The sequence below is a fragment of the Carcharodon carcharias genome (assembly GCF_017639515.1).
Source record: "Carcharodon carcharias isolate sCarCar2 chromosome 36 unlocalized genomic scaffold, sCarCar2.pri SUPER_36_unloc_16, whole genome shotgun sequence".
In the NCBI taxonomy this organism is placed as follows: domain Eukaryota; kingdom Metazoa; phylum Chordata; class Chondrichthyes; order Lamniformes; family Lamnidae; genus Carcharodon; species Carcharodon carcharias.
Genome location: NW_024470733.1, coordinates 4,513 through 73,731, shown reverse-complemented (window position 1 = coordinate 73,731; position 69,219 = coordinate 4,513). Strand labels below are relative to the sequence as shown.

The window sequence follows — 69,219 nt, the reverse complement described above, 5'->3', positions numbered from 1 at the left end:
CTGTGGGAGCGAGTCCCACATTCTCCCCACTCCCTGTGGGAGCGAGTCCCACATTCTCCCCACTCCCTGTGGGAGCGAGTCCCACATTCTCCCCACTCCCTGTGGGAGCGAGTCCCACATTCTCCCCACTCCCTGTGGGAGCGAGTCCCACATTCTCCCCACTCCCCGTGGGAGCGAGTCCCACATTCTACCAACTCCCTGGGTAAAGACGTTTGTCCTGAATTCCCCATTGGATTTATCAGTGACTGTCTCATATTGATGGCCCCCTAGTTCTGGTCTCTCCCCCCCCACAAGTGGAAATGTCTTCTCTATGTCGACCCTATCGAAACCCTTTCAGAATTTAAAGACCTTGATCAGCTCACCCCCGGAGCCTTCTCTCTTCAGGTTGGCTTTATATATAATTACCAATTAATCAAACTGAATGTTAGTGATTGATGCAGAGGGATCTGGGTGTCCTAGTGCATAAATCACAAAAGGCTAGTATGCAGGTACAGCAAGAGATTAGGAAAGCTAATAGAATGTTTCTTGGGATGACAATTGATTACAAAAGTAGGGAGGTCATGCTTCAGTTGTACAGGACATTGGTGAAACCACATCTGGAGTATTGTATACAGTATTGGTCACCTTATTTAAGGAAAGATGTAAATGTGTCGGAAGCAGTTCAGAGAAGGTTTACCAGACTAACATCTGGAATGGATGGGTTGTCTTATGAGGAAAGGTTGGACAGATTAGTCTTGCATCCACTGGAGTTTCGAAGAGTAAGAAGCGACTTGATTGAAAGCTATCAGATCCAGAGGGGTCTTGACAGGGTGGATGTGGAGAGTGTGTTTCCTCTTGTGGGAGAATCTAGAACTAGAGGGTCACTTTGAAAATAAGAGGTCGTCCATTTAAGACAGAGATGAGGGGAAACTTTTTCTCTGAGGGTCGTGAGTCTTTGGAACTCTGTTCCTGAAAAGGCAGTGGACGCAGAGTCTTTGAATATTTTTAAGGCAGAGCAAGATAGTTTCTTGATTAACAAGGGGGTGATAGGTTATTGGGGGTAGGCAGAAATGTGGGGTTGAAGTTGCAATCAGATCAGCTGTGATCTTATTGAATGAAGGATCAGGCTCGAGTGGCCCTACTCCTGCTCCTGGTTCATATGTTCGTATGAAAGGTTGATTTTTCAGAACTGTCACCTCAGGTGTGTGACAAATAGATTTCCAGCTGCAAAATCCTATTTCCAGGTGTTTTTCTCATGCTTTTTCTGTCAATCTTTCCATGCCATGAATTAGAAACATCTAGAGTGGAGAATCCCTGTGTAAACATGTCACGCCATAATTATACCCTCCCTCCACTCATGGTGCTATTGTGCCTTGGGTTTTGCAACTCTTCATGGATACTCCCACACTACAACAAACCCTAGAATGATTCAGCGCAGGAGGAACAGGCCATTTGAGCTATCCACTTCGTCAACACTCTCCCCCCACTCTTTTCCCCCATAGCCCTGCATACTTTTCCCCTTCAAGTATTTATCCGATTCCCCCCTTTTGAAAGTTCCTATTGAATCAGCTTCCACTGCCCTTCCAGATCACAACAACTCGCTGTGTAAAAAAAAAAATTCTCCTCATCTCCCCCTCCTCATCTCCAGATCTGCTGATCTGATTGCAACTTCAACCCCACATTTCTGCCTACCCCCAATAACCTAACACCCCCTTGTTAATCAAGAAACTATCTTTCTGGTTCTTTCCCCGATTCTCTTCAATCTGTGTCCCCTCTGGTTACCGACCCTCCTGCCCAGTGGAAACAGTTTCTCCTCATTTACTCTGTCCAAACCCCCTTCGGGATTCCGAACGTCTCGATTCAATCTCCCCCTTAACCTCCTCCGTGTCTGTCTTTAGTGCCGAATCCTTTTTGTCTCTCCCACTCTCCCAAATTTCCCCTCTCTTGGTCTTTAACTTTTTCCCTCTCTCTCTCACTGGTTTCCCCCTCACCTTGTTTCCCAGTCTTCCTCAATCCCTCTCTTGCTCTCCACTTTCCATGTCTCTTTTTCACTCGCTCTCTTCTCTTCCTCTGCTCTCTGCCCCCTCTCTCTGCTCTTATTCTGTCGCTCCCCCTCTACCTCTTACCGTCTCTCTTTCTCTCGCTGTGTCGCCCTCCTTCCCTTTCCTTTCTCTCTCTCTCTCTCTCCCTTTACCCCACCCATCAATGTCTAGCTCCCGTGACATTCAGGTGCCAAATTCCAGATCGGGAGAGGGGTTTGGTTAACCCTCATTGGAGAACAATTCTGCCTCCTGCTTCGCCCTTGACCTGCTGGAACTGTACGAAACGGAGGGGCGTGTGGGAGGATGGGGGGTTGTGGGGGGGCGGGAAAGAGAGAAGTGGGGTGGATAAACTGCAATCTTCTCCATGGCAATGCCGCTGCCCCCACACCCCTCCCTCCCCATCTCCTTACCTCAATTGGACAGCTGCCCTTTTTAAGCTGCAGGGTTGGAGGTGTGAAGAGAAGTCCCCAAGGGACAGAGAGTCCCTGAAAAAAGGGAGGAGGTGGGGTTGAGTCGAAGGATGGTAAACTATCTGGCTGTCAGATCTTCTTCGGTGACAAGCATTTATCCTGCTCCAGGCTCTGCCTATTGTTGTGGAGCACACACACAGCTCGACTCCCTGAGTGCCACAAACAAACAGCCTCTTTAGCTGGCATTGTGCAGGGACTGACTGATTTTCTTTGTCTGCGCTCTTGCGAACTTGCATCTTGAAGGCGGGCAATTAATGTCCAGGTTTTAAAGCAAGTATTGTCCCCACAGTTCACGCGCCCCAGCTCAAATGTCGCCATCCCCTGCTTCAAAAATCCGCTTCCCTCACATATTGTCACTCGCTCATTGCTTCTTACTTCCTGCCAAGTAGTGGGTGAGCAGGGTGGGGAGGTACAGCTCAGTCTTTGCCAATTCCCAAGCAATAAGGGTTTTTTTTTAATTAGAAGTCCTTCTGACAAACGTATTAAATATTGCCCTGCGGGGGAGAGGGTGATGGGACAGTTTGGCTGCGAAATGTCAAGTCAGGAAGATATTAGTTGTCTGCAGGCAGCCGGTTAGGCCTGGGACCCAGTTTGTGTCCCTCCCTGTCTCTCTGTCTCTCTCTCTGTTTCTCTCTCTCTCACCCCACTCTGTGCCCCTGTCTATCTCTCTGTCTCTCTCTCTCTCTGTTTCTCTCTCTCTCTCTCACCCCACTCTCTGTGCCCCTGTTTCTCTCTCTCTCTCTCCCCCCACTCTCTGCGTCCCTGTTTCTCTCTCACCCCACTCTCTGTGTCCCCCCCTCTCTCTCTCTCTTGCCCCACTCTCTGTGTCCCTGTGTCTCTCCCTCTGCACTCTCTATGTACCTCTCTCTCTCTTTATCTCTAGGCTGCCTCTTCCTCTCTGTATCCCTGTTACTCTCTCTGTGCTGTCTCTCTGTCTCTGTCTCTCTCTCTCTGTCCTAGTTTCTCTCTCTCTACCTCTCTCTGGACTGTCTCTCTATGTCCCTGTCACTCTCTCTGTGTCCCTATCTCTCTCTCTGTCCATCTCACTCCGTGTTCCCCATCTCTCTCTCTGTGTGTCCTTGTCTGTTTCTCTCTCTCTCTGTCCATCCCTTTCTGTGTCCCTGTCTCTCTCCCCCTCCATCTTTCTGTGCCCCATCTTTCTCTCCCTCTCCATGCTCCTGTCTTTCCATGTCTCTGTTTCTCTCTCTCTCTGTCCATCTCTCTCTGTCCCTGTCTCTCTCTCTCCCTCTTTCTCCCTCTCCATCTCTCTCTGTGTCCCTGTTTCTCTCCCTCTGTGTGCCTGTCTGTCTCTGTTTCCCTGTCTCTCTCTCTGTCCATCTCTGTGTCCCTGTTTCTCTCTCTCTCTCCATGTCCCTGTCTCTCTGCCTCTGACTCTCTCCATGTCTGTCCCTCTCTCTCTGTGCCCCTGTCTCTCCCTCTCTCTCTGTCCCTGTCTCTCTCTCTCTCTCTCTCTGTCCCTGTCTCTCTCTGTCTGTGTTCATGTCTCTCTTTCTCTCTCTCTGCCCTCATTTTCTAGTTATGTGCTATCTCTCTCTCTGCCCGTCTCTCCATTTCTCGGTCTATGTCTCTCTCTCTCTCCCTGTCCATCTCTCTCCATGTCCCTGTCTGTCTGCCTCTGTCTCTCTCCATGTCTCTCTCTCCCTCTCTGTGCCCCTGTCGCTCCCTCTCTCTCTATTGCTGTCTGTCTCTCTCTCTCTCTCTCTCTCTCTCTGTGTTCCTGTCTCTCTCTCTCTCTCTCTCTGTTCCTGTCTCTCTCTCTCTCTGCCCTCATTTTCTAGTTCTGTGCCTTCTCTCTCTCTCTCTCTTTCTCTTCCCCTGCCTCACTCACTGATCCACACACTCTCATTCTGCCCCGTGGCTCAGTTGGTAGCACTCTCACCTCTGGGTCAGAAGGCTCTGGGTTTAAGTCCAAACCCATGGCCGGAGCACAAGAGCCACGCCTGACACTCCAGTGCCAGCACTGAGAGAATGCCGCAGTGTCTGAGGTGCTGCGATGTCAAAGCGAGGCCCCCGTCTGCCCTCTTGGGGTGGTCGTGCGACACTTATCCCTCAGTCGACATCACTAAAAGCAGATGACACCGGCCATTATCACAGTGCAGTTTGTGGGATCTTGCTGTGCACAAATTGGCTGCCGCATTTCCTACATCCCAACAGTGACCGCCCTTCAAAAAAAAAGTATTCCAGGGGCTGTAAAGCACTTTGGGGGTGGTGAAAGGCGTTATAGAAATGCAAATCTTTCTCTTTTTCTCTTTCTTTCTGTCTGCTCCTGTATCCCTCTATCTGCGCCTATATCTTGCCCGGTTGTGTATCTCTGAGTTGTGGCTGATTGTTTCTGTTGGCATTTGGAAAGCCCCGATTCTCCTGGTGGTGCCCAAAGACCCCAGCAGCACCCGCTGGGCCCTCCATCCTCCACCCAACCACCTGTGGCGGGGGGGGGGGGTGCTGGCGACCATCCAATAAGGCTCTGTCCGCTCAGCCTGGCCAGGGGGGTTTGCGTGAGCCTGGGTCACAAGCCCCAGTGTGTGTTGGGTGGGGGGGAGTCAAGGTTCAGGGGGCATTGACCCTGACCCAACAACAACTTGCGTTCATGTAGCACCTATCGCGTGGTAAAAGGATCCCCCAAGGTTGCTTCACAGGAAGGTCATCAAACATGATTTGACCCTGGGGCCGCATAAAGAGACATGAGGGACAGGTGAACAAAAGCCCAGTCACAGAGGTCGGTCTTATGGAGCGTCTTAAACAAGGAGAGAGAGAGAGAGAGGTGGAGAGGTTTAGGGAGGGAGTTCCAAATCTCAGGACCCCAGGCAGCTGAAGGCACGGCCGCCAATGGTGGAGCGATGGGAACTGTGGGATGCACAAGAGGCCAGAATTGGAGGAGCGCAGAGATCTCGGAGGGTTGTAGGGGCTGGAGGAGGTTACAGAGATAGGGAGGGGTGTAGGGGCTGGAGGAGGTTACAGAGATAGGGAGGGGTGTAGGGGCTGGAGGAGGTTACAGAGATAGGGAGGGGTGTAGGGGCTGGAGGAGGTTACAGAGATAGGGAGGGGTGTAGGGGCAGGAGGAGGTTACAGAGTTAGGGAGGGATGTAGGGGCTGGAGGAGGTTACAGAGATAAGGAGGGGTGTACAGGCTGGGGGAGGTTACAGAGATAGGGAGGGGTGTAGGGGCTGGAGGATGTTACAGAGATAGGGAGGGGTGTAGGAGGTTACAGAGATAGGGAGGGGTGCAGTGGCTGGAGGAGGTTACAGAGATAGGGAGGGGTGTAGGGGCTGGAGGAGGTTAGAGATAGGGAGGGTGTAGGGGCTGGGGGAGGTTACAGAGATAGGGAGGGGTGTAGGGGCTGGAGAAGGTTACAGGGATATGGAGGCTGTAGGGGCTGGAGGAGGTTACAGAGATAGGGAGGGGTGTAGGGGCTGGAGGAGGTTACAGAGATAGGGAGGGGTGTAGGGGCTGGAGGAGGTTACAGAGATAGGGAGGGGTGTAGGGGCTGGAGGAGGTTGCAGAGATAGGGAGGGGTGTAGGGGCTGGAGGAGGTTACAGAGATAGGGAGGGGTGTAGGGGCTGGAGGAGGTTACAGAGATAGGGAGGGGTGTAGGGACTGGAGGAGGTTACAGAGATAGGGAGGGGTGTAGGGGCTGGAGGAGGTTACAGAGATAGGGAGGGGTGTAGGGACTGGAGGAGGTTACAGAGATAGGGAGGGGTGTAGGGGCTGGAGGAGGTTACAGAGATAGGGAGGGGTGTAGGGGCTGGAGGAGGTTACAGAGATAGGGAGGGGTGTAGGGGCTGGAGGAGGTTACAGGGATAGGGAGGAAGGTGACAGAAATTGAGGTGATTTGAGGACGAGGATGGGAGGTGTGAGCTGTTGGAAGGCCTGGTGTTGGTCAGCGAGCAGGAGGAGCGAATGGGCCTTGGAGTGACCGAGGAAGGTGAGAGGTGACAAAGGCGGAGGTGAGGGTGGATGGGGGATTATATCGAGGCCGGGAGGTCAGAAAGCGAGGGAGTGTTGAGATAGTGGGAAAGTGGAGGTGGTGAAGGCAGGAAAGCCAAGGGATTCAGTGACAGAGCAAAGGGAGTTAACGCCAGTCCTGCCCCTCACCCCCTCTGTTATGCCTGGAAGTGAATCCGCATAAGAGTTATTGTTGTTGTGGTTTGATGTGTGAGCACACATTGTCCCCATGTGCCTCTGACAGTGAAGGCGCTTGTTCAGACAGGCCTTGGCAGATTGTCTTGCCTGACTAGATTATCATGCTGTGCTTGTTACCCAGCGCTGGAATTGCCATCAAAGCGCCTCTTTCAGCCGCCCCCGGACGTGCCAGCTCTGTCCTCAAAACCCTATCCTGCATTCATCTCCCAGAACGCCAACCCTCACTTTGCCTCCCGCTTCTCTCAGCTTTAACCCCCCTCTCAGCACCACCCCCACACCCACCCCCACCCCCACGCCCACCCACCCCCCCCCAACTCCTTCCCCACCCGCCAGCAACCTGCTCGCTTCTGCTCAGCCTGCGATGCTGTGTCTGAGTGAGTTGAGGTTTGGAATGCAGTTCTCGGAGTGAGGGGGACTCCGGAGGGACTCCAGGCGCTGGGATTGGTCCCCATCGAGCGCGCCAAGGTTCAGGGAGGATTTCGATCTGCACATCGTCTTCCACACCTCACTGCTCTTCATTCCTCTCCTCCATGGCCTAACCCCTCACCCCGTCTCCCTCCTCCAGCCCCTACACCCCTCCCTATCTCTGTAACTCCTCCAGCCCCTACACCCCTCCCTATCTCTGTAACCACCTGCAGCCCCTACACCCCTCCCTATCTCTAACTCCTCCAGCACCTACACGCCTCCCTATCTCTGTAACCTCCTCCAGCCCCTACACCCCTCCCTATCTCTGTAACCTCCTCCAGCCCCTACACCCCTCCCTATCTCTGTAACCACCTGCAGCCCCTACACCCCTCCCTATCTCTGTAACCTCCTCCAGCCCCTACACCCCTCCCTATCTCTGTAACCTCCTCCAGCCCCTACACCCCTCCCTATCTCTGTAACTCCTCCAGCACCTACACCCCTCCTTATCTCTAACTCCTCCAGCACCTACACGCCTCCCTATCTCTGTAACCTCCTCCAGCCCCTACACCCCTCCCTATCTCTGTAACCTCCTCCAGCACCTACACCCCTCCCTATCTCTAACTCCTCCAGCACCTACACGCCTCCCTATCTCTGTAACCTCCTCCAGCCCCTACACCCCTCCCTATCTCTGTAACTCCTCCAGCACCTACACCCCTCCCTATCTCTAACTCCTCCAGCACCTACACGCCTCCCTATCTCTGTAACCTCCTCCAGCCCCTACACCCCTCCCTATCTCTGTAACCTCCTCCAGCCCCTACACCCCACCCTATCTCTGTAACCTCCTCCAGCCCCTACACCCACCCTATCTCTGTAACCTCCTCCAGCCCCTACACCCCGCCCTATCTCTGTAACCTCCTCCAGCCCCTACACCCCTCCCTATCTCTGTAACCTCCTCCAACCCTTACACCCCTCCCTTTCTCTGTAACCTCCTCCAGCCCCTACACCCCTCCCTGTCTCTGTAACCTCATCCATCGCCTACGCCCATCCCTATCTCTGTAACCTCCTCCAGCCCCTACACCCCTCCCTATCTCTGTAACCTCCACCAGCCCCTACACCCCTCCCTATCTCTGTAACCTCCTCCAGCCCCTACACCCCTCCCTATCTCTGTAACCTCCTCCAGCCCCTACACCCCTCCCTATCTCTGTAACCTCCTCCAGCCCCTACAACCCTCCCTATCTCTGTAACCTCCTCCAGCCCCGACACCCCTCCCTAATCTGTAACCTCCTCCAGCCCCTACAACTTCCCTATCTCTGTAACCTCCTCCAGCCCCTACACCCCTCCCTAATCTGTAACCTCCTCCAGCCCCTACACCCTCCCTATCTCTGTAAGCTCCTCCAGCCCCTACACCCCTCCCTATCTCTGTAACCTCCTCCAGCCTCTACACCCCTCCCTATCTCTGTAACCTCCTCCATCCCCTACACCCCTCCCTATTTCTATAACCTCCTCCAGCCCCTACACCCCTCCCTATCTCTGTAACTCCTCCAGCACCTACACCCCTCCCTATCTCTGTAACTCCTCCAGCCCCTACACCCCTCCCTATCTCTGTAACCTCCTCCATCCCCTACACCCCTCCCTATCTCTGTAACCTCCTCCAGCCCCTACACCCCTCCCTATCTCTATAACCTCCCCAAGCCCCTACACCCCTCCCTATCTCTGTAACCTCCTCCAGCCCCTACACCCCTCCCTATCTCTGTAATCTCCTCCAGCCCCTACACCCCTCCCTATCTGTACCCTCCTCTAGCCCTAAACCCCTCCCTATCTCTGTACCCTCCTCCAACCGCTACACCCCTCCCTATCTCTAGAACCTCCTCCAGCTCCTACACCCCTCCCTATCTCTGTAACCTCCTCCAGCCCCTACACCCCTCCCTATCTCTGTAACATCCTCCAGCCCCTACACCCCTCCCTAATCTGTAACCTCCTCCAGCCCCTACACCCTCCCTATCTCTGTAACCTCCTCCAGCCCCTACACCCCTCCCTATATCTGTAACCTCCTCCAGCCCCTACACCCCTCCCTAATCTGTAACTTCCTCCAGCCCCTACACCCCTCCCTATCTCTGTAACCTCCTCCAGCCCCTACACCCCTCCCTATATCTGTAACCTCCTCCAGCCCCTACACCCCTCCCTAATCTGTAACTTCCTCCAGCCCCTACACCCCTCCCTATCTCTGTAACCTCCTCCAGCCCCTACACCCCTCCCTAATCTGTAACTTCCTCCAGCCCCTACACCCCTCCCTATCTCTGTAACCTCCTCCAGCCCCTACACCCCTCCCTATCTCTGTAACCTCCTCCAGCCCCTACACCCCTCCCTATCTCTGTAACCTCCTCCAGCCCCTACAACCCTCCCTAATCTGTAACCTCCTCCAGTCCTTACACCCCTCCCTATCTCTAACCTCCTCCAGTCCCTGCAACCCTCCTAGATCTCTGCACTCCTCCAATTCCGGCCTCTTGTGCATCCCCCAATTCCCATCGCTCCACCAGTGGCAGCCGTGCCTTCAGCTGCCCTGGGGCCCTCTCTATCTCTCACTCTTTGCCTCTCTCTTTCTCCTCCTTTCAGATGCTCCTTAAAGCCGACCTCTTTGACCGAGCTTTTGGTCGCCCTGTCCCTAATATCTCCTCATGTGGCTCGGAGTGTCATATTCTGTGTGATTACATCCCTGTGATACGCTTTGGGGGCTTTTTAACTATGTCAAAGGTGCTATATAAATGCAATTTGTTGTTGTTGAAATCCAGGAAATGTTGCTTGTGTGTGTGTGTGTGCCGTTGTAATGTAGGGGATGCAGCAGCCAGTTTGCACAAAGCAAGATCCCAAAAGGGGGGCAAGGTGGAAAGGAGAGTGTCTGCACTTCAAGCAGTGCTCCATTGGCTGGAAAGTGTGATGGGAGGTTCTGAGGTGGTGAAAGGTTCTTTCGAAGTGCACGTCCCTCCCTTACTCTGGTTTCTCTGGAAAGATGAGGGAATCACCCTTGCGGCTAGGCCTTTCCCCTTGATTAAACCTCATGGTCTCACTCTCCTGAGCTGCGGCTGGCGGCTGGCGTGGAGACAGGCTGCCCTCTGCTGTGCCTCTGCTGTCATTAGCCCCCCGTTTGTTGGACTGCGCCATCAGCTTTGTTTGTCACATTTTGATTTAAAGTTTGTAAGTTTCCTTTAAACTTTGTTCTTGGTTTTACGGCTGACCTGAATTAGGGGCTGTGCCTGATTTATCCCAATTTTGTTGATTTGGTTTTCATTTAAAAGATTATCAGCTTTGTTTGACCACGAGCACATCAGTGGGCAGGTCAGGGGTCAAGAGCAATCGACCTCAGTGCCAGGGTTCAAGGTTCAACCTGGGGGAAGCGTTCCAATGTTGCAGAGAGCCCCATCGCTCTTCACGTCCTGCAGTGTCAGGCTGCTGCCTGTGTGTGGACAGAATTTGTGATGGGTACCATGGTCCAACTGCCTGGAAAGAACGGTGAGGCGGGTTGTGTGGGGGGGAATGAAGCATCCATGGAAGAGGACTGACAGAGGCTTAATGTCTCACCTACAGACTGTACCTCCAACAGTGCAGCACTCCCTCAGTACTGACCCTCTGACAGTGCAGCACTCCCTCAGTACTGACCCTCTGACAGTGCGGCACTCCCTCAGTACTGACCCTCTGACAGTGCGGCACTCCCTCAGTACTGACCCTCTGACAGTGCGGCACTCCCTCAGTACTGACCCTCTGACAGTGCGGCTCTCCCTCAGTACTGATCCTCTGACAGTGCGGCACTCCCTCAGTACTGACCCTCCGACAGTGCGGCACTCCCTCAGTACTGACCCTCCGACAGTGCGGCGCTCCCTCAGCGCTGGCAGCAGGGAGTGTGCACTTGGATTGTGTGTTCAAGTTCTGGAGTGGGGGCTCGAACCCACAAACTTCAGACTCGGAGCTGAGCTGAGGAAGGCGGGGGGGGGCGGTGGGGTGTGGGTGGCACATGAGAAACAATGGGACAGGTAACCAAACTGTTCCGAAATCCCCTCCTGTGCCCTGGTTGTGTGCCCGCGGTGCAAAATGCCCCAGTGAAGTGGTCGGAGCAGGTTTGACTAAGCAATGTAAATGCCAGTGATTGTTAATCAGCTCCAGAGCTTATACTGCTACAGTGCATGAATTCACTGATACGTATCTCCGAGTCTCCGAAGTACCTGCTCCTCGAGAGACGGTTACATAACTCCAGGAGGTCAAACGCAGGCCATGTCACTTTGGTGTGCCCGCCATCAGAGCGATAAGATGGAAGAGCAAGAATGCACAGGCCCTGGAATGTAGGAGGACCAGGCTGTGCACAGCTGGAGCGTCCATCCTGGCTCAGTGGGTAGCTCTCACCCCTCGGAATCCAAAACTCGTGGGTTCAATCCCGATCCAGGGGCCTGAGCACGAAACCAAAGTCCACCCGCTCTGTGTCAGTGCTGAGGGAGCGCCAAATTGTCGGAGGGTCAGTACTGGGGGAGCGCCTGAATGTCGGAGGGTCAGGATTGAGGGATTGCCGCACTGTCGGAGGGTCGGTACTGAGGGAGTGCAGCACTGTCAGAGGGTCAGTACTGAGTGAGTGCTGCCCTGTCGGAGGGTCAGTACTGAGGGAGCGCCGCAATGTCAGAGGGTCAGTACTGAGGGAGCGCCGCACTGTTGGAGGGTCAGTACTGAGGGAGTGCCGCACTGTCGGAGGGTCAGTACTGAGGGAGTGCCGCACTGTCGGAGGGTCAGTACTGAGGGAGTGCCGCACTGTCGGAGGGTCAGTACTGAGGGAGTGCCGCACTGTCGGAGGGTCAGTACTGAGGGAGTGCCGCACTGTTGGAGGGTCAGTACTGAGGGAGCACCACACTGTCAGGGTCAGTACTGAGGGAGTGCTGCACTGTCGGAGGGTCAGTACTGAGGGAGTGCCGCACTGTCGGAGGGTCAGTACTGAGGGAGTGCCGCAATGTCGGAGGGTCAGTACTGAGGGAGTGCCGCACATTCGGAGGGTCAGTACTGAGGGAGTGCCGCACTGTCGGAGGGTCAGTACTGAGGGAGTGCCGCACTGTCGGAGGGTCAGTACTGAGGGAGTGCTGCACTGTTGGAGGTGTTGTCTCTCAATGAGACAGTAAACTGAGCCCCTCTCAGGTGGGTGTAACAGATCCCACGGCTGCTATTGGAAGAAGAGCAGGTGGGGGTGGGGGGGGGGGGAGGGGTGGGCGGGGGGAGTTCTCCCCGGCATCCAGGGGCAAATATTTACCCCTCAACCGACCTCACTAAAAACAGATGATCTGGGTCGTTATCACATCGCTGTGTGTGTGTGTGGGATCTTGCTGTGCGCAATTTGGCTGCCGTGATTTGTACCTCACAGCAGCGAGCTCGCTTCGGAAAGCACTGCATGGGCAGTTCTGGGTCCTGGGGGCTGGGAAAGGCTCTCGAGCAGCGCAAGGCCCCTTCATGCTAGACGTGCTCCCTCTGACTGAGTCCAGGGCCCTCGGATACCCCTGTGTTCCAGGAAGCTCCAGATTGACGGGTCTCACACTTGGTTGGTTGGGGGGGGGAAAGGGGGTCCGGGTGGCTTTGGGGAGGGAGGGGAGTGCGGTGATGGGGAGCCGGGTCTCCCGAAAGGCCTCCTTTAACGTGAGCCGTGTAACGTTAGCGATGCCCCCGCCCGTCAGTGTCCAGCGCTTGGCACGGAGGAAGGGGTGGTGGGGTAGCGGGGTATGCTGGGCGAGCCCATCGGCAGGCAGGTGCTGGGAGTGCGAGGGTTAAACCAGCGGAGACCCTGCGGGCGAGCTGGCGCCAAGCCGGGAGCTGAAGCGTGACAGAGTTGCAGGCCCAACCCATCCCTCCTATCGGATCCATCTGAGAATGAGCCTTTCAGCTTCACCTTCCAATCCCTCATCCCCTCCCCCCCCCACCATCCGCTGACACCTCGGCTTCAGGAACTAACTGCTCGTGAGACAGTGGTGAGGGTGGCGGAGGAGGTTGGGGGGTGGGGTTGAACATTGTCGGGGGGGGGGGGGTGGGGGGTGTGGGGGTAGGGGAGGGGGTGGGGAAGGAAATGAGGAAGGCGGCATCCCCAGAGGGATCCTGAAAAGCATGTGGGCAGAGGGTGTCGCTCGAGGCTGCGGAAACCCCCCCGAAAAAAAGCGGGTGCCCTCGGGTCCCGCGGAGGATCAGCCTCCAGTGTGAGGCCTCCCATGGCCGAATAGCTCGGGAGGGAGGGTTTGGGGTGGCAGGCTGGTTCAGCGCCTCTCCGCGCACCTGAGGCACCACAGGGCACGAGGTTGTGCTTCAACTGGGTGTCATCACGCTGATCACCGGCTACGTTCCTCTTTCTGAGGAGACCGACTTCAACCCCCTAAATGGCATTTTGACTTTCATCAGGATTAACGGAATTGGGGGGATGGGGGGGGAGGCGTCTTCCGGGGAAGTGGGGTCAGAGCCCCTGGGAACTGCCCTATATATTAAGGTGTCCCCCACATAACCCTGCCCCCACCCCACCTGTCTACATTTCGAAAGGGGGATCATGCACTAACACAATCCGGCCTCTGCTGGTGGGAGGGTGCAACTACAGCGTGACGTTTACATAGGCAAGTCACAGTGGCACGACCCCAGCCCAATTTCTTCACTGCGAAATCCTGCACCCCCACACCCCCCTCCCACACTTGTCCTGTTTCTCTTTCTGACAGGAGCAGAGAAAGCCGGAGAGGTTTAGCGAGGGAATTCCAGAGCTCAGGGCACCCCCACCACCCTCCCCCAGGCAGCTGAAGGCACAGCCGCCAATGGTGGAGCGATGGGGATCGGGGGATGGGAAAGAGGCCGGAATTGGAGGAGCGCAGAGATCTCGGAGTGTTGTAGGGGTTGGAGGAGGTTACAGAGATAGGGAGGGGTGTAGGGGCTGGAGGAGGTTACAGAGATAGGGAGGGGTGTAGGGGCTGGAGGAGGTTACAGAGATAGGGAGGGGTGTAGGGTTTGGAGGAGGTTACAGAGATAGGGAGGGGTGTAGGGGCTGGAGGAGGTTACAGAGATAGGGAGGGGTGTAGGGGCTGGTGGAGGTTACAGAGATAGGGAGGGGTGTAGGGGCTGGAGGAGGTTACAGAGATAGGGAGAGGGGGTAGGAGGCTGTGTAGGGATTTGAACATGATGATGAGCATTTTGAAATCAACGTGCTGCTGGATGGGGAACCAGTGAATGGTGGCAAACACCGTGGGCGATGGGCGGACGAGACTTGTTGGGATTCACTGGGCCCTCTGGTCAGTTCCGACCTGACTGGATTCAGGGCCTGGTGGGGTCCAGATTGGCAAGCGACCCAAGTGGCCATCTTAACAGACTGACCAGCAGGATCGAAACCCTCCCAGGGCTCCTGCTGCTCCTCCTATGGGTTTCGGGACCGATGGGCAGTGCTAGTGAGGCAACCAGAGTCGAATAGCAAATGGTAACTCTGTGGGCAGTTGTCTCTCCTGATGGGCACTTCCCACAAACCCCAGTAGGGGGTCAGTGTCTTAGGGGTCTGGCTGGTCAGCCGCTGTACATGGGGGTTGTGAGCTAGGAGGTGTCCCCCATCGCTGTTATCAATGGATCACCCCACCTGAAGGGAGGAGGAGCAGAGTCTGTAAGGCTCACGCATGACTGCACACAGATCTCACATTCCACAGCTTCCAGCAGATTCCTGGCGAGACGAAGATAAGATTCACTTACATAGCAAACTATGCACACTGCACGCTATCATCAGAGCATCGAGAGGCCCTTCCCCATTGGCTGCTGAAGGGGGAAGATCAAAGCGTCACTTCATACTTGCACAGAACAGGTCCTGCTGAGGGTTAACCCCCTCATGGGGCATGTGAACAGCTTCTTTCCTTCCCCGTCACTAACCCGTCCCCATCAAACACTCCCAGGACAGGTCCAGCACGGGGTTAGATACAGAGTAAACTCCCTCTACACTGTCCCCATCAAACACTCCCAGGACAGGTACAGCACGGGGTTAGATACAGAGTAAACTCCCTCTGCACTGTCCCCATCAAACACTCCCAGGACAGGTACAGCACGGGGTTAGATACAGAGTAAACCTCCCTCTACACTGTCCCCATCAAACACTCCCAGGACAGGTACAGCACGGGGTTAGATACAGAGTAAAGCTCCCTCTACACTGTCCCCATCAAACACTCCCAGGACAGGTACAGCACGGGGTTAGATACAGAGTAAAGCTCCCTCTACACTGTGCCCATCAAACACACCCAGGACAGGTACAGCACGGGGTTAGATACAGAGTAAAGCTTCCTCTACACTGTCCCCATCAAACACTCCCAGGACAGGTACAGCACAGTGTTACATACAGATTAAAGCTCCCTGTACGGAGGGAGAGCAGAGCTGGGATGGAGTTCCTTGCGGGGCATTTTGCTTGTGCTGTTTGTGAGGGGTTTAAACTAACTCGGAAGTGCTGTGGGAACCAGGAGTCTTATTGGTCAGAAGCAACAAGGGGCACAGGATACATGGAGGTATAGATAGCACTAGAATAGGGAATAATTAGTTAATAGGTGGGGTCAGAGTGAGGGAGAAAGTAATAGATCCTAAAGCAGGGTTACTGTGCATCTGTGTGAATGTGCAGAGTGTGGTAACTAAGATTGGTGAGTTATTGGTGGAGATTGGCATGTGGAATTATGATGTTGTGATTATAATAGAGACCTAGCACAAAGAAGATCAGGACTGCGTGTCAAATATTCCCAGGTACAAGGTGTTCAGGAAAGATAGGGCCGGAAGAAAAGGAGGAGGGGTGGTGATATTGACTAAGGAGTGTCTTGCAGTGCTGGAGAAAGAGGATGTCTCAGAGAGCTCAAGAACACGATCTATTTTTCAAATTTATTTTCTATTCATTCATCGGATGTGGCTGGGCCAGCGTTTATTGCCCATCCCTAATTGCCCCCTTGAGAAGGTGGTGGGTGAGCCGCCTGCTTGAGCCGCTGCAGTGCCTATGGTGTAGGTACACCCACCGTGCTGTTAGGGAGGTAATTCCAGGATTTGGACCCAGCGACAGTGAAGGAACGGCCGATATATTTCCAAGTGAGGATGGTGAGTGGCTCGGAGGGGAACTTCCAGGTGGTGGGTGTTCCCCATGTGTCTGCTGCCCTCGTCCTTCTAGATGGTAGAGGTTGTGGGTTTGGAAGGTGCTGTCGAAGGAGCCTTGGTGAGTTGCTGCAGTGCATCTTGTAGATGGTACACACACTGCTGCTACTGTGCGTCGGTGGCACTTGGGTGTTGTGGGAGCTGCACTCATCCAGGCAAGTGGGGAGTATTCCATCCCACTCCTGACTTGTGCCTTGTAGATGGTGGACAGGCTTTGGGGAGTCAGGAGGTGAGTTATTCACCACAGGATTCCCAGCCTCTGACCTGCTCTTGTAGCCACTGTATTTATATGGCTGGCCCAGTTCAGTTTCTGGTCAATGGTAACCCCCAGGATGTTGATAGTGAGGGATTCAGTGATGGTAATGCCAGTGAATGTCAAGGGGTGATGGTTAGATTCTCTCTTGTTGGAGATGACCATTACCTGGCACTTGTGTGGTGTGAATGTTACTTGCCACTTGTCAGCTCAAGCCTGGATATTGTCTGGGTCTTGCTGCATTTGGACATGGACTGCTTCAGTATCTGAGGAGTCACGAATGGTGCTGAACATTGTGCAATCATCAGCAAACATCCCCACTTCTGACCTTATGATGGAAGGAAGGTCATTGATGAAGCAGCTGAAGATGGTTGGCCCAAGGACACTACCCTGAGGAACTCCTGCAGTGATGTCCTGGAGCTGAGATGACTGACCTCCAACAACCACAACCATCTTCCTTTGTGCTGGGTATGACTCCAAACAATGGAGAGTTTTCCCCCTGATTTCCATTTGACCCCAATTTTCCTAGGGCTCCTTGATGTCACACTCGGTCAAATGCTGCCTTGATGTTGGGGCAGTCACTCTCACCTCACCTCAGGAGTTCAGCTCTGTTGTCCAAGATTGAACCGAGGCTGTAATGAGGTCAGGAGCTGAGTGGCCCTGGCGGAACCCAAACTGGGCCTCAGTGAGCAGGTTATCGTTAAGCAAGTGCCGCTTGATAACACTGCTCTTGACCCCTTCCATTACTTTACTGATGATCAAGAGTTATCTGATAAGGCAGTAATTGGCTGAGTTGGATTTGATCTGCTTTTTATGTACAGGGCATACTTGGGTAATTTTCCACATAGCCGGGTAGATGCCAGTGTTGTAGCTGTACTGGAACAGCTTGGCTAGGGGCGCAGCAAGTTCTGGAGCACAAGTCTTCAGTACTGTTGCCGGAATATTGTCAGGGCCCATAGCCTTTGCAGTATCTCGTGCCTTCAGCCTTTGACTACAGCTAAGGAACAAAAGAGGTGCAATTACTCGTGCAAGTAATTAAGAAGGCAAATGGAATTTTGGCCGGTATAACTGAGAGGTTGGAGTTTAAAAATAGGGAAGTCTTTTTACAATTGTACAGGGTGTTGGTGAGGCTGTACCTGGAGTACTGTGTACAGTTTTGGTTCCCATATTTAAGAAAGGATATACTGGCATTGGAGGCAGTCCAAAAGAGATTCATTAGGCTGATTCCTGGGATGAAGTGGTTGACTTATCAAGAACAGCTAAACAGGTTAGGCCTTTTCATTAGAGTTTAGAAGAATGAGGGGTGATCTTATTGAAACGTACAAGATCCTGAAGGGGGCTTGACAGGGTAGATGTTGTGAAGATGTTTCCACTAGTGGGGGAATAGCATGGTTACAGCACAGAAGGAGGCCGTTCAGCCTGTCATGTCTGTGCTGGCTCTCTGCAAGAGCAACTCACTTGATCCCGCTCTTCCCTTTTTCCCTGTAGCCCAACAATATTTTTCTTTTCAGGTAATTATCCAACTCTCTATCGAGTGTCTCAATTGAATCTGCCTCTATCACAGTCTCAGGCAGTGCATTCCAGATCCTAACTACTCACTGCACAAAAAATATTTTCCTCACTTACCACTACCTCTTTTGCCATTAACCTTAAATCGTTGCAGTCGATCCTTCTGTCAACCGCAATGGTTTAGTTCTTTCTAATCTGCCCAGACCCCTCAAGGTCTTGAAGACCTCGGTCAAATCTCCCCTCAATCTTCTTTTCTCCATTAACAGCAGCCCTAGCTTCTCTGATCCATCCATGCAGCTGAAATTCCTGATCCCTGGAACCATTCTTGTGAATCTTTTCTGCACCCTCTCTTGTGCCTTCAAATCCTTCCTAAAGAGTACTGGACACAATATTCCAATTGAGGCCGAACCAGTGCTTTGTACAGGTTTACCATAATTTATATAATTTACCATTTTCTATTTTTCTCATTTTCTTCAATTTTCACCTCTCCCCTTAAGGTTGCTCAGTTATGCTGGGATGACTAATCAGTGCTCTGCTTCCACAAATCTTTTACAGCAGGGTCAGCAGACTAATCCAGCTAAATGCAATCCTGTCTTCCTTCACCAAACATCCACATTAGGAGCCACTGGACATTGACCCAGAGATAACAGCGGTTGGCTTTCTCTTCATAATCAACACTAAATATGTCACTGCACTGGTTGAGTGAGATTAGGAACTCAGCAAAGACCAGGAATCAAATCCAAAAGTCTTCTTGGTCTACGTGACTTAGCCACTCAGAGCAGAAACTTACTGAGCACTCAGGGATGTACAGAGGGTGCAGCTTTTCAGTTATACTTGCAGCCCTCTAGGTGGAATTGGCAACCATTTAAAAATTCTAACTTGCGGTGATGAGTGACTAAAGTTACTAAGTACTTTTGGTGCAAACAGCTCCAAAGTTTCTCATAGAAATACCGAGAACAGTTGGAATATTCACATACGGTGTTATTGAGTCTAACTCAAATGCTGTGCAATTAACACTATTCACATTATTGTGTTACTCCATCCATTTATTTCACTCAATCTCAAACTAGGGGATATAGTTACAGAATAAGGGGACATTCATTTAAAACTGAGATGCAAAGGAATTTCTTCTCTCAGAAGGTAGCGAATGTCTGGAATTCTCTATCCCAGAGGGTTGTGGAGGCTAGATCACTGGAAGTATTTAAAGAGGAGATATTTGAAATATTGGGGAGTTGAGGGCTATGAGGAGCTGGCACGAAAGAGGAGTTGAGGTCTGGGGCAGATCAGTCATGACCTTATTGAATGGCGGGGCAGGCTTGAGGGGCCGAATGGCCTACTCCTGCTCCTATTTTTTATGTCCTTATATTACATTGCTCAGTGTAGTCTATTGGCTGCCAATGTAAGGAACATATCTTTTTATTTCTGTTGGACTATGTATTAAAATTACAATGGCTGCAGTTTGAAAGACATGCCCACTGGAACAGGATGAGAGATATATACAATGTTGCAGTCCTGGAACAGAGTGTGCTATGAAAGACAGGATGGGGCCAGAAAGGAGTCCTGGACCAAGGGAGCTACCTGACAACAGCATTTTAATTGGCTCCTGACCAGGTGACCAAGGTTTTTGTGTGAAGAGCATGGTAGCAGAAGGCTCATGGCCTGCAAAGAGAAAACATCTAAAATCTCTTTTCCTCATATCTCTATAACCTGATCTCTCGCTCTGAAAACCCCTGTCAAGAGGCAAGTGGGAAAATCACTGTTAGAGACATTGAAAAGCAAGTTCTCAGCCAGTGAACTAAATACTGAAAGTGCTGGAACATCACCTCATGTCGTCAACAAGAACTGAAAGGAATTTGGGAGACATCGATAAAAACCAACCCATCGAATCCTGTTCTCCGGAATTGGTGCTATTGAACTGTTTTATCCCACCCTTAAAATCCATGACTTGTGTCTTATATGTCTTGTGTGTGTGTGTCTGTGTGTGAGTTTGTGTGTGTGTGTGAGAGAGTGTGTGTGTGAGTTTTTGTGTGTGTGTGTGTGTGTGTGTGTGTGAGTTTGTGTGTGTGTGTGAGAGAGAGAGTGTGTGTGTGAGAGAGAGTGTGTGTGTGTGTGTATGTGTGTGTGAGAGAGAGTGTATGTGTGTGTGTGTGTGTGAGAGAGAGTGTGTGTGTGTGTGTGAGAGAGAGTGTGTGTGTGTGTGTGAGAGTGTGTGTGTGTGTGTCTGAGAGAGTGTGTGTTTGTGTGTGAGTGTGTGTGTGAGAGTGTGTGTGTGTGAGAGTGTGCGTTTGTGTGTGAGTGTGTGTGTGTGTGTGTGTGAGAGTGTGCGTGTGTGTGTCTGAGAGAGTGTGTGTGTTTGTGTGTGAGTGTGTGTGTGAGAGTGTGTGTGTGTGAGTGTGCGTTTGTGTGTGAGTGTGTGTGTGTGTGAGAGTGTGTGAGAGTGTGTGTGTGAGTGTGTGTGTGTGTGTGAGTGTGTGTGTATATATATATGTATATATATAGGGATTTAAGAAGGGTGTAGAGTTTAAGTTGTAGTGTTAGAAGTTAGCAGTTCATATCTCTTTCTTTTGCCACCAGTTAATGGCAGTTTGTTTAATAAACAGTTATTTACTTATTAAGTTTACAAACCTGGTGCTTGTATTCTGTTAACCTAAATGAAACAGTCATGTAGAATTGGGACAATCTGGTGGTTTGTTCACATTTGTCACGGCTTAGGGAACAGCGGAGCTGATATTACAGCGCACTCTCCCCAGTGAGTCCTGACACCAACTAGTGGGAAGGATGTAGAGGAACAATATGCAATGAAATGACAGAGAGATGCAAAAATTATAGAGTAGTTATAATGGGGGAATTTCATTACCCGATTATAGACTGGGATAGGGCAGAGAGGGGCAAGAGATCCTGGAGTGTGGTCAGGAGCATTTTCTGCAGCAGTGCATGTCCGGACTAACAAGAAAGGAAGCACTGCTCAGACTGGTTCTTGAGAATGAGGTTGGCCAAGTAGATCAAGTGTCAGTGAGAGAACATTTAGGGGAGAGTGATCATTGTAGCATAAGGTTTAAGCTGACTACGATAAAGGATAAGGAACAGTCCAGAGTGAAAATGATTAACTGGGGGAAAGACAACTTCAATGGGGTGAGCACGGATCTGGGTCGAAGAAATTGGGGTTGAGTGTTGGCAGGATAAACTGTAGGCTGATCAATGGGCTCCCTTCAAAGAATGGAACATTTGGGCAGAGTCAAGTTATATTCCCTCAAAAGGGAAAGGTAGAGCAAACAAATTCAGAGCTCCTTAGATGACACAGGATTTAGCAATTAAGATAAAGAAGAAAAAGTGTGCTTATGATGGATGTCAGGTAGAAAATACAACTGAGAACTAGGATGAATACAGAAGGTTCAGAGGAGAGGTGAGGAAGCAAATAATAGAAGCAAAGAGGGAGTATGAAAAGAGACTGGCAGCTAACATAAAGGGGAATCCCAAAGCCTTCTATAGGCACTTAAATAATGAAAGGGGGTAAAAGGAGGAGTAGGGCCACTTAGGGGGTCAAAAGAGGATTTGCATGTGGAGGCAGGGTCATGGTTGAGGTGTTAAATGAAAACTTTGCATCCGTCTTTACCAAGGAAGAAGATGCTATACAGGCCATGGTGAAAGATGAAGAAATTCAGTCACTAGAAAGGTTTCAAATTGATGAGGAGGTAGTATTGGCCAGGTTACCCCTACTTAAAGTTGACAAGGCACCAGGATCGGATGAGATGTGTCCAGGGGGCTGAGGGAAGTGACAGTGGAAATTGTAGGGGCACTGGCCATAATTTTTCACACTTCCTTAGACTCCAGGGTGGTCTCACAGGACTGGAGACTTGTGAACACTTTTTCAATAAAAGGGGTAAGGATAAGCCCAGCAACCACAGGCCAGTTAGTTTAGCTTCGGTGGTGGGGAAACTTCTAGAAACAATAATTCGGTACAAAATTAATAGCCACAGGGACAAATGTGGGTTAATTAAGGAAAGCCAGCATGGATTCCTGAAGGGTAAATCATGTTTGACTAACTTGTTGGAGTTTTTTTGAGGAGGTAACAGAGAGGGTTGATGAGGATAATGCTGTTGAAGTGGTGTATGTGGCCTTTTAAAAGGCGCTTGATACAATGTCACACAACAGACTTGTGGACAAAGTGATAGCTCATGGAATGAAAGGGACAGTGGCAACCTGGAAACAGAATTGGCTTAGTGACAGGACAGTAATGGTTAATGGATATTTTTCGGGCTGGGGGAAGGTTTGTAGTGGAGTTCCGCAGGGGTCAGTGTTGGGACCCTTGCTCTTCCTGATATATGTTGATGACCTAGACCTTGGTGTGCAGGGGACAATTTCAAAGTTTGTGGATTATACAAAACATGGGAGCATTGTGAACGGTGAGGAGGAGAGTGCGGAAAGTCAAAGGGACATAGACAAGTCGGTAGAATGGCAGATGAATACAGAGAAGTATAAGGTGATTAATTTTGGCAGGAAGAACATAGGGAGACAGTTTAAAATAGGGGTTACAACTCATAATGGGGTGCAGGAGAGGAAGGACTTGGGTGTATATGTGCATAAATCATTGAATGGAGCAGGACAGGTTGAGAGAGAGGTTAATACAGCATATAGTACCCTGTCTCCCTCTTCCCCTCCTCCCCACACACCTTAAACCAGCTTATATTTCAACTCTTTCTTGGACTCGGACTCAAGTTCTGACGAAGGGTCATGAGGACTCGAAACGTCAACTCTTTTCTTCTTCAGTTATGAAGATAGGTTGGATACGTTGGGGCTGTTTTCCTTGAAGAGAAGTTTGTGAAGAGATTCGATAGAGGTGTTCAAAATCATTTGGGGTCTGGGCACGGTAAACCGGGAGAAACTGTTCCCATTGGCGGAAGGATCGAGAAAGCAAGGGCACTGATTTAACGTAATTAATGAAAGAAGCAAACATGAGGAGAAACATTTTCATGCAGCAAGTGGTTAGTGTCTGGAATGCTCTGCCTGAGAGTGTGGGGGAGGCAGGTTCAATTGAAGCATTCAAAAGGGAATTAGGCTGTTATCTGCAAAGGTTATCTATTGGGGGAAGGCGGGTGGAATGGTATTAAGAGAATTGCTCGTTTAGAGAGAGCCGGTGCAGACACAATGGGCTGAATGGCTTTGTTCTATGCCATAGCAATTCAGTGGCACACCGTCCCCATCAAACTCTCCCAGGACAGGTACAGCACGGGGTTAGATACAGAGTAAAGCTCCCTCTACACTGTCCCCATCAAACACTCCCAGGACAGGTACAGCACGGGGTTAGATACAGAGTAAAGCTCTGGTGAGATATGTATTACCCTTTTGATATTGGCTTCGCAAAGCTAGAGACAGTAATATAAGAACCTAAGAACTAGGAGCAGGAGGAGACCATTCGGCCCATCGAGCCTGCTTCACCATTCAATACGATCATAGATGATCTTAGGCTTCAACTCCATTTTCCCTCCTGCTCCCCACATCCCTTAATTCCCTAAGAGACCAAAAAATCTGTATGTCCCAGCCTTAAACTATTCAGTGATGGAGCATCCACAACCCTCTGGGGTAGAGAATTCCAAAGATTCACAACCCCTTGAGTGAAGCAATTTCTCCTTATCTCAGTCCTGAACGATCGGCCCCTTATCCTGAGACTGGGTCCCCCCACCCCGTGTTTTAGATTCCCCGACCAGTGGGAACAATCTCTCAGCGTTCACCCAGTCAAACCCCCTCAGAATCTGCATGGGCCCCAGTTATGCCTGTCTCTTTATGGGGTATGTGGAACATTCCTTGTTCCAGTCCTACTCCGGCCCCCTCCCACAACTCTTTCTCTGGTACATCGATGACTATTTCGGTGCCGCTTATGGTCTCGTCTGGACCTGGAAAAATTTATTAATTTTGCTTCCAACCTCCACCCCTCCATCATTTTCACATGGTCCATCTCTGACATTTCCCTTCCCTTCCTTGATCTCGCTGTGTCAATTTCTGGTGATAGACTGTCCACCAATATCCATTACAAACCCACCGACTCCCACAGCTACCTCGACTACAGCTCCTCACACCTCGCTTCCTGTAAGGACTCCATCCCATTCTCTCAGTTCTTTCGCCTCCGTCGCATCTGTTCTGATGATGCTACCTTCAAAAACAGTTCCTCTGACATGTCTTCCTTCTTCCTTAACCAAGGTTTTCTACCCACGTTGGTTGACAGGGTCCTCAACCGTGTCCGGCCCATCTCCCGTGCATCCGCCCTCACGCCTTCTCCTCCCTCCCAGCCCAGAAACATGATAGGGTCCCCCTTGTCCTCACTTATCACCCCACCAGCCTCCGCATTCAAAGGATCATCCTCCGCCATTTCCGCCAACTCCAGCATGATGCCACCACCAAACACATCTTCACTTCACCCCCCCCCAGCGGCATTCCACAGGGATCATTCCCTCCAGGACACCCTGGTCCACTCCTCCATCACCCCCTACACCTCAACCCCCACCCACAGCACCTCCACATGCCCACGCAAAAGATGCAACACCTGCCCCTTCAATTCCACTCTCCTCACCATCCAAGGGCCCAAACACTCCTTTCAAGTGAAGTAGCATTTCACTTGCATTTCCCCCAACTTAGTCTACTGCATTTGTTGCTCCCAATGCGGTTTCCTCTACATTGGAGAGACCAAATGCAATCTGGGTGACCACTTTGCAGAACACCTGCGGTCTGTCCGCAAGAATGACCCAAACCTCCCTGTCGCTTGCCATTTCAACACTCCTCCCTGCTCTCATGCCCACATGTCCGTCCTTGGCTTGCTGCATTGTTCCAGTGAAGCTCAACGCAAACTGGAGGAACAACACCTCATCTTCCGACTAGGCACTTTACAGCCTTCCGGACTGAATATTGAGTTCAACAATTCTAGATCTTGAGCTCCCTTCTCCATCCCCACCTCCTTTCCGTTTCTTCCCCCTTCCTTTTGTTTTTTCCAATAATTTATATGGAGTTTTCTTTTCCCACCTATTTCCGTTATTTTTAAAATCTATACCTTTTATGCCCTCTTAGTCTTATTCCACCCCACCCCCACTAGAGCTGTACCTTGCGTGTCCTGCTATCCATTCTTAATTAGTACATTCTTTTAGATAATATCACTACCTTCAACACCTCTTTGTTCTTTTGTCTGTGACATCTTTTGATTATCTGCTCCTATGTCTGCTTTCTTGTCCCTACAACCACCACCCCCCACCCCCCACCCCCCAAACCAGCTTATATTTCATCCCTCTCCTATTTTTACTTAGTTCTGTTGAAGGGTCATGAGGACTCGAAACGTCAACTTTTTGTTCTCCGCCGATGCTGCCAGACCTGCTGAGTTTTTCCAGGTAATTCTGTTTTTGTTTTGAATTTCCAGCATCCGCAGTTTTTTGTTTTTACCCCTCAGAATCTTGTAGGTTTCAATGAGATCGTCTCTCATTCTTCTAAACTCCAGAGATCACAAGCCCAATGTACTCTCCAAGACAAATTTCACACGATCGCCAGACTATGCAAAGGGGAACAGCATTTTTTCCATAATGAGGAGTTAGGATTTGAATGCACGGATCCAATAGATGCCTGTCAAAATACTTTTCAAATTGAGGTGTTGCCAGACTGGTTGCCAGTGTCAGCCATGATCTTAAACAAAAACAGAATTACCTGGAAAAACTCAGCAGGTCTGGCAGCATCGGCTGAGTTTTTCCAGGTAATTCTGTTTTTGTTTTGGATTTCCAGCATCCGCAGTTTTTTTGTTTTTATCAGCCATGATCTTATTGAGTGGTGGAGCAGGCTCAAGGGGCTGAGTGGCCTACTCCTGCTCCTAATTCATATTCCTTGGGGTCCTGGGGCTGATGTTTAACCCTCAACCAACCTCACTGAGAAACAGGTGACCTGGGTCATTATCTGCTCTTTTGGGAGCTTGCTGTGCGCAAATTAGTTGTCGGTCTTCCGATAAACGGAACAATCACTACATGTTGAAGAATGACTTCATTGGGCGTAAGGCCCTTGGGGGCATTGTGAGGCCATGGAAGGCACTGGAGAGAGGTCGATATGTTTCCTATTCTGATCTTGCTCTCTGTCAAACATTGTGGAGTCCAGATAGCAGTCAGACACCTCTGGGGGTAGAAATATAGAAAATAGGAGCTGGAGTAGGTCATTCGAGCCTGCTCTGCCACTCAATACGACCATAGCTGATTCTCTATCTCAACGCCGTACTCCCGCTCTCTCCCCCTGCCCCTTGATACCTTTTCGAGTCTAGAAATGTATCTATTTCCTGCTTAACTATATTCAGTGACTTGGCCTCTGCGGTCGTCTTGGGGTAGAGAATTCCACAGGTTCACCACCTGTTCCTCACTAGTGAAGAAGTTTCTCCTCATCTCAGCCCTAAATGGTCCACCCGTATCCTGAGACTGTGACCCCTTGTTCTAGAACCACCAGCCCAGCCAGAGGACACATCATCCCTGCATCCAAGTCCATGAATGTAAATGAGTAAGAAGAGTGATGGAAATGAGCACACAGCGGAAGCTTTAGTGACTAAAACCTACATTCTTTCTGGTGGCACAGAGGGAGAGCGTTTGAAGTAACCCCTTTGTTGTCCAGAGAGGGTGAGTGAAACTATAGATGGCCCTGCATTGTCAAGAAACAGAGCACTGTCTCTCCGAGCGGGATTAAATTCCTGGCTTTGTTTACTGAACAATTCCAATTTATTAACTACCGCTGGGGGAGATTCATCACATTGTTCATGAATCTCGTAAAAATATACCGCAGCACAATTCCAATGTTGCAACTTACACTTACACCGTGTATATTGTTAACTCTTCCTGTTACAGCGGTCTCCCCGTTGCTCTCAAATCTTCAAACGTTCAGTCCTGCCCATTGCCCACCCATCATTTCCCCATCCATCCCTCCCTTCCCTCCTCTCTCACTCCAAAGCCACCCCTTTGACCCAACCTTTGCTCGCCTGCCCCTAATGCCTCCTTACGTGGCTTGGGGGTCGAGAGATGCCTGACCGACGGCTCGAGCGTACAGCGGGAGTGGGGCCACTCGAGCCTGCTCCGCCATTCAGTCAGGTCGTGGCTGAGCTGGTGGTCCCCTCGCTCCCACCTTGGGGCATTTCACCACATCAAGAGGCGCTGCACAAATGCAGCTTGTTATTGTTGTTCTGTTGGGGGGGGGGGGGGGGGGTTGGTGGGGAGGGGGGGAATGTTCCTCCCTCAAGGCAGACCACCACAAAATGGGTTAACTGGCTGCTCACCCCCCACCCCGCCCCCCCCGCCTCCCACCATGGGATCGCACTGTGCGTGAAATGGCTGCTGCATTCTATTGCCTCCCTGGGTAGATTGGCGAGGGTGGGTGGGTGGGCATGTCAGGGTGGGACCACCTGGACCTCCCTTCCACCCTAATTCCTCAACACTGACTGTCCTTCTTCCGGCCAGCGCTCTGGCGGGGGAGGGGTCCTGAATGGACAGGACTGGGCGCTTTCCGAATGCCATGCCCTCCACCCTGGCGGAGTAAAGTCATACTCAGGACCTGGGCATCGTTGGCAACACTGGCAATTACTGCCCCTCCTGGCCTGCCAATGGCACCTTGCTGAGGGCCAGGAAGGAATCAGCAAAGTTGGTGTGGGTCGGGAGTCAAGGGCAAGAGGCAGACCTGGCAGGGATGCTGGATCCCCTCCCTTTTGTGAAATGACTTGCTCCTTTCACGTTCTCCCGGCCAAGGAAGGGGTTTGTGAATTGTGGCCACCGTTGTAATCTCGGAGATGCAGCAGCCAGCTTGGGTGCAGCGCAATCCCACAGGCAGCGATGTGATAACAGTGATGCGAACACTCGAATCAGGAGCAGGGGCGAGGCCCACTCGGCCCCTCGAGCCTGCTCCGCCATTCAATAAGATCACGGCTGACCTGTTTGTCACCTCAACCCCACATTCCCGCCTACCCCCCCCCACCCCCCGATAACCTTTCACCCCCTTGCTTATCCAGACTCTATCTCGCTCTGCATTAAAAATATTCAAAGACTCTGCTTCCACCACCTTTTCAGGAAGAGAGTCCCAAAGACTCACAACCCACAGAGAAGAAAATTTCTCCCCATCTGTCTTAAATGGGCGACCCCTTATTTTGAAACAGTGACCTCCCCCCTAGTTCTAGATTCTCCCACAAGAGGAAACATCTTCTCCACATCCACCCTGTCAATACCCCTCAGGATCTTATATGTTTCAATCAAGCCGCCTCTTACTCTTCTAAACTCCAGTGGATACAAGCCCAGTCTGACAAGCCTTTCGTCATAAGACAACCCACCCATTCCAGGTATTAGTCTGGTAAAAACAAAAAAACTGCGGATGCTGGAAATCCAAAACAAAAACAAAAACAGAATTACCTGGAAAAACTCAGCGGGTCTGGCAGCATCGGCGAAGAAGCAAAGAGTTGACGTTTCGAGTCCTCATGACCCTTCGACAGAAGTTCTGTCGAAGGGTCATGAGGACTCGAAACATCAACTATTAGTCTGGTAAACCTTCTCTGAACTGCTCCTAACGCACTTAGAACCATAGAAAAGTTACAGCACAGAAGCAGGCCATTCAGCCCATCTGGTCCATGCCAGCCCAAGGACACCCAGGTGCCCTTTCTAATCCCGCCTTCCTGCACCCAGCCCATAGCCCTGCAGCTTACAGCACTTTAGGTGCAGATCCAGGTACTTTTTCAAAGAGTTTAAAGCTTCTGCCTCTATCACCAACTTGGGCAGCGAATTCACTTATGTTCTTGATTTGAGGGACAAATATTGGCCCCAGGACACTGGGGAGAACCCTCACCTCGCTCTTCTTCCAATAGCGGCCGTAGGAATCTCCTACATTCACCTGAGAGGGCAGACAGGGCCTGGGTTTAATGTCGCACCCTGAAAGGCAGCACCTCTGACTGTGCAGCACTCCCTCAGTACTGGCACAGGGAGTGTTGGCCTGGACTACCGGGCCAAGTCTCTAGAGTGGGGCTTGAATCAATGGTCTTCTGACTCCGAGGGAAGGGAGCAACTCACTGTGGCATGGCTGACACATGGAGCGTTAAACAGACCACGTTCTAACCACAATCCGCAGGCTTCATGAGCAGTTTTATCCAGGCCAGCTGTTTATTCCCAGAATTTTTCTGTAAACAAACAAATTTCAAACTTTTTTTTATTTATTCATTCACGGGATGTGGGCATCACTGGCTGGGCCCAGCATTTATTGCCCATCCCTAATTGCCCCCTTGAGAAGGTGGTGGGTGAGCTGTCTGCTTGAGCCGCTGCAGTCCCTGTGGTGTAGGTACACCCACCGTGCTGTTAGGGAGGGAGTTCCAGGATTTGGACCCAGCGACAGTGAAGGAACGGCCGATATATTTCCAAGTCAGGATGGTGAGGAGCTCAGAGGGGAACTTCCAGGTGGTGGGTGTTCCCCATGTGTCTGCTGCCCTTGTCCTTCTAGATGGTAGTGGTCGTGGGTTTGGAAGGTGCTGTCGAATGAGCCTTGTTGAGTTGCTGCAGTGCATCTTGTAGATGGTACACACACTGCTGCTACTGTGCGTCGGTGGTGGAGGGAGTGAATGTTTGTGGATGGGGTGCTGATCAAGCGGGGCTGCTTTGTCCTGGATGGTGTCGAGCTTCTTGAGTGTTGTGGGAGCTGCACTCATCCAGGCAAGTGGGGAGTATTCCATCTCACTCCTGACTTGTGCCTTGTAGATGGTGGACAGGCTTTGGGGAGTCAGGAGGTGAGTTACTCGCAGCAGGATTCCCAGCCTCTGACCTGCTCTTGCAGCCACAGTATTTATATGGCTGGTCCAGTTCAGTTTCTGGTCCATGGTAACCCCCCAGGATGTTGATAGTGGGGGATTCAGCGATGGTGATGCCATTGAATGTCAAGAGGAGATGGTTAGATACTCAAAACAAAAACAGAATTACCTGGAAAAACTCAGCAGGTCTGGCAGCATCGGCGGAGAAGAGTTGACGTTTCGAGTCCTCCCCTTCGACAGAACTTCTGTCGAAGGGTCATGAGGACTCGAAACGTCAACTCTTTTCTTCTCCGCCGATGCTGCCAGACCTGCTGAGTTTTTCCAGGTAATTCTGTTTTTGTTTTGGATTTCCAGCATCCGCAGTTTTTTTGTTTTTATCTCTGTGGTTAGATACTCTTTTCGTAGAGATGGTCATTACCTGACACTTGTGTGGCACGAATGTTACTTGTCATTTGTCAGCCCCCGAGCCTGGATATTGTCCAGCTCTTGCTGCATTTGGGGACAGGGACTGACTGCTTCAGTTCGGCAGGATTCGACCTTCAGTTTTGCAGTTTCTGAACCCCAGTAACCTCATCATAATCTTGTCGTGTGCAGATTACTTCTGGGGTCAGGGCACCTCTCCCCAGACAGGTATATACTGGGGTGAGGAGGTGGGGGACAAACTGTAGGGAGCCAGCATAAGGAAGATGGGCCGAGTAGCCTCCTTCTGTGAAACTCTTTATCCCTGGCTACCTCTGCTGCTTAATTCTCTCTCTCTTTTGTATGTGTGTGTGTATGTGTGTGTGTGTGTGTGTGTGTGTGTGCAAACCTGATAAAAAGATGGGCGTGAATTTGGCTCTGTTTCCAGCTGCGGGTCTATGTATAAAAGGGTTTGTTCGCTGCTTCGCCCCTGTCTGTCTAACCTCGGTGCATTGGCCAGGCAGAGCAGTGGGGACAAGTTTCATTCCCAATTGGTGTTTAAGGTGGGGGGTGGGGGGAGGGGAGAGAAGGGGAGGGGGGTGGAGGGAGAGAGAGAGAGAGAGAGAGAGAGAGAGAGGCGGGGGGGGGGGGGGGGGGGGGGGGGGTTGCTAGGACTATTTTGGTAGAATTGCCACCCCACCAGCCCCGACAACCCACCCTCACCTCTAGCTCCCAAGCTTCGCGAGAGACCTCGAACCCCCCAGCACCACCCAATCCAGAACCATGAGCTCTTCCACCAACATGCGCCTGAAGTTGCCCCTCATTTGCCTCCTGCTCCAGTTCCTGCTGATCATCCTCTTCGCCGTTTTCGTCCGCTACGACGGGGACACCGACGCCAGCGAGTGGTCCGGGCGGAAGGCGCAGGAGAACACCACCGACGCCGACAATGAGTTCTACTTTAGGTATCCCAGTGAGTGACCCCAGCCAAACAGTAACCAAATATATATATTTGAACAAACTTTTCCTAGTCTCTCTCTTCCCATCAATTCCTCCTCCTCCTCCTCCCTCTCTCTCTCTCTCTGTCTCTCTCTCTCGCTCTCCCGTGTTTGTTAAGCGCCGGCGCTTGGGTTTGTCTCAGAGGTGCGATGCCCGCCTCCCTTGGCCGAATAGCCGGCTCGCCCTCTCGCCGTGAGGGGTAAGGGGGAGGTGGGAGTGAGGGGTAAGGGGGTGGGTGGGAGTGAGGGGTAAGGGGGAGGTGGGAGTGAGGGGTAAGGGGGAGGTGGGAGTGAGGGGTAAGGGGGTGGGTGGGAGTGAGGGGTAAGGGGGAGGTGGGAGTGAGGGGTAAGGGGGAGGTGGGAGTGAGGGGTAAGGGGGAGGTGGGAGTGAGGGGTAAGGGGGAGGTGGGAGTGAGGGGTAAGGGGGAGGTGGGAGTGAGGGGTAAGGGGGAGGTGGGAGTGAGGGGTAAGGGGGAGGTGGGAGTGAGGGGTAAGGGGGAGGTGGGAGTGAGGGGTAAGGGGGAGGTAGGAGTGAGGGGTAAGGGGGAGGTGGGAGTGAGGGGTAAGGGGGAGGTGGGAGTGAGGGGTAAGGGGGAGGTGGGAGTGAGGGGTAAGGGGGAGGTGGGAGTGAGGGGTAAGGGGGTGGGTGGGAGTGAGGGGTAAGGGGGAGGTGGGAGTGAGGGGTAAGGGGGAGGTGGGAGTGAGGGGTAAGGGGGAGGTGGGAGTGAGGGGTAAGGGGGAGGTGGGAGTGAGGGGTAAGGGGGAGGTGGGAGTGAGGGGTAAGGGGGTGGGTGGGAGTGAGGGGTAAGGGGGTGGGTGGGAGTGAGGGGTAAGGGGGAGGTGGGAGTGAGGGGTAAGGGGGAGGTGGGAGTGAGGGGTAAGGGGGAGGTGGGAGTGAGGGGTAAGGGGGAGGTGGAAGTGAGGGGTAAGGGGTGGGTGGGAGTGACGGGTAAGGGGGAGGTGGGAGTGAGGGGTAAGGGGGTGGGTGGGAGTGAGGGGTAAGGGGGAGGTGGGAGTGAGGGGTAAGGGGGAGGTGGGAGTGAGGGGTAAGGGGGAGGTGGGAGTGAGGGGTAAGGGGGGGGGTGGGAGTGAGGGGTAAGGGGGAGGTGGGAGTGAGGGGTAAGGGGGAGGTGGGAGTGAGGGGTAAGGGGGAGGTGGAAGTGAGGGGTAAGGGGGAGGTGGGAGTGAGGGGTAAGGGGAGGTGGGAGTGAGGGGTAAGGGGAGGTGGGAGTGAGGGGTAAGGGGGAGGTGGGAGTGAGGGGTAAGGGGGAGGTGGGAGTGAGGGGTAAGGGGGGGTTGGGAGTGAGGGGTAAGGGGGAGGTGGGAGTGAGGGGTAAGGGGGAGGTGGGAGTGAGGGGTAAGGGGGAGGTAGGAGTGAGGGGTAAGGGGGAGGTGGGAGTGAGGGGTAAGGGGGAGGTAGGAGTGAGGGGTAAGGGGGAGGTGGGAGTGAGGGGTAAGGGGGAGGTGGGAGTGAGGGGTAAGGGGGAGGTGGGAGTGAGGGGTAAGGGGGAGGTGGGAGTGAGGGGTAAGGGGGAGGTGGGAGTGAGGGGTAAGGGGGAGGTGGGAGTGAGGGCTAAGGGGGAGGTGGGAGTGAGGGGTAAGGGGGAGGTGGGAGTGAGGGGTAAGGGGGAGGTGGGAGTGAGGGGTAAGGGGGAGGTGGGAGTGAGGGGTAAGGGGGAGGTGGGAGTGAGGGGTAAGGGGGAGGTGGGAGTGAGGGGTAAGGGGGAGGTGGGAGTGAGGGGTAAGGGGGAGGTGGGAGTGAGGGGTAAGGGGGAGGTGGGAGTGAGGGGTAAGGGGGAGGTGGGAGTGAGGGGTAAGGGGGAGGTGGGAGTGAGGGGTAAGGGGGAGGTGGGAGTGAGGGGTAAGGGGGAGGTGGGAGTGAGGGGTAAGGGGGAGGTGGGAGTGAGGGGTAAGGGGGAGGTGGGAGTGAGGGGTAAGGGGGAGGTGGGAGTGAGGGGTAAGGGGGAGGTGGGAGTGAGGGGTAAGGGGGAGGTGGGAGTGAGGGGTAAGGGGGGGGTGGGAGTGAGGGGTAAGGGGGAGGTGGGAGTGAGGGGTAAGGGGGAGGTGGGAGTGAGGGGTAAGGGGGAGGTAGGAGTGAGGGGTAAGGGGGAGGTGGGAGTGAGGGGTAAGGGGGAGGTAGGAGTGAGGGGTAAGGGGGAGGTGGGAGTGAGGGGTAAGGGGGAGGTGGGAGTGAGGGGTAAGGGGGAGGTGGGAGTGAGGGGTAAGGGGGAGGTGGGAGTGAGGGGTAAGGGGGAGGTGGGAGTGAGGGGTAAGGGGGTGGGTGGGAGTGAGGGGTAAGGGGGAGGTGGGAGTGAGGGGTAAGGGGGAGGTGGGAGTGAGGGGTAAGGGGGAGGTGGGAGTGAGGGGTAAGGGGGTGGGTGGGAGTGAGGGGTAAGGGGGAGGTGGGAAGTGAGGGGTAAGGGGGAGGTGGGAGTGAGGGGTAAGGGGGAGGTGGGAGTGAGGGGTAAGGGGGAGGTGGGAGTGAGGGGTAAGGGGGAGGTGGGAGTGAGGGGTAAGGGGGAGGTGGGAGTGAGGGGTAAGGGGGGGGTGGGAGTGAGGGGTAAGGGGGAGGTGGGAGTGAGGGGTAAGGGGGAGGTGGGAGTGAGGGGTAAGGGGGAGGTGGGAGTGAGGGGTAAGGGGGAGGTGGGAGTGAGGGGTAAGGGGGAGGTGGGAGTGAGGGGTAAGGGGGAGGTGGGAGTGAGGGGTAAGGGGGAGGTGGGAGTGAGGGGTAAGGGGGAGGTGGGAGTGAGGGGTAAGGGGGAGGTGGGAGTGAGGGGTAAGGGGGAGGTGGGAGTGAGGGGTAAGGGGGGGTGGGAGTGAGGGGTAAGGGGGAGGTGGGAGTGAGGGGTAAGGGGGAGGTGGGAGTGAGGGGTAAGGGGGAGGTAGGAGTGAGGGGTAAGGGGGAGGTGGGAGTGAGGGGTAAGGGGGAGGTAGGAGTGAGGGGTAAGGGGGAGGTGGGAGTGAGGGGTAAGGGGGAGGTGGGAGTGAGGGGTAAGGGGGAGGTGGGAGTGAGGGGTAAGGGGGAGGTGGGAGTGACGGGTAAGGGGGAGGTGGGAGTGAGGGGTAAGGGGGAGGTGGTGAGTGACGGGTAAGGGGGAGGTGGGAGTGAGGGGTAAGGGGGAGGTGGGAGTGAGGGGTAAGGGGGAGGTGGGAGTGAGGGGTAAGGGGGAGGTGGGAGTGAGGGGTAAGGGGGAGGTGGAAGTGAGGGGTAAGGGGGAGGTGGGAGTGAGGGGTAAGGGGGAGGTAGGAGTGAGGGGTAAGGGGGAGGTGGGAGTGAGGGGTAAGGGGGAGGTGGGAGTGAGGGGTAAGGGGGAGGTGGGAGTGAGGGGTAAGGGGGAGGTGGGAGTGAGGGGTAAGGGGGAGGTGGGAGTGAGGGGTAAGGGGGAGGTGGAAGTGAGGGGTAAGGGGGAGGTGGGAGTGAGGGGTAAGGGGGAGGTAGGAGTGAGGGGTAAGGGGGAGGTGGGAGTGAGGGGTAAGGGGGAGGTGGGAGTGAGGGGTAAGGGGGAGGTGGGAGTGAGGGGTAAGGGGGAGGTGGGAGTGAGGGGTAAGGGGGAGGTGGGAGTGAGGGGTAAGGGGGAGGTGGGAGTGAGGGGTAAGGGGGAGGTGGGATTGAGGGGTAAGGGGGAGGTGGGAGTGAGGGGTAGGGGGGGGGTGGGAGTGAGGGGTAAGGGGGAGGTGGGAGTGAGGGGTAAGGGGGGGGTGGGAGTGAGGGGTGGGGGGGGTGGGAGTGAGGGGTAAGGGGGGGGGTGGGAGTGAGGGGTAAGGGGGAGGTGGGAGTGAGGGGTAAGGGGGGGGTGGGAGTGAGGGGTAAGGGGGGGGTGGGAGTGAGGGGTAAGGGGGAGGTGGGAGTGAGGGGTAAGGGGGGGGGTGGGAGTGAGGGGTAAGGGGGGGGTGGGAGTGAGGGGTAGGGGGGGGGTGGGAGTGAGGGGTGGGGGGGGTGGGAGTGAGGGGTAAGGGGGGGGTGGGAGTGAGGGGTAGGGGGAGGTGGGAGTGAGGGGTAAGGGGGAGGTGGGAGTGAGGGGTAAGGGGGAGGTGGGAGTGAGGGGTAAGGGGGAGGTGGGAGTGAGGGGTAAGGGGGGGGTGGGAGTGAGGGGTAGGGGGAGGTGGGAGTGAGGGGTAAGGGGGAGGTGGGAGTGAGGGGTAAGGGGGAGGTGGGAGTGAGGGGTAAGGGGGGGGTGGGAGTGAGGGGTAAGGGGGGGTGGGAGTGAGGGGTAAGGGGGAGGTGGGAGTGAGGGGTAAGGGGGAGGTGGGAGTGAGGGGTAAGGGGGAGGTGGGAGTGAGGGGTAAGGGGGGGGTGGGAGTGAGGGGTAAGGGGGGGTGGGAGTGAGGGGTAGGGGGGGGGTGGGAGTGAGGGGTGGGGGGGGTGGGAGTGAGGGGTAAGGGGGGGGGTGGGAGTGAGGGGTGGGTGCGATCGTTGGGACCTGGAGGGAGGGCAGAAAAATTGAAAAAAGGCGGATGTCGAGGGGAATGCGAAGGACGCATTCCGAAGCTATTCGGCCACAGGCAGCGTCACAGGTTGCTCCCCCACCCCCCCCCCCCCACTCCCAGGACTAAAGTGTGGTGAGGGTGGGGGGTTGAGGTTGTTTATAAAGCAACTAAGGGGGTAGATTAGACACTTTACACTTCCCCCCCCCGCCCTCGCCCTGGGGTATTCAGCTCTCGATCCCAGGTCCCAGGAACACTTTGGTGAGCCCCAGTGTTTTTACTGCCAAAGGGGGCTGGGAGAAACTGGCTCCTTCCCCATTAGGAAGGAGGGTTTGGCATTTCTCTAGCGCCGGTCACGACCTCAGGGCTTCCCAAATGCGGCCAGTTTGCGCACAGCAAGCTCCCACAGACAGCGCCGTGGTGGTTACTTTGGAGGCGATGCTGGCCGAGGGACACATTTTGGTCTCAGCACCGAGAGGCAGAGTGGAGGGGGGAGGGTGGGGGGGGGGGGGGGGGGGGGAACCTCCACACCCTCCGCTGGCTCTTCCTCCAATAGCGGCCGTGGGATCTTTTACACCCACCCGAGAGGGGCATTCGGGGGCCTCGGTTTAGTGCCTCTTCCAACAGTCAGTGCAGCGACCCCCTCCCTACCCCCGGCCTCCTCTCCTTCCTCCCTCCCTCCCCCCTCCCCTCCTCCATCCCTCTCCCCTCCCATCCCTCCCCTCTCCTCCTGCCCCCTCCCTTGCCTCCCCCCTCTCCACTTCCTCCCCCCACCCTCCCCTCCTCCTCCCCACCTTGACTGCGGAGCATCAGCCTAGATTTCCACTCTGGAGCGGGGCCTTCGAATCCCCCACCTTCTGCCTGAAAGGTGAGTTGGGGGTTGTGTTGGGGTGGGGGGGGGGCGCCTCGGGGTGGGTGGGGTGGGTTTCTTCGCTGTGAGTGAGTCAGCTGCATAAATTCACTGGCCCTGGGCAGGGCAGGAAGGGATTAAAGAAACTTCTTCAGCCGGAGAGCGGTGAATCTATGGAATTCATGGCCACAGAAGGCTGTGGAGGCCAGGTCATTGAGCGTATTTAAGAGCGAGATAGATAGGTTCTTGATTGGTGAGGGGATCAAAGGTTACGGGGAGAAGGCGGGAGAATGGGGTCGAGGAACCTATCAGCCATGATTGAATGGCGGAGCAGACTCGATGGGCCGAATGGCCTAATTTCTGCTCCTATGTCTTATGGTCTTATGGTCTAAAGGGATAAAAAAAATGCGCTCCAAAATCAGCCAGCGCTGTCTGTTTGCCTAATTCACCTGTGAACCGAGAGCCGGTGTCCCGTGGGAAGGTCAGGCAGTGCTGCGTCCCAGCCCTGTGTGGGTGTGCAGGGCCACAGGGGAAACACGCGACACGCAGAAAGATTAGTGGGGGCATCAGAGACGAGGTACACAGATAACCAGGAGCGACAAGTGAGCCACAGCAGATGTTGCGCTAACCCCCAGTGCTGCTGACGCCTTCCAAACAAGGTTGAATAGCTGCAGGTGAAGGTTGCTGCTTGGGGGTTACGATGCAATGGAAAGCTGGCCTCAATGGTGACCTGCATTTATATAGCGCCATTACGGTAGTAAGACGCACCCCCCCCCCCCCCCCACCCCAGGCGCTTCACAGAGGTTTAAATCAGACTAAACTTGCCCACTGACTTAGGGAATCGCAAGGGGCAATTAGGGACGGGCAATAAATGCTGGGCCCAGCCAATCCCGAGCATCAATCTGAATGAGGATGAGGTCATGTGGTCAAGGTCAGTCACAGGGAGCATCTTAAAGGGGGAGAGAGAGGGAGGCGCGGAGAGGTTTAGGGAGGGAATTCCAGAGCTCCAGGCAGCTGAATGGTCGGAATCGGGGGATTGGGAAAGAGGCCGGAATTGGAGGAGCGCAGAGATCTCGGAGGGTGGCAGGGGCTGGAGGAGGTTACAGAGATAGGGAGGGGTGTAGGGGCTGGAGAAGGTTACAGAGATGGGGAGGGGTGTAGGGGCTGGAGGAGGTTACAGAGATAGGGAGGGGTGTAGGGGCTGGAGGAGGTTACAGAGATAGGGAGGGGTGTAGGGGCTGGAGGAGGTTACAGAGATAGGGAGGGGTGTAGGGGGCTGGAGGAGGTTACAGAGATAGGGAGGGGTGCAGGGGCTGGAGGAGGTTACAGAGATAGGGAGGGGTGCAGGGGCTGGAGGAGGTTACAGAGATAGGGAGGGGTGTGGGGGCTGGAGGAGGTTACAGAGATAGGGAGGGGTGTAGGGGCTGGAGGAGGTTACAGAGATAGGGAGGGGTGTAGGGGGCTGGAGGAGGTTACAGAGATAGGGAGGGGGTGTAGGGGCTGGAGGAGGTTACAGAGATAGGGAGGGGTGTGGGGGCTGGAGGAGGTTACAGAGATAGGGAGGGGTGTAGGGGGCTGGAGAAGGTTACAGAGATAGGGAGGGGTGTAGGGGCTGGAGGAGGTTACAGAGATAGGGAGGGGTGTAGGGGCTGGAGGAGGTTACAGAGATAGGGAGGGGGTTGTAGGGGCTGGAGGAGGTTACAGAGATAGGGAGGGGTGTAGGGGCTGGAGGAGGTTACAGAGATAGGGAGGGGTGTAGGGGCTGGAGGAGGTTACAGAGATAGGGAGGGGGTGTAGGGGCTGGAGGAGGTTACAGAGATAGGGAGGGGTGTAGGGGCTGGAGGAGGTTACAGAGATAGGGAGGGGTGTGGGGGCCGGAGGATTGGGGGGGTGGGGTGTCTGCGCCCCGGAGGGTTTTGCATGCAGGTACGAGAATTTTACAATCGAGGCGTGGTCACTTTGGGTAACAGGACGAACAGGATTTGGAACAAGCCAGGATCTGTGACAGCGGAGTCTTGGACGAGCTGTAGTTTCGGGTTTGAGAAGGCGGGCAGGCTGGGAGAGCGTTGGAGCCGTGTGAAATGCAGGCTGCTGGTGGTGGGGGTGGGGGTGGGGGGGGGCGGCCAATAGCCCAGGGTGAAATGCAGGCTGGCGGTGGATCTGACAATGATCTTCCTGTGAGAAGCAGCTTCACGGCAGATAGACGGACACCTCACTATCAGCTCATCGCGCTGAATGAATCGGTGGATCAGCGCCAACTGGTTCAACCTGGAGAATTAACAGTTTGCGGCCAAGAAGAGGGACCGGCGTACCTGCTCCGGCTGCCGTGGTCTCGGGGAGTCCCCAGAGCGCTTCGCCCCGAACGGGACGTGTCCGGCGCGTCCCCACTGCTGCAGGGCGCGAGGCAGCCGACGCGCGCACAGCAAGCTCCCACAAACAGTGCTGCTCTTGGCACCGCCCCCACCCCTCGCCCCATTCCTTCCCCACTCCCTCCTCCCAACCCTCAAAACTCCAGGTTTCCCAGCTGACGGAAGACGCTGACGGGTTTGGGGTTAAGCAGCGTGAATGGCCAGCTATTCGACTGCAGCGGGCATCGCAGAGAACCCCCCCCCACCACTATGGCCTCGCCTGGCGCCCTTACCCGTGTACAAGAAGCCTTACTGAATAGCAATTCCTCCCATTCTCTCTCTCTCTCTCTCTCTCTGCCCCTCCCTGTTCTGGATCCTGCAACCCCCACCCACCCCCACCATATCCCAGGTTTCCAGGATGTTCATGTGATGATTTTTGTCGGATTCGGGTTCCTCATGACCTTCCTGAAGAAATACGGCTACAGCAGCGTCGGCTTCAACTTTGTCCTGGCGGCTTTCTCCCTGCAGTGGGCGACACTGGTCCAAGGGTGGCTACATGGCATGAAGGAGGACGGCAAGATCCACATTGGCATTGAGAGGTACAGCGGGGGAGGGGGAGGGGGAGACTGGGGCAAGAGAAGGGTGGAGGGAGGAGAGTGGAGGAGGGGGAAAGAGAGGATAGGATGGAGGGGGGAGAGGAGGAAGGTTTGGGGGAGGACTGGAGGGGAGGGGAGGGGGAGAGGAGGGAGATTTGGGAAGAGGGGTGGAAGAGAGGAGGGAGGTTTGGGAAGAGGGGTGGAAGAGAGGAGGGAGGTTTGGGGAAGGAGTGGAGGGGAGGGGAGGGGGAGAGGAGGGAGGTTTGAGGAGGAGGGGGAGGGGAGGGGGAGAGGAGGGAGGTTTGAGGAGGAGGGGGAGAGGAGGGAGATTTGGGAAGAGGGGAGGGGGAGAGGAGGGAGGTTTGAGGAGGAGGGGGAGAGGAGGGAGATTTGGGAAGAGGGGAGGGGGAGAGGAGGGATGTTTGAGGAGGAGGGGGAGAGGAGGGAGATTTGGGAAGAGGGGAGGGGGAGAGGAGGGAGGTTTGAGGAGGAGGGGGAGAGGAGGGAGATTTGGGAAGAGGGGAGGAGGAGAGGAGGGAGGTTTGAGGAGGAGGGGGAGAGGAGGGAGATTTGGGAAGAGGGGAGGAGGAGAGGAGGGAGGTTTGGGGAAGGAGTGGAGGGGAGGGGAGGGGGAGAGGAGGGAGGTTTGGGGAAGGAGTGGAGGGGAGGGGGAGAAGAGGGAGGTTTGTGGGTGGAGGGGAGGGAGGTTTGAGGAGGAGGGGAAGAGGAAGGGATGTTTGGAGGCAGGAGTGGAAGGAAGGGGGAGAGTGGCGGGAGGGGGATATTGGGGGGAAGGGAGGGGGTCAGGAGGGGGAGATGGTGGAGAGTGGTGGGGGGGAGAGGGCAGATGGAGAAAGTGGGGAAGGGGAGGGGGCTCAGGGGGATGGGGGCAGGTACCTCCTCACTATCGGAGGTAGAGGTGGGATGTGGAAAGTGGGAAGAGGAGGGGGTTTGGAGGAGAGTGGGGAAGGGGTTTGGGGGAGCTTGGGGAGGCGGAGTGGGATTTTGGGGGAGAGTGGAGAGCGGGGGGATGGGGAGAGTGGGGAGGGGGAGGGGATTGGGGAAAAGGGGGAGGGGAGGCAGTTTGGGGGAGTGGGGTTTCAGGGGAGAGTGTGGAGGGGGAGGGAGAGGGGAGATGGGGAAAGTGGGGTGGGGATGGGGGCTTGGGGGGAGGGGGTGGGGGTTGGGGGACAGTGGGGAGAGGGACTTTTGGGTGGATAGTGGGGAGAGTTGGGTTGGGAGGCAGAGGGAGGTGGGGAAAGTGTGGAGTGGGAGACAGGAATTGGGAGAGAGTGGAAGAGGGAAAGAGAGGGAGGATTGGGGATAGTGGGGAGGGGAGGTGGAGAGTGATTGGAGGAGATCAGGGATGGGGGAGGGGAATTGGGGAGAGTGGGAAGGAGGCAAGTAAGGGGCAGTTGAGTTAGGGGAGGCATTGGGGGTGAAGGAGGTTGGAAGGAGGCGAGTGGGATGGAGAGAATTTGGAGGAAGGCGAAGGGTTGGAGCAACGTTGGAGGGAGTTGAGGGGGTGGAGGAAGGTGGAAGGAGGTGAGGGGGATGGAGGGAGGCTGGTGGGAGGTGAGCGGGTGGTGGGAGGTAAGGGGAGGGAGGGAGTTGAGGGGGCTGGAGAGAGATGAGGTTGGAGGATGGGGAGAGTGGAGGCAGGGCTGAGAGATGGAGGAAGATGTGGGGGAATGGGGGAGGTTGGAGGGAGGTGAGGTGGATGGAAGGTGGAGGGAGAGGTGGTGAGTGGAGGGAGGTTGGAGGGAGGGGTGGGGAATGGAGGGAAATGAGGGGGATGGAGGGAGGTGAGGAGGCTGGAGGGAGGTCAGGGGTGGAGGGAGGTTGGAGGCAGGTGAGGGGGTGGAGGAAGGTGGAGGGAGGGATGAGGAATACAGGGAGTTTGGAGGGAGGTGAGGGGGTGGTGGGAGATGAGGGGGTGGAGGGAGATGAGGGGGTGAAGGGGATGGATAGAGGTTGGAGGGAGGGATGGAAGACGGAGCGAGGTGAGGTGGGTTGAGGAAGGTATGAGGGAGTTTGAGGGAGGAGCGGTGGATGGAGGGAGTTTAGGGGATGGAAGGAGGATAAGAGGGTGGAGGGAAGGGTGGGGAATGGTGGGAGGTTGGAGGGAGGTGAGGTGGATGGAGAGAGGGTGGAGGGAGAGAAGGGGCTGGAGGGAGGGGTGGGGAATGGAGGGAAGTGAGCGGGATGGAGGGAGGTTGGAGGGCAGCAAAGGGGTTGGAGGGAGCTGAGAAGGATGGAGGGAGGTGAGGGGGATGGAGGGATGTGAGGGGGATGGAGGGAAGGTGGAAGGAGGTGACGTGGATGGAGAGGGGTGGGGATGGAGGGAGCATGCTCAGGTGGGATGTAATGTTGGAGTCTGTGTCCTTGTCTGAGGGCGGTGGTGAGTGTGTGTGTGTGTGTGTGTGTGTGTGTTTGATGGTGTGTGTGTGTGTTTGATGGTGTGTGTGTGTGTGTGTGTTTGATGGTGTGTGTGTGTGTGTTTGATGGTGTCTGTGTGTGTGTTTGGCGGTGGTGTGTGTGTGTGTGTGATGGTGTGTGTGTGTGTGTGTGTCTGGCGGTGGTGTGTGTGTGTATGTGTGTGTTTGATGGTGTGTGTGTGTGTGTGTGTGTGTGTCTGGCGGTGGTGTGTGTGTGTATGTGTGTGTGTGATGGTGTGTGTGTGTGTGTGTGTGTGTGTCTGGCGGTGGTGTGTGTGTGTATGTGTGTGTTTGATGGTGTGTGTGTGTGTGTGTGTCTGGCAGTGGTGTGTGTGTGTGTGTGTTTGATGGTGTGTGTGTGTCTGATGGTGTGTGTGTGTGTGTGTCTGATGGTGTGTGTGTGTGTGTGTTTGATGGTGTGTGTATGTGTGTGTGTGTTTGATGGTGTGTGTGTGTGTGTGTGTGTGTGTGTTTGATGGTGTGTGTGTGTATGTGTGTGTTTGATGGTGTGTGTGTGTGTGTTTGATGGTGTGTGTGTGTGTGTGTGTTTGATGGTGTGTGTGTGTGTGTTTGATGGTGTGTGTGTGTGTGTGTTTGATGGTGTGTGTGTGTGTGTGTTTGATGGTGTGTGTGTGTTTGATGGTGTGTGTGTGTGTCTGGCGGTGGTGTGTGTGTGTGTGTTTGATGGTGTGTGTGTGTGTGTTTGATGGTGTGTGTGTGTGTGTGTGTTTGATGGTGTGTGTGTGTGTTTGATGGTGTGTGTGTGTGTCTGGCGGTGGTGTGTGTGTGTGTGTTTGATGGTGTGTGTGTGTGTGTGTGCCTGGCGGTGGTGTGTGTGTGTGTGTTTGATGGTGTGTGTGTGTGTGTGTGTGTGTTTGATGGTGTGTGTGTGTGTGTGTGTGTGTTTGATGGTGTGTGTGTGTATGTGTGTGTTTGATGGTGTGTGTGTGTGTGTTTGATGGTGTGTGTGTGTGTGTTTGATGGTGTGTGTGTGTGTGTGTGTTTGATGGTGTGTGTGTGTTTGATGGTGTGTGTGTGTGTCTGGCGGTGGTGTGTGTGTGTGTGTTTGATGGTGTGTGTGTGTGTGTGTGCCTGGCGGTGGTGTGTGTGTGTGTGTGTGTGTTTGATGGTGTGTGTGTGTCTGATGGTGTATGTGTATGTGTGTGTGTTTGATGGTGTGTGTGTGTGTGTGTTTGATGGTGTATGTGTATGTGTGTGTGTGTTTGATGGTGTGTGTGTGTGTGTGTGTGTTTGATGGTGTGTGTGTGTGTGTGTTTGATGGTGTATGTGTATGTGTGTGTGTGTTTGATGGTGTGTGTGTGTGTGTGTGTTTGATGGTGTGTGTGTGTGTGTCTGGCGGTTGTGTGTGTGTGTGTGTTTGATGGTGTGTGTGTGTGTGTGTATGTGTGTCTGGCGGTGGTGTGTGTGTGTGTGTTTGATGGTGTGTGTGTATGTGTGTGTGTCTGGCGGTGGTGTGTGTGTGTGTGTTTGATGGTGTGTGTGTGTGTGTGTGTGTGTTTGATGGTGTGTGTGTGTGTGTGTTTGATGGTGTGTGTGTGTGTGTGTGTGTGTGTCTGGCGGTGGTGTGTGTGTGTGTGTGTGTCTTTGATGGTGTGTGTGTGTCTGGCGGTGGTGTGTGTGTGTGTGTGTGTTTGATGGTGTGTGTGTGTGTGTGTGTGTGTGTGTCTGGCGGTGGTGTGTGTGTGTGTGTGTGTTTGATGGTGTGTGTGTGTGTGTCTGGTGGTGGTGTGTGTGTGTGTGTGTGTTTGATGGTGTGTGTGTGTGTGTGTGTGTTTGATGGTGTGTGTGTGTCTGATGGTGTGTGTGTGTGTGTGTGTCTGGCGGTGGTGTGTGTGTGTGTGTGTGTCTGGCGGTGGTGTGTGTGTGTGTCTGGCGGTGGTGTGTGTGTGTGTGTGTGTTTGATGGTGTGTGTGTGTTTGATGGTGTGTGTGTGTCTGGCGGTGGTGTGTGTGTGTGTGTTTGATGGTGTGTGTGTGTCTGATGGTGTGTGTGTGTGTGTGTGTGTCTGGCGGTGGTGTGTGTGTGTGTGTGTGTGTGTGTGTCTGGCGGTGGTGCGTGTGTGTGTGTTTGATGGTGTGTGTGTGTCTGATGGTGGTGTGTGTGTGTCTGATGGTGGTGTGTGTGTGTGTGTGTGTGTGTGTGTGTCTGGCGGTGGTGTGTGTGTGTGTGTGTGTCTGATGGTGTGTGTGTGTCTGATGGTGGTGTGTGTGTGTCTGATGGTGGTGTGTGTGTGTCTGATGGTGTGTGTGTGTCTGATGGTGGTGTGTGTGTGTGTGTGTGTGTGTGTGTCTGGCGGTGGTGTGTGTGTGTGTGTGTGTGTCTGGTGGTGGTGTGTGTGTGTGTGTGTTTGATGATGTGTGTGTGTGTGTGTGTGTCTGGCGGTGGTGTGTGTGTGTATGTGTGTGTGTGTCTGGCGGTGGTGTGTGTGTGTGTGTGTTTGATGGTGTGTGTGTGTCTGATGGTGTGTGTGTGTGTTTGATGGTGTGTGTGTGTGTGTGTGTTTGATGGTGTATGTGTGTGTGTGTGTGTTTGATGGTGCGTGTGTGTGTGTGTGTTTGATGGTGTGTGTGTGTGTGTGTGTTTGATGGTGTGTGTGTGTGTGTGTGTTTGATGGTGTGTGTGTGTGTGTGTTTGATGGTGTGTGTGTGTGTGTGTTTGATGGTGTGTGTGTGTGTGTTTGATGGTGTGTGTGTGTGTGTGTGTTTGATGGTGTGTGTGTGTGTGTGTTTGATGGTGTGTGTGTGTGTCTGGCGGTGGTGTGTGTGTGTGTTTGATGGTGTGTGTGTGTGTGTGTGTCTGGCGGTGGTGTGTGTGTGTGTGTGTGTGTGTGTGTGCCTGGCGGTGGTGTGTGTGTGTGTGTTTGATGGTGTGTGTGTGTCTGATGGTGTGTGTGTGTGTGTTTGATGGTGTGTGTGTGTGTGTGTTTGATGGTGTATGTGTATGTGTGTGTGTGTTTGATGGTGTGTGTGTGTGTGTGTGTGTTTGATGGTGTGTGTGTGTGTGTGTGTGTGTTTGATGGTGTGTGTGTGTGTGTCTGGCGGTTGTGTGTGTGTGTGTGTTTGATGGTGTGTGTGTGTGTGTGTGTGTCTGGCGGTGGTGTGTGTGTGTGTGTTTGATGGTGTGTGTGTGTGTGTGTGTGTGTGTGTTTGATTGTGTGTGTGTGTGTGTGTGTTTGATGGTGTGTGAGTGTGTGTGTGTATGTGTCTGGCGGTGGTGTGTGTGTGTGTGTGTGTCTTTGATGGTGTGTGTGTGTCTGGCGGTGGTGTGTGTGTGTGTGTGTGTTTGATGGTGTGTGTGTGTGTGTGTGTGTGTGTCTGGCGGTGGTGTGTGTGTGTGTGTGTGTTTGATGGTGTGTGTGTGTGTGTCTGGTGGTGGTGTGTGTGTGTGTGTGTTTGATGGTGTGTGTGTGTGTGTGTGTGTTTGATGGTGTGTGTGTGTCTGATGGTGTGTGTGTGTGTGTGTGTGTGTCTGGCGGTGGTGTGTGTGTGTGTGTGTGTTTGATGGTGTGTGTGTGTGTGTGTGTCTGGCGGTGGTGTGTGTGTGTGTCTGGCGGTGGTGTGTGTATGTGTGTGTTTGATGGTGTGTGTGTGTTTGATGGTGTGTGTGTGTCTGGCGGTGGTGTGTGTGTGTGTGTTTGATGGTGTGTGTGTGTTTGATGGTGTGTGTGTGTCTGATGGTGTGTGTGTGTGTGTGTGTGTCTGGCGGTGGTGTGTGTGTGTGTGTGTGTGTGTGTGTCTGGCGGTGGTGTGTGTGTGTGTGTTTGATGGTGTGTGTGTGTCTGATGGTGGTGTGTGTGTGTCTGATGGTGGTGTGTGTGTGTCTGGCGGTGGTGTGTGTGTGTGTGTGTGTCTGATGGTGTGTGTGTGTCTGATGTTGGTGTGTGTGTGTCTGATGGTGTGTGTGTGTCTGATGGTGGTGTGTGTGTGTGTGTGTGTGTGTGTCTGGCGGTGGTGTGTGTGTGTGTGTGTGTGTCTGGCGGTGGTGTGTGTGTGTGTGTGTTTGATGATGTGTGTGTGTGTGTGTGTGTGTCTGGCGGTGGTGTGTGTGTGTATGTGTGTGTGTGTCTGGCGGTGATGTGTGTGTGTGTGTTTGATGGTGTGTGTGTGTGTGTTTGATGGTGTGTGTGTGTGTGTCTGGTGGTGGTGTGTGTGTGTGTGTGTGTGTGTGTCTGGCGGTGTGTGTGTGTGTCTGGCGGTGTGTGTGTGTGTCTGGCGGCGGTGTGTGTGTGTCTGGCGGCGGTGTGTGTGTGTGTGTGTGTGTGTGTCTGGCGGTGTGTGTGTGTGTCTGGCGGCGGTGTGTGTGTGTCTGGCGGCGGTGTGTGTGTGTGTGTGTGTGTCTGGCGGCGGTGTGTGTGTGTGTGTCTGGCGGTGTGTGTGTGTGTCTGGCGGCGGTGTGTGTGTGTGTGTGTGTGTGTCTGGCGGTGTGTGTGTGTGTGTCTGGCGGCGGTGTGTGTGTGTGTGTGTGTGTCTGGCGGCGGTGTGTGTGTGTGTGTGTGTGTGTCTGGCGGCGGTGTGTGTGTGTGTGTGTCTGGCGGTGTGTGTGTGTGTGTGTGTCTGGCGGCGGTGTGTGTGTGTCTGGCGGCGGTGTGTGTGTGTGTGTGTGTGTGTGTCTGGCGGTGTGTGTGTGTGTGTGTGTGTGTGTGTCTGGCGGTGTGTGTGTGTGTCTGGCGGCAGTGTGTGTGTGTGTGTGTGTGTCTGGCGGTGTGTGTGTGTGTGTGTGTCTGGCGGCGGTGTGTGTGTGTGTGTGTGTCTGGCGGTGTGTGTGTGTGTCTGGCGGCGGTGTGTGTGTGTCTGGCGGCGGTGTGTGTGTGTGTGTGTGTGTGTCTGGCGGTGTGTGTGTGTGTGTGTGTCTGGCGGTGTGTGTGTGTGTGTGTGTGTCTGGCGGCGGTGTGTGTGTGTGTGTCTGGCGGTGTGTGTGTGTGTGTGTGTGTCTGGCGGTGTGTGTGTGTGTCTGGCGGTGTGTGTGTGTGTGTGTGTCTGGCGGCGGTGTGTGTGTGTGTGTCTGGCGGTGTGTGTGTGTGTGTGTCTGGCGGCGGTGTGTGTGTGTGTGTCTGGCGGTGTGTGTGTGTGTGTGTGTGTCTGGCGGTGTGTGTGTGTGTGTGTGTCTGGCGGTGTGTGTGTGTGTGTGTGTGTCTGGCGGTGTGTGTGTGTGTCTGGCGGTGTGTGTGTGTGTCTGGCGGCGGTGTGTGTGTGTGTGTGTGTGTCTGGCGGCGGTGTGTGTGTGTGTGTGTGTGTCTGGCGGTGTGTGTGTGTGTGTGTGTCTGGCGGCGGTGTGTGTGTGTGTGTCTGGCGGCGGTGTGTGTGTGTGTGTGTGTGTCTGGCGGTGTGTGTGTGTGTGTGTGTCTGGCGGTGTGTGTGTGTGTGTGTGTCTGGCGGTGTGTGTGTGTGTCTGGCGGCGGTGTGTGTGTGTGTGTGTGTGTGTTATCCTTGAATCAAAGTGGGGATTTGTGAAAATGTTTTTGAACACTCCAGCCCTGACTAATTGACACACGCGCTTCTCCCTGTTTTATTATCTTGTGCTTGGTCATTCGGGTAATTGTTTTTGCTTTGTTTACGGCTGCTCACTGAATGCCTGTATGGTGTTGCAGCATGATCAACGCCGACTTCTGCACTGGCTCCGTCCTGATCTCCTTCGGAGCTCTGCTGGGGAAGACCAGCCCCATCCAGTTACTGATCATGACTGTGTTTGAATCCGCACTCTTCTCCATCAACGAGTTCATCCTCCTCTCGCTGTTAGAGGTGAGCCTCGGAGCACCTTGTCTCTGATAGGGGGCTGGGGGCGAGACGGCCGGCGAGCCTTTGTTTAGAAGGGAAAGGAAATTGACGGCGCACATGGCTGAATAGCCCGAATGGTGGAGAAGAGCTGCTAGCGCCTGGTGGACCTTCATCCACTCAAGCGTGACTCTGCCAAGCCTCAGGTCCCTCTGCGTGGAAGCTTCCCGAATTTCAACCCGCCCTCCCCACCAACCCCGGTTTATGTCTCGCCCACAGCGGACACAAGATTTTACAACTTCATTTTGCCTAGCAGAGAGGGGGGGGGGGGGGGCGAGCGAGAGAATGAAGGGAGGCAGGGAGGACTGAGGGAGGAGATCCCTCTTGTTACAGGCGCTGGAGGTGAATGAGTTAGTGAGAGGGCTGGAGCGGGCTGCGGGTGGTGGGGTAGGGAGGGGATGAGACCGGTGTTCAGCGCTGCGAACAGCCTGACTGACAGGCAGACTGGTTTTGAAAGCTGTGCATCAATCAGGAACACAAGGGACACTGTTCAGTAAAGTACACACTGTACGTGGGCCAAAACAAACCCCACTCCTTGTGACTCTAAACATCACGCAGCCACAGTATCAACCTCACTCAACGGCATTGACAGCTTGGACATTCAATGGAAAATGACAACAATTCACAGCTCAACATCACACCCAGAATGGCCACCTCACTCCTTTATTACTCTGTTACACAGACCACCCTCAGTATTACATTGTCACTAATAACTCCCTCCGTAATGCCCAACCCCCAATACAACATCCTCAGTTATAACACTCACTCTCTCTGTCACACTGACCTTCAGTATAACATCCTCAGTTATAACACTAATTCTCTCTGTTATACTGACCTTCAGTATAACATCCTGTAATAACACACTCTCTGTTACACTGACCCTCAGTATAAGACTCTCAGTTATAACACTCTCTCTCTGTTACACTGACCCTCAGTATAAGACTCTCAGTTATAACACTCTCTCTCTCACACTGACCCTCAGTATAAGACTCTCAGTTATAACACTCTCTCTGTTACACTGACCCTCAGTATAAGACCCTCAGTTATAACACTCTCTCTGTTACATTGACCCTCAGTATAAGACTCTCAGTTATAACACTCTCTCAGTTACATTGACCCTCAGTATTAGACTCTCAGTTATAACACTCTCCCTCTCTGTTACACTGACCCTCAGTATAAGACTCTCAGTTATAACACTCTCTCTGTTACACTGACCCTCAGTATAAGACTCTCAGTTATAACACTCTCTCTCTCTCACACTGACCCTCAGTATAAGACTCTCAGTTATAACACTCTCTCTGTTACACTGACCCTCAGTATAAGACTCTCAGTTATAACACTCTCTCTGTCACACTGACCCTCAGTATAAGACTCTCAGTTATAACACTCTCTCTCTGTCACACTGACCCTCAGTATAAGACTCTCAGTTATAACACTCTCTCTCTGTTACACTGACCCTCAGTATAAGACTCTCAGTTATAACACTCTCTCTGTTACACTGACCCTCAGTATAAGACTCTCAGTTATAACACTCTCTCTCTGTTACACTGACCCTCAGTATAAGACTCTCAGTTATAACACTCTCTCTGTCACACTGACCCTCAGTATAAGACTCTCAGTTATAACACTCTCTCTGTCACACTGACCCTCAGTATAAGACTCTCAGTTATAACACTCTCTGTTACACTGACCCTCAGTATAAGACTCTCAGTTATAACACTCTCTCTGTCACACTGACCCTCAGTATAACATCCTCAATTATAACGCTCTCTCTCTCTCTCTCTCTCACTCACCGACCCTCAGTTATAACAATTCTCATGTAGTAAAGGGTGGGGGTTTACCTGCTGAAGTTGAACTAATTGGGTGTTTATACCTCCATACTTGTGTGCGTCCAGTTTCCTCTGTCCTTACTCCGCTCTCCGATTCAACACAGATCAAAGATGCTGGTGGATCGATGACCATCCACACATTCGGGGCTTACTTTGGACTGACCATTGCCCGTATCCTCTATCGGGCACACTTGGATAAGAGTCGAGATCGCGAGGGTTCAGTGTATCACTCTGACCTGTTTGCCATGATTGGTGAGTGTGTCCTTGGGCACTATCAGCACAAGACCTCTCCGCCCTGCTCCGGGTGTGGGAACCTTACACAGGAGGAGGCCATTCAGCCCATCGATCTTCTAGCCTCTCTGTGAAATAGCCCTCACTATAGTACATTCCCGGTTTGGGCCGGGCAGCTGTCTGTCAGGCCTGCTATGGAATGTAGAATGGTGTACCCGAAACTTGAATTGTGTCTTGATATTCAGAATAATGAAGGGGGTTTTCTCTGAGACGTGAGGAGCAGCCCTCTGCTGTCCTCCAGTGACCAGATTCAGTAACTGCAGGTTGGGGAGAATTGAACACAGTCCCCATTGTACATTCTGACAAAATCACTGACTGACCACTCGACAGTGCGGCCCTGTCACTGTGTCACTGACTGACCGCTCGACAGTGCGGCCCTGTCACTGTGTCACTGACTGACTGACCGCTCGATAGTGCGGCCCTGTCACTGTGTCACTGACTGACTGACCGCTCGATAGTGCGGCCCTGTCACTGTGTCACTGACTGACCCCTCGATAGTGCGGCCCTGTCACTGTGTCACTGACTGACCGCTCGATAGTGCGGCCCTGTCACTGTGTCACTGACTGACCCCTCGATAGTGCGGCCCTGTCACTGTGTCACTGACTGACCGCTCGATAGTGCAGCCCTGTCACTGTGTCACTGACTGACCGCTCGATAGTGCGACCCTGTCACTGTGTTACTGACTGACCCCTCGATAGTGCGGCCCTGTCACTGTGTCACTGACTGACCGCTCGATAGTGCGGCCCTGTCACTGTGTCACTGACTGACTGACCACTCGGTAGTGCGGCCCTGTCAATGTGTCACTGACTGACCCCTCGATAGTGCGGCCCTGTCACTGTGTCACTGACTGACCGCTCGACAGTGCGGCCCTGTCACTGTGTCACCGACTGACCCCTCGATAGTGCGGCCCTGTCACTGTGTCACTGACTGACTGACCGCTCGATAGTCCGGCCCTGTCACTGTGTCACTGACTGACTGACCACTCGATAGTGCGGCCCTGTCACTGTGTCACTGACTGACCGCTCGATAGTGCGGCCCTGTCACTGTGTCACTGACTGACCACTCGATAGTGCGGCCCTGTCACTGTGTCGCTGACTGACTGACCGCTCGATAGTCCGGCCCTGTCACTGTGTCACTGACTGACTGACTGCTCGATAGTGCGGCCCTGTCACTGTGTCACTGACTGACTGACCACTCAATAGTGCGGCCCTGTCACTGTGTCACTGACTGACCACTCGACAGTGCGGCCCTGTCACTGTGTCACTGACTGACTGACCGCTCGATAGTGCGGCCCTGTCACTGTGTCACTGACTGACCGCTCGATAGTGCGGCCCTGTCACTGTGTCACTGACTGACTGACCCCTCGATAGTGCGGCTCTGTCACTGTGTCACTGACTGACCCCTCGATAGTGCGGCCCTGTCACTGTGTCACTGACTGACCGCTCGATAGTGCGGCCCTGTCACTGTGTCACTGACTGACCACTCGACAGTGCGGCCCTGTCACTGTGTCACTGACTGACCCCTCGATAGTGCGGCCCTGTCACTGTGTCACTGACTGACCACTCGACAGTGCGGCCCTGTCACTGTGTCACTGACTGACTGACCCCTCGATAGTCTGGCCCTGTCGAGGACAACCCCCTCCACCACCACCCCCCCCCCCCACCTAGTATCTGCTCCTGAATGTCCCCCTGTTCTCCGCAGGTGCCATCTACCTCTGGATGTTCTGGCCTAGCTTCAACTCTGCAGTGACCACACTGGGCAGTGCCCAGCACCGAACCGCTCTCAACACCTACTACTCCCTGGCCGCCTGCACTCTCGCCACCTTCGCCGTTTCCAGCGTCGTCAACGAGGAGGGCAAGCTGGACATGGTACGCGCGGGGGTCCCGTTAAACCCCGGCTCACCGCCTCCTGACCCGCGCGCGGGGGGGTCCCCCGACGTTTCACAAAACCGCGAGTCAATGCTCCGCGTTCAGCGGAATGGCCTCGGCCAATCAGGTGCTGACCGCTGCGGGCAGAGCCGCCGGTCCCGTTGGCTCCTGCCTCAGGGTACAAAGGTTAATCCTCCCCGCCCCCGATACCCCATCCCCCCGACACATGACCGAGCCTTATTGCGGCCAACCAGGAGACGGTGTGGTGGTGGTGGGGTGGGGGGTGGGGGGGGGGTTAATCCATCGAATTCACGTTCCCCGAGCTGGGTTCGAGGTGGCCGGACCTGCCCTCCATTGCGGTTTGAGAACCAAAGAGACGCTTGCCTGGGGCGCCACAGCACCACCGCTGGCGGGAGGCTGTCATTGCAGCGTGACGTGTTTACATAGGTTTCTCTCATCATAAATGTGGCTGTCGAGCAGCGGGACGCGTGAGACTCGGTGATGAGGCTGGGTGACGGCGGCGAGCGCGGTTTTGGCAGAGAGGGAATTTTAACCGCGGTTCTGCTCGTCTCCGGCAGGTGCACATCCAGAACGCGGCCCTGGCCGGAGGCGTGGCCCTGGGCACAGCCGGCGAAATGATGATCACGCCCTACGGCTCCATGATCGTGGGGCTTATCGCCGGCATCATCTCCACGCTCGGCTTCAAGTTCTTGACGGTGAGACAGGTCCCCCTCACTTCCCGCTGTGGTCCCGCCGGGTGGAGTCGTTTTCGGCACGTGGGCGTCACTGGCAGGGTTGGCATTTATGGCCTGTTCCTAGTTGCCCCTTCAGAAGGCAGGGGATGGGGGGGGTGGTGGTGGGTGAGCCGCCTTCTGGAACAGGATACGTTCCTACCGTTCAGCACAGAAGGAGGCCATTCAGCCCATCGTGCCTGTGCTGGAATTTTGAAAGCTCCACCGAATTAGCCCCCCCTCTCCCCTCCTGCTCTTTCCCACCTACCCCTGCAAATGTTCCCCCTTCCAGTATTTATCCGAATCCACCCCCCCTCCCTTTTGAAAGTTCCTATTGAATCTGCTTCCGCCGCCCTTTCAGGCAGCGCCTTCCAGATCACAGCAACTCGCTGTGTGTGTAAAAATGAGGGGTCCCCCATTGAAGACGGGGATGAGAAGGAATATTTTTTTCTCTCAGGGGGTTGTGGATCTTTGGAATTCTCTCCCCCAGAGAGCAGTGGGGGCCAGGGTCAATTCATATTTTTAAGGCAGAGGTGGATAGATTCTGGGTAAACAAGGGGGTGAAAGGTTATCGGGAGGGGGTGGGTGGGCAGGGGGTGTAGACAGGGACGTGGGGTTGAGGTCACAATCAGATCAGCCGGGATCTTGTTGAATGGTGCAGCAGGCTCGAGGGGCCGAATGGCCTCCCCCCACCCCCCCCGCCCCCACTCCTGATTCGTATGTTGGTATGTGAGATGTTGCCACTGGTGCTTTTGCCAGTTCAGAATCACAAGCCAGTGAATCTCCTGCAATGGTTTCTCCACTCGCTCTGGTACTGCTGCCCCTGGAGTTTCCCCGGGGCCCATTTTTTTGACCCCTTCCCCCCCCCACCCCCCTCCTCTTTCTAATCTCCAAGCTGCCCCTCAAGCGGTGTCATCCGAAAGCAGGGCACCCGGCTCCCTGTGTATGCTGACGCCTCCCAGCTTTACCTCAGCACCACCACCCACCTCCTCCTTCTCCTCCTCTCTCGCCCCCTCCAGTCTCCGATTGCACCATAAGCTCTGGAATTCCTTCCCTAAATCCATCTCGCTATCTCTTTCTCTTGCTCTCTCTCTCTCGCTCTCACTTGTGCTCTCTCTCTCGTGCTCTCTCTCTCGCTATCTCTCTCTCTCTTGCTATGTCTCTCTCTCTCACTATCTATTGCTATTTTTCTCTCTCTCTCACTATCTCTCTCTCGCTATTTCTCTCTCTCTTGCTATGTCTCTCTCTCTCTCACTATCTCTCGCTATTTTTCTATCTCTCTTGCTATCTCTCTCTCTCTTGATATTTCTCTCTCTTGCTATTTCTCTCTCTCTCGCTATGTCTCTCTCTCTCTCTCGCTCTCTCTCTTGCTCTCTCTCCCGCTCTCTCTCTCGTGCTCTCTCTCTCAATATCTCTCCATATTTCTCTCTCTCGCTATCTCTTTCTCTCTCGCTATATCTCTCTCTTGCTATCTCTCTCGCTCTCTCTCTCTCTCTCTCCTCCTTTAAGACGCTCCTTAAAGCCGATCCCTTTGACCGAGCTTGTGGCCTATGTCCCTATGTGTCATGTTTCTGACAGATTAATGCTCCTATGAAGCACCTTTTGACCCTTACTGCCTCACGGGCGCCATATTAATGTGCGGTAGCCTCTCCTCTGCACACGTTGAATTCTATACAATCCCACGTTATGCCGATGGATTTTTTCACACACTGGCGGGGGGGCGGGGGGCGTGGGTGTAAATTCCACCCTTTTTGAGGTGGAACCTGAGGGCACTGGTGAACTGGACTTTGGAATGAGGGTCATGGCAAGTGGTTGAGACCTTTCCTGGGGGGAGTTTCAGAACCAAATGACGTTAATCTGTTGAGTACTAACTCTGCGTTCCCTTCTCCAAGCCAATTTTGGACTCCAAGTTGAAAATCCAGGACACATGTGGCGTGCACAACCTGCACGGGTTGCCAGGAATCCTGGGGGCTGTGGTGGGAGCCATATTGGCCTCTCTGGCATCAAAGGAGACCTACGGAGAAGGGTGAGTGCCCCCCCTCCCTTTACTACCGCAATGGGGAGTCACTCAAATGGACAATATCAATGGGGTGGGGATTCTGTAAGTGGACAGAGTCGAGGGGGCCTGGGGGAGTGGGTGGGAAGGGGTCACTGGGATGTGGGGGGGTCGGTGTGTGTGAGTGGGGGACGCTGGGGTGTGGGTGTCTGGGGGGACGGGGTGGGGTGTGGGGTGGGGGTGTGGGGTCGGGGTGTGGGGTGTGGGGTGATGGTGTGGGGTGTGGGGTGTGGGGTGGGGTATGGGGTGGGGGTTTGGGGTGGGGGTGTGGGGGATGGTGTGGGGTGTGGGGTGGGGGTGTGGGGGGATGGGGTGGTGTGTGGGGGGATGGGGTGGAGTGTGGGGTGGGGGTGTGGTGGGTGGGAGTGTGGGGGGATGGGATGTGGCAGATGGTGTGAATGGGGTGGGGGGGTGGGGGGATGGGGTGGGAGTGTGGGGGTCGCTGGTTTAGGGAGATGGTGTGGGGTGTTGGGATGTGAGCTATACTACCAAGCTGACCTAGTTACTGAAGTGGGCCTGCCTGGTTTGATCGCCAGTGTTACTGGGTAATCTGTATTTTGCAGTCTTGAGGATGTATTCCCATTGCTGGAGAGTGAGAGGTCAGCGAAGCAGCAAGGATTGTACCAGGCTCTCGGACTGGCTGTCACCTTAGGTTTCGCTCTCATTGGAGGAACCATTGTAGGTAGGTCCGTCTCTCTCTCACTCCTGTATCTGGGGAGGTCTCTCTAACCCTCTCTCTCTCACACTCCTGTTTCTGGGGAGGTCTCTCTAACCCTCTCTCTCTCACACTCCTGTTTCTGGGGAGGTCTCTCTAACACTCTCTCTCTCACTCCTGTATCTGGGGAGATCCCTCTAACCCTCTCTCTCTCACACTCCTGTTTCTGGGGAGGTCTCTCTAACCCTCTCTCTCTCACACTCCTGTTTCTGGGGAGGTCTCTCTAACCCTCTCTCTCTCTCACACTCCTGTATCTGGGGAGGTATCTCTAACCCCTTCTCTCTCACATTCCTGTATCTGGGGAGGTCTCTCTAACCCCCTTTCTCTCACACTCCTGTATCTGGGGAGGTCTCTCTAACCTCCTCTCTCACACTCCTGTATCTGGGGAAGTACCTCTAACCCCCTCTCTCTCACACTCCTGTATCTGGGGAGGTCTCTCTAACCCTCTCTCTCATACACCCCTGTATTTGGGGAGCTCTCTCTAACCCTCTCTCTCTCACACTCCTGTATTTGGGGAGCTCTCTCTAACCCCCTCTCTCACACTCCTGTATCTGGGGAGATCCCTCTAACCCTCTCTCTCACACTCCTGTATCTGGGGAGGTCTCTCTAACCCTCTCTCTCTCACACTCCTGTATCTGGGGAGGTCTCTCTAACCCTCTCTCTCTCACACTCCTGTGTCTGGGGAGGTCTCTCTAACCTCCTCTCTCTCTCACACTCCTGTATCTGGGGAGGTCTCTCTAACCCTCTCTCTCACACTCCTGTGTCTGGGGAGGTCTCTCTAACCCCCTCTCTCTCTCACACTCCTGTATCTGGGGAGATCCCTCTAACCCTCTCTCTCTCACGCTCCTGTATCTGGGGAAGTCTCTCTAACACCCTCTCTCTCTCACACTCCTGTATCTGAGGAGGTCTCTCTAACCCCCTCTCTCACACTCCTGTATCTGGGGAGGTCTCTCTAACCCTCTCTCTCTCACACTCCTGTATCTGGGGAGATCCCTCTAACCCTCTCTCTCTCACACTCCTGTATCTGGGGAAGTCTCTCTAACCCCCCCTCTCTCTCACACTCCTGTATCTGGGGAGGTCTCTCTAAGCCTCTCTCTCACACTCCTGTATCTGGGGAGGTCTCTCTAACCCCCCTCTCTCACACTCCTGTATCTGGGGAGGTCTCTCCACCCCTCTCTCTCTCACACTCCTGTATCTGGGGAGGTCTCTCTAACCTCCTCTCTCACACTCCTGTATCTGGGGAGGTCTCTCTAACCTCCTCTCTCACACTCCTGTATCTGGGGAGGTCTCTCTAACCCTCTCTCTCACACTCCTGTATCTGGGGAGATCCCTCTAACCCTCTCTCTCACACTCCTGTATCTGGGGAGGTCTCTCTAACCCTCTCTCTCTCACACTCCTGTATCTGGGGAGGTCTCTCTAACCCTCTCTCTCTCACACTCCTGTGTCTGGGGAGGTCTCTCTAATCTCCTCTCTCTCTCACACTCCTGTATCTGGGGAGGTCTCTCTAACCCTCTCTCTCACACTCCTGTGTCTGGGGAGATCCCTCTAACCCTCTCTCTCTCACGCTCCTGTATCTGGGGAAGTCTCTCTAACCCCCTCTCTCTCTCACACTCCTGTATCTGAGGAGGTCTCTCTAACCCCCTCTCTCACACTCCTGTATCTGGGGAGGTCTCTCTGACCCTCTCTCTCTCACACTCCTGTATCTGGGGAGATCCCTCTAACCCTCTCTCTCTCACACTCCTGTATCTGGGGAAGTCTCTCCACCCCTCTCTCTCTCACACTCCTGTATCTAGGGAGGTCTCTCTAACCTCCTCTCTCACACTCCTGTATCTGGGGAGGTCTCTCTAACCCTCTCTCTCACACTCCTGTATCTGGGGAGGTCTCTCTAACCCCCTCTCTCACACTCCTGTATCTGGGGAGATCCCTCTAACCCTCTCTCTCACACTCCTGTATCTGGGGAGGTCTCTCTAACCCTCTCTCTCTCACACTCCTGTGTCTGGGGAGGTCTCTCTAACCCCCTCTCTCTCTCACGCTCCTGTATCTGGGGAAGTCTCTCTAACCCCCTCGCTCTCTCACACTCCTGTATCTGAGGAGGTCTCTCTAACCCCCTCTCTCACACTCCTGTATCTGGGGAGGTCTCTCTAACCCTCTCTCTCTCACACTCCTGTATCTGGGGAGATCCCTCTAACCCTCTCTCTCTCACACTCCTGTATCTGGGGAAGTCTCTCTAACCCCCCCTCTCTCTCACACTCCTGTATCTGGGGAGGTCTCTCTAAGCCTCTCTCTCACACTCCTGTATCTGGGGAGGTCTCTCTAACCCCCCTCTCTCACACTCCTGTATCTGGGGAGGTCTCTCCACCCCTCTCTCTCTCACACTCCTGTATCTGGGGAGGTCTCTCTAACCTCCTCTCTCACACTGCTGTATCTGGGGAGGTCTCTCTAACCTCCTCTCTCACACTCCTGTATCTGGGGAGGTCTCTCTAACCCTCTCTCTCACACTCCTGTATCTGGGGAGATCCCTCTAACCCTCTCTCTCACACTCCTGTATCTGGGGAGGTCTCTCTAACCCTCTCTCTCTCACACTCCTGTATCTGGGGAGGTCTCTCTAACCCTCTCTCTCTCACACTCCTGTGTCTGGGGAGGTCTCTCTAACCTCCTCTCTCTCTCACACTCCTGTATCTGGGGAGGTCTCTCTAACCCTCTCTCTCACACTCCTGTGTCTGGGGAGGTCTCTCTAACCCTCTCTCTCACACTCCTGTGTCTGGGGAGGTCTCTCTAACCCTCTCTCTCACACTCCTGTGTCTGGGGAGGTCTCTCTAACCCTCTCTCTCACACTCCTGTGTCTGGGGAGGTCTCTCTAACCCTCTCTCTCACACTCCTGTGTCTGGGGAGGTCTCTCTAACCCTCTCTCTCACACTCCTGTGTCTGGGGAGGTCTCTCTAACCCCCTCTCTCTCTCACACTCCTGTATCTGGGGAGATCCCTCTAACCCTCTCTCTCTCACGCTCCTGTATCTGGGGAAGTCTCTCTAACCCCCTCTCTCTCTCACACTCCTGTATCTGAGGAGGTCTCTCTAACCCCCTCTCTCACACTCCTGTATCTGGGGAGGTCTCTCTGACCCTCTCTCTCTCACACTCCTGTATCTGGGGAGATCCCTCTAACCCTCTCTCTCTCACACTCCTGTATCTGGGGAAGTCTCTCCACCCCTCTCTCTCTCACACTCCTGTATCTAGGGAGGTCTCTCTAACCTCCTCTCTCACACTCCTGTATCTGGGGAGGTCTCTCTAACCCTCTCTCTCACACTCCTGTATCTGGGGAGGTCTCTCTAACCTCCTCTTTCACACTCCTGTATCTGGGGAGGTCTCTCTAACCCTCTCTCTCTCACACTCCTGTGTCTGGGGAGGTCTCTCTAACCTCCTCTCTCTCTCACACTCCTGTATCTGGGGAGGTCTCTCTAACCCTCTCTCTCACACTCCTGTGTCTGGGGAGGTCTCTCTAACCCCCTCTCTCTCTCACACTCCTGTATCTGGGGAGATCCCTCTAACCTTCTCTCTCTCACGCTCCTGTATCTGGGGATGTCTCTCTAACCCCCTCTCTCTCTCACACTCCTGTATCTGAGGAGGTCTCTCTAACCCCCTCTCTCACACTCCTGTATCTGGGGAGGTCTCTCTGACCCTCTCTCTCTCACACTCCTGTATCTGGGGAGATCCCTCTAACCCTCTCTCTCTCACACTCCTGTATCTGGGGAAGTCTCTCCACCCCTCTCTCTCTCACACTCCTGTATCTAGGGAGGTCTCTCTAACCTCCTCTCTCACACTCCTGTATCTGGGGAGGTCTCTCTAACCCTCTCTCTCACACTCCTGTATCTGGGGAGGTCTCTCTAACCTCCTCTTTCACACTCCTGTATCTGGGGAGGTCTCTCTAACCCTCTCTCTCTCACACTCCTGTGTCTGGGGAGGTCTCTCTAACCTCCTCTCTCTCTCACACTCCTGTATCTGGGGAGGTCTCTCTAACCCTCTCTCTCACACTCCTGTGTCTGGGGAGGTCTCTCTAACCCCCTCTCTCTCTCACACTCCTGTATCTGGGGAGATCCCTCTAACCTTCTCTCTCTCACGCTCCTGTATCTGGGGATGTCTCTCTAACCCCCTCTCTCTCTCACACTCCTGTATCTGAGGAGGTCTCTCTAACCCCCTCTCTCACACTCCTGTATCTGGGGAGGTCTCTCTGACCCTCTCTCTCTCACACTCCTGTATCTGGGGAGATCCCTCTAACCCTCTCTCTCTCACACTCCTGTATCTGGGGAAGTCTCTCCACCCCTCTCTCTCTCACACTCCTGTATCTAGGGAGGTCTCTCTAACCTCCTCTCTCACACTCCTGTATCTGGGGAGGTCTCTCTAACCCTCTCTCTCACACTCCTGTATCTGGGGAGGTCTCTCTAACCTCCTCTTTCACACTCCTGTATCTGGGGAGGTCTCTCTAAACTCCTCTCTCACACTCCTGTATCTGGGGAGATCTCTCTAACCCCCTCTCTCACACTCCTGTATCTGGGGAGGTCTCTCTAAACTCCTCTCTCACACTCCTGTATCTGGGGAGATCTCTCTAACCCCCTCTCTCACACTCCTGTATCTGGGGAGGTCTCTCTAACCCTCTCTCTCACACACTCCTGTATCTGGGGAGGTCTCTCTAACCCTCTCTCTCTCACCCTCCTGTATCTGGGGAGGTCCCTCTAACCTCAGTCTCCTTTGTCCCACCTAACCTCCAGTTACTTGTCAGGCATGTTCACCCTCGTCTTTGCTTCTTCCCCCTTGAAACCGAGACTGCTCTTCCGAAGGATCTCACACCCTCCTCCTCTCCCGTCCACTCCTCGCTCTTTATCTAGTAGCTCTTTAAAACCCTAAACCAGACCTCAAACGTCCGGCTGACTCTACAAGGCTGTGAATAAGTTTCCACATTGTATTATTTTGTTCATCTCTCCAGGATTCATCATGAAGCTGCCAATCTGGGGAGCTCCAGCTGATACTCAGTGCTTCACAGACCAACCGTACTGGGAGGTGAGTGTGTCCACAGCTGGGGAGCTGGACAGGCCGGCTGGAGGAGGGGTCCACAAGGGACTGATTTTTTACTGATGTTGCTTGAGGGATAAATATTGAGCCCAGGACACCGGGGAGACCTCCCCCCTCCCTGCCCACTCGTCTTCCAATAGCAGCTGAGCGATCTCAGCCCGAGTTTCTGCCTGAGAGAGCAGATACTGAAATACAGCACCTCCAGGAGTACCGACCCTCCGACAGTGCGGCCCTCCCTCAGTACTGACCCTCCGACAGTGCGGCACTCCCTCAGTACCGACCCTCCGACAGTGCGGCCCTCCCTCAGTACTGACCCTCCGACAGTGTGGCACTCCCTCAATACTGATCCTCCGACAGTGCGGCACTCCCTCAGTACTGATGCTCTGACAGTGCGGCACTCCCTCAGTACAGATCCTCCGACAGTGCAGCACTCCCTCAGTACAGATCCTCCGACAGTGCAGCACTCCCTCAATACTGACCTCCGACAGTGCGGCACTCCCTCAGTACTGACCCTCCGACGGTGCGGCACTCCCTCAGTACTGACCCTCCGACAGTGCAGCACTCCCTCAGTCCTGACCCTCTGACAGTGCGGTGCTCCCTCAGTCCTGACCCTCTGACAGTGCGGTGCTCCCTCAGTCCTGACCCTCTGACAGTGCGGCACTCCCTCAGTACTGACCCTCCGACCATGCGGCGCTTCCTCAGTACTGATCCTCCGACAGTGCGGTGCTCCCTCAGTACTGACCCTCCGACAGTGCGGCGCTCCCTCAGTACTGATCCTCCGACAGTGCGGCGCTCCCTCAGTCCTGACCCTCCGACAGTGCGGCACTCCCTCAGTACTGACCCTCCGACAGTGCGGCACTCCCTCAGTACTGACCCTCCGACAGTGCGGCACTCCCTCAGTACTGACCCTCCCACAGTGCGGCACTCCCTCAGTACTGACCCTCTAATAGTGCAGCACTTCCTCTGTACCTGCATTGGGAGTGTTGCCTGGAATTTGTGTTCATGTATACAGAGTGGGACTCGAACCCACAACCCTCTGACTCTGACTGCTCCACCGCTCACGCCTCCTTGGCCTACCGAAGCCTGAGGCCTACTGAAGCCTGAGGCCTAGAGTGTGACCCATGATCCGCATTAAGACCGAGACAGGGGCCGGCCTGACACACAAGGACTAACCTTTGCTCTTTTTCCATTCTGTCCTTTGCTCTTTCCAGCTTCCGGAAGATGAATGGGGTCACGGCGAGATGGTGCCCATGAAGATTGAGGAAGCTGAGAAACATATGTAGAGAGGCCCTGTGAGGACATGGTGCCTCACACGAGGGGTCAATTTGAGACTCCACCTGCAATAATCACCACAAAAAAGACACCTAAAATAATATTTTCGTGTTTGTTTGTTACATGTTATCCAGTAGCTTTTTTATATACACAAAAAAAAAGAGATGTATTGACCCTGAGCCCTTTGCCTGGCCTCGTGTACTTGTGGCCTTGTGTTTTAATCTTTTAATAAATCAAATTTACTTTGCGTTTTTCTATTCATTCATCCTTCACTTTGTACTAACAGCTTGCATTTATATAGCGCCCTTAACATGGTAAGGTGTCCCAAGGTGCTTCACAGGAGCGTTATCGAGTATAATTTGACACCGAGTCACATAAGGAGATATTAGGGGCAGGTGATCTAAAGCTCAGGCAAGGAGGTCGGTTTAAAGGAGCATCTTAAAGGAGGAGAGAGAGGGAGAGACGGTGAAAGAGGGAGAGACGGAGAGGGAGAGTGGGGGAGAGGGAGAGAGAGAGACGGAGGGGGGGGAGAGGGAGACAGAGAGGGCGAGTCGGAGATAGAGAGAGGGTGGGAGAGAGAGAGAGAGATGGGGAGAGAGGGAGAGATGGAGAGAGAGAGAGAGGGGGAGAGGGAGAGAGACAGAGGGAGAGACGGAGATAGAGAGAGGGAGGGAGAGATAGAGGGAGAGGGAGAGACGGAGGGAGAGACGGAGGGAGATATAGAGGGAGAGGGAGAGACGGAGGGAGGGAGAGGGAGAGATGGAGGGAGAGAGAGAGAGGGAGGGAGAGATAGAGGGAGAGGGAGAGATGGAGGGAAAGAGAGGGAGGAGAGATAGAGGGAGAGACGGAGGGAGGGGGAGGGAGAGACGGAGAGAGGGGGAGGGAGAGACGGAGGGAGGGGGAGGGAGAGACGGAGGGAGAGAGAGGGAGGGAAAGAGAGAGAGAGGGAGAGAGAGATGGAGGGAGAGAGAGAGAGGGAGGGAGAGATAGAGGGAGAGGGAGAGACGGAGGGAAGGAGAGGGAGAGAGGGAGGAGAGATAGAGGGAGAGGGAGAGACGGAGAGAGAGAGAGGGAGGGAGAGATAGAGGGAGAGGGAGAGACAGAGGGAAGAAGAGGGAGAGAGGGAGGAGAGATAGAGGGAGAGTGAGAGATGGAGGGAGAGAGGCGGAGGGAGGGAGAGAGACAGAGGGAGAGAGGCGGAGGGAGGGAGAGGGAGAGAGGGAGGGAGAGATAGAGGAGAGGGAGAGACGGAGAGAGAAAGGCGGAGGGAGAGAGAGAAACGGAGGGAGAGAGGTGGAGGGAGAGAGACCGAGAGCAAGAGATAGGCAGGGAGAGAGAGAGAGAGGCAGAGAGGTTTAGGGAGGGAATTCCAGAGCTCAGGGCCCCCCCCCAGGCAGCTGAAGGCACGGCCGCCGATGGTGGAGCGATGGGAACCGGGGTAGCGGGGGAGCTTGCTGAAGGGGGCTGGATTGCAAAAGCAGCAGGGGAGTTCTCCCCAGTGATCTGGAGCCAGTATATATGAGAAGAATGTGGGTGGTGTGGGTCTTTGCCAATCTGCTGTTTGTGGGATCTTGCTTGGCGCAAATTGGCTGCCTACATCACAACAGTGACCACACTTCCAAAAATTAGAAAAAGTCCATTTCGAGGCTGTGAATCGCCAACCGGGACATCTCGGGGCTGTGAAAGTTGCAATGGAAATGCAAGGGACAACACTGAAAAGCGAGTCACAGGGCTGTGCGGAAACTCTTAATGCAGAAAGGTCTGTGCGGTGTATGAAACCCAGGGTGGGGAGGGGGGAGGCTTGTGCATTTTAAATTGTCCTGAGGTCTCCAGCAGCAGCAGCAGCTCCCAGAGCAGCTCTCAGAGTGACACTCCCCCCACCCAGAAACTCCCACACAGCACAAACTTCTCAAGAGTTTTTTACAGAACAGTTTCAGCTTGTTGCTAACTCGCTAAACTTTTGCTCCTCTGATATTGGGCAGGCAAAAAAAAAAAACAAATCCCAAAGTAGCCAGAAATCTAGTTTCTAGGTAAATATATTTATGAATTACTTACAGCCAGAATACCGCTTGCGCTAATAATCACTGTAAACCGGGTAAAAATCAATAGAAGGGTTGCATTATTTCTCACCTCCAGCCTGGATTAATAGGATTATTAACCCCAGTAACACAGAACAAAGGGGAAACGATAATTTTTAAAGTTATTACGAATCACAATTTACTGATTTAAACCTCAGTGGCTCCAATCTTTAAGTTTCTTGAGTGGATGGACCAGAATGAGTAGCTCTGGGTGTTTAATCCAGTTTTAGGCTCCTCACTCTAGGTCCCGGGCTGGGTGTTTAATTGAGTTTTAGGCTCCTCACTCTGGGTCCTGGGCGGGGTGTTAATCCAGTTTTAGGTTCCTCACTCTGGGTCCCGGGCTGGGTGTTAATCCAGTTTTAGGCTCCTCACTCTGGGTCCCGGGCTGGGTGTTAATCCAGTTTTAGGCTCCTCACTCTGGGTCCAGGGCTGGGTGTTAATCCAGTTTTAGGCTCCTCACTCTAGGTCCCGGGCTGGGTGTTTAATCGAGTTTTAGGCTCCTCACTCTGGGTCCTGGGCTGGGTGTTTAATCCAGTTTTAGGCTCCTCACTCTGGGTCCCGGGCTGGGTGCTAATCCAGTTTTAGGCTCCTCACTCTAGGTCCCGGGCTGGGTGTTTAATCCAGTTTTAGGCTCCTCACTCTGGGTCCCGGGCTGGGTGTTTAATCCAGTTTTAGGCTCCTCATTCTGGGTCCCGGGCTGGGTGTTAATCCAGTTTTAGGCTCCTCACTCTGGGTCCCGGGCTGGGTGTTAATCCAGTTTTAGGCTCCTCACTCTGGGTCCCGGGCTGGGTGTTAATCCAGTTTTAGGCTGGTCACTCTGGGTCCCGGGCTGGGTGTTAATCCAGTTTTAGGCTCCTCACTCTGGGTCCCGGGCTGGGTGTTAATCCAGTTTTAGGCTCCTCACTCTGGGTCCCGGGCTGGGTGTTAATCCAGTTTTAGGCTCCTCACTCTGGGTCCCGGGCTGGGTGTTAATCCAGTTTTAGGCTCCTCACTCTGGGTCCCGGGCTGGGTGCTAATCCAGTTTTAGGCTCCTCACTCTGGGTCCAGGGCTGGGTGTTAATCCAGTTTTAGGCTCCTCACTCTGGGTCCCGGGCTGGGTGTTTAATCGAGTTTTAGGCTCCTCACTCTGGGTCCTGGGCTGGGTGTTAATCCAGTTTTAGGCTCCTCACTCTGGGTCCCGGGCTGGGTGTTAATCCAGTTTTAGGCTCCTCACTCTGGGTCCCGGGCTGGGTGTTAATCCAGTTTTAGGCTCCTCACTCTGGGTCCCGGGCTGGGTGTTAATCCAGTTTTAGGCTGGTCACTCTGGGTCCCGGGCTGGGTGTTAATCCAGTTTTAGGCTCCTCACTCTGGGTCCCGGGCTGGGTGTTAATCCAGTTTTAGGTTCCTCACTCTGGGTCCCGGGCTGGGTGTTAATCCAGTTTTAGGCTCCTCACTCTGGGTCCTGGGCTGGGTGTTAATCCAGTTTTAGGCTCCTCACTCTGGGTCCCGGGCTGGGTGTTAATCCAGTTTTAGGTTCCTCACTCTGGGTCCCGGGCTGGGTGCTAATCCAGTTTTAGGCTCCTCACTCTGGGTCCAGGGCTGGGTGTTAATCCAGTTTTAGGCTCCTCACTCTAGGTCCCGGGCTGGGTGTTTAATCGAGTTTTAGGCTCCTCACTCTGGGTCCTGGGCTGGGTGTTTAATCCAGTTTTAGGCTCCTCACTCTGGGTCCCGGGCTGGGTGCTAATCCAGTTTTAGGCTCCTCACTCTGGGTCCCGGGCTGGGTGTTTAATCCAGTTTTAGGCTCCTCACTCTGGGTCCCGGGCTGGGTGTTTAATCCAGTTTTAGGCTCCTCATTCTGGGTCCCGGGCTGGGTGTTAATCCAGTTTTAGGCTCCTCACTCTAGGTCCCGGGCTGGGTGTTAATCCAGTTTTAGGCTCCTCACTCAGGGTCCCGGGCTGGGTGTTAATCCAGTTTTAGGCTCCTCACTCTGGGTCCAGGGCTGGGTGTTAATCCAGTTTTAGGCTCCTCACTCTGGGTCCCGGGCTGGGTGTTAATCCAGTTTTAGGCTCCTCACTCTGGGTCCCGGGCTGGGTGCTAATCCAGTTTTAGGCTCCTCACTCTGGGTCCCGGGCTGGGTGTTAATCCAGTTTTAGGCTCCTCACTCTGGGTCCCGGGCTGGGTGCTAATCCAGTTTTAGGCTCCTCACTCTGGGTCCAGGGCTGGGTGTTAATCCAGTTTTAGGCTCCTCACTCTAGGTCCCGGGCTGGGTGTTTAATCGAGTTTTAGGCTCCTCACTCTGGGTCCCGGGCTGGGTGTTAATCCAGTTTTAGGCTCCTCACTCTGGGTCCCGGGCTGGGTGTTAATCTAGTTTTAGGCTCCTCACTCTGGGTCCCGGGCTGGGTGTTAATCCAGTTTTAGGTCCTCACTCTGGGTCCCGGGCTGGGTGTTAATCCAGTTTTAGGCTCCTCACTCTGGGTCCTGGGCTGGGTGTTAATCCAGTTTTAGGCTCCTCACTCTGGGTCCCGGGCTGGGTGTTAATCCAGTTTTAGGCTGGCCACTCTGGGCCCCGGGCTGGGTGTTTAATCCAGTTTTAGGCTCCTCACTCTGAAACAGTTTCAAGCTGAGGCTGCAATAGTATATCTAAAATGTTTTTATAAATATTTTGGTGGCTGCAAAAGATCTGTTGCTTTCTATTAGTCAGTTTACTTGTGCAAATTGCAAGACCCGGTTTAAATTCTGTCTTTCCAGACAGAGAGAGAGAGTGTGCAAGAGAAAATGAGAATGTGAGAGAGAGTGTGTATGTGAGAGAGTGAGTGTGTGAGTGTGTGTGTGTGTGTGTGTGAGAGAGAGCAAGAGTGAATGACTTATAGAGTGTGACATAATGAGTGAGAAAGAGTGAGGGTGTGACAGTGAGAGAGTGTGAGAGAGAACATGAGAATGAGAATGAGTGTGCATGAGAGAGTGAACGTATGAGAGTGTGTGTGTGTGAGAGACAGCGAGAGTGAATGACAGTTTTATAGAATGTGACATAATGAATGAGAGAGAGTGTGGGTGTGAGAGAGAGACTGAGGGTGTGAGAGTGAGGGCGTGAAAGATTGAGTTTGTGAGAGGGTGAGGGTAAAAGAGTGGGAGAGAAGGAGAAAGCGGGAGAGGGTGTGAAAAAATGTGTGTGAGTGAGTGAGAAACAGTGAGGGTGAGAGTGTTAGAGAGAATGAGGGAGATTCCCTTCTCCCTCGTGTGTTTACCCAGCTTCCTTCGCCTTCAATCCATCTCCACGATTCACCTCAACCACTCCCTGTGGGAGCGAGTCCCACATTCTCCCCACTCCCCGCGGGATCGAGTCCCACATTCTCCCCACTCCCCGCGGGATCGAGTCCCACATTCTCCCCGCTCTCCGGGTAAAGACGTTTCTCCTGAATTCCCCAGCGGATTGATTCATGGTCGTCTCATACTGCAGGCGCCTTAGGATTGTCTACCAGAACTTCAAGGGTTAACCGAGGCGCGACAACACTGGCCTGTTTCCAGTGCAGGATCGAGGAGCAGGGAGGCAAGCAAAACCCAAGATCAGAGGCAGTCCGTGCTCTGCATTTCAATCTGGCAACTTCTTCAGAGCGGCTGCTATCTTCCTTTCTCTCTCACTGGCAATCAATGGGTCTATTGAACTGGCCCACCAAGGCTCTGTCTCCCTCCCTCTCTCTCTCTCTCTCTCTCCCTCTACCAGCGCCACAACCTCCCATCACTGTCTCAACTCAGCCCCATTGTACAGTCGCTGGGGCGATGGTAGCAGGCAGCCAAATATGTCTGAACGAGCTCCTCTACTTCCCTCCCCCCCAGCTCCGCACTTATCAAACAAAACCACCCAGTATGGAAGCTGCCGAAATCGGTGCAGGCAGGCGTAAGATGGTGGGGTGGGGGTGGGGGTGGGGGGTGGGGGGGGTTGCTGGTGGTGGGGGTCTTCAGTGACATGGGCAGGCTGGAGTTGTTCTGCTCAGGGTTGAAAAGATTCAGTGGGGATTTGAAGAAGCTGGGTGGTCATAGAAGGCGCTAGATCGATGCAAGTCTTGATTTCCAAAGCAGGACTTCCATTGTGTGCGGAGACGGGGGGATGCTGGGATTGTTCTCCTCAGAGCGGAGCAGGTTAAGGGGGAGATTGAATCGAGGCGTTCGGAATCAGGAAGGTGGTTCGGACAGAGTAAATGAGGAGAAACGGTTTCCACTGGGCAAGAGGGTCGGTAACCAGATTGAAGAGAATCGGGGAAAGAACCAGAGGGGGAGATGAGGAGACATCTCTGTACAGCAGGTTGTTCTGACCTGCCTGAATGGGCGGTGGAAAAAGATTCAAAGAAAATGGGGCTGTGTGGAGATCTGTCTGTCGGAGTCAGGAAGTGAAGTGTTTAGTCACAATCCAGGGACATGAACACAAATTCCGGGCAGGCAATTAAAGTAGCGGTACTGAGGGAGCGCCGCACTGTCAGAGCGTCAGTACTGAGGGAGTGCCACACTGTCGGAGGGTCAGTACTGAGGGAGCGCCGCACTGTCCGAGGGTCAGTACTGAGGGAGCGCCGCACTGTCCGAGGGTCAGTACTGAGGGAGCGCCGCACTGTCCGAGGGTCAGTACTGAGGGAGTGCTGCACTGTCAGAGGGTCAGTACTGAGGGAGTGCTGCACTGTCAGAGGGTCAGTACTGAGGGAGTGCTGCACTGTCAAGAGGGTCAGTACTGAGGGAGTGCTGCACTGTCAGAGGGTCAGTACTGAGGGAGTGCTGCACTGTCAAAGGATCAGTACTGAGGGAGCGCCACACTGTCGGAGGGTCAGTACTGAGGGAGTGCCGCACTGTCGGAAGGTCAGTACTGAGGGAGTGCCGCACTGTCGGAGGGTCAGTACTGAGGGAGTGCCGCACTGTCGGAGGGTCAGTACTGAAGGAGTGCCGCACTGTCGGAGGGTCAGTACTGAGGGAGCGCCGCACTGTCAGAGGATCAGTACTGAGGGAGGGCTGCACTGTCGGATGGTCAGTGATGAGGGAGTGCCGCACTGTCAGAGGGTCAGTACTGAGGGAGTGCCGCACTGTCGGAGAGTCAGTACTGAGGGAGTGCCGCACTGTCGGAGGGTCAGTACTGAGGGAGTGCCGCACTGTCAGAGGATCAGTACTGAGGGAGGGCTGCACTGTCGGATGGTCAGTGATGAGGGAGTGCCGCACTGTCGGAGGGTCAGTACTGAGGGAGTGCCGCACTGTCAGAGGGTCAGTACTGAGGGAGCGCTGGACTGTCGGAGGGTCAGTACTGAGGGAGCGCCGCACTGTCGGAGGGTCAGTACTGAGGGAGTGCTGCACTGTCGGAGGGTCAGTACTAAAATTGCAGTAGGTATCCTGGACAGTGACTGGCTGTCAGTGCACAAGGCAGACTGGCCTTTCGCTCCATCAATAAGCAGTGGTATTCTGTTCGTCTGCTAACTGACTGATAGCTCACACTCTTGGGATTGTTGTTAGCTGTGGTTGACCTGTGTGAGATTGTGAACTGTCTCTCTGTGACCTTATAAAGGGCTGGCAGTCGATGTTTATCACACAACCAACATCAACAATAGGTCATTTGTACCTTTGTAATGCAGCCACTGTCACATAGCTGGCCTAATGATGCACAGCAAGATCCCAGTGTCTTCTGGCTCAGAGGAGAGGTCGATGCATTACGAAGGAGCATGGAAATTCTACCCAAGACTCTGAACCAATAATCCTCCCACATGTCCTACCTCCATGGACAATCAGC

At 54.2% G+C, this 69,219-nt stretch overlaps 1 protein-coding gene across 3 annotated transcripts; it reads left to right on the top strand.

Moving 5' to 3' along the window:
- Positions 1 to 30,797: 30,797 nt before the first annotated feature.
- LOC121274407 (ammonium transporter Rh type B-like) lies at positions 30,798 to 61,651 on the top strand. 3 transcript variants are annotated; one of them, XM_041181711.1, is made up of 10 exons: positions 30,798 to 31,106; positions 39,164 to 39,353; positions 47,397 to 47,547; positions 49,514 to 49,661; positions 51,402 to 51,568; positions 52,147 to 52,284; positions 54,192 to 54,325; positions 54,919 to 55,037; positions 60,047 to 60,120; positions 61,344 to 61,651. In XM_041181711.1, the coding sequence occupies exons 1-10, from the start codon at positions 30,920 to 30,922 to the stop codon at positions 61,413 to 61,415; spliced, it is 1,380 nt and encodes a 459-aa protein (XP_041037645.1). In that variant the 5' UTR covers positions 30,798 to 30,919; the 3' UTR covers positions 61,416 to 61,651. The 3 variants fall into 3 exon arrangements, with proteins under 3 accessions (XP_041037645.1, XP_041037646.1, XP_041037647.1); XM_041181712.1 differs by having other exon boundaries at positions 30,940 to 31,098; XM_041181713.1 differs by lacking the exon at positions 30,798 to 31,106 and adding an exon at positions 36,281 to 36,424.
- Positions 61,652 to 69,219: the final 7,568 nt, after the last annotated feature.

What these genes read in the sequence shown, in the direction of transcription:
- LOC121274407 (XM_041181711.1), top strand. Translation starts at nt 30,920, where the DNA reads ATGAGCTCTTCCACCAACATGCGCCTGAAGTTGCCCCTCATTTGCCTC. An exon ending in ATCCACATTGGCATTGAGAG is followed by an intron (nt 39,354 to 47,396) that starts GTACAGCGGGGG and finishes ATGGTGTTGCAG; the next exon opens with CATGATCAACGCCGACTTCT. An exon ending in AAGGAGACCTACGGAGAAGG is followed by an intron (nt 54,326 to 54,918) that starts GTGAGTGCCCCC and finishes TGTATTTTGCAG; the next exon opens with TCTTGAGGATGTATTCCCAT.